This window comes from Phoenix dactylifera, chromosome 3 (genome assembly GCF_051530095.1).
Source record: "Phoenix dactylifera cultivar Ajwa chromosome 3, Ajwa_hap1_PhDact_Kaust_v1.1, whole genome shotgun sequence".
Lineage (NCBI taxonomy): Eukaryota > Viridiplantae > Streptophyta > Magnoliopsida > Arecales > Arecaceae > Phoenix > Phoenix dactylifera.
In genome coordinates this window covers 39,346,948-39,419,036 of record NC_143192.1, presented here as the reverse complement: position 1 = coordinate 39,419,036, position 72,089 = coordinate 39,346,948, and the positions used below count along the sequence as shown (strand labels likewise).

Below are 72,089 nucleotides of genomic sequence, written 5' to 3'. Positions count from 1 at the left end.
CTGAATAATCCATTTTTCATTCAAGAGATCCAGGATTCAAATCTTGGATATTGATTTATATATATATATATATATATATTAAAAAAAAGAAAGAGCCTCAGGACCAGATGTTATGATGCAAACAAAGTATTACATTTATCTTGATAGCAGCAGATCTTTCACAACTTCTCTCTCAGACATCTAATCTGTTAGGTATGTAGCTTCTCAACATAAAATTGACAATGTGAGATCACTATAAGTTTCATGGCCGTATTTGCTGAAAGCAATCGAACTTTGCAAGTAGATCTTAAGAAAGAAAAGCACAAATCATTGAACAACTGTTGCGTAAAATCTGTTTATAATCACCTTATATTGTTTATAGACTAAGTCTTATACAAGAACCATATGATATATCTGGTTTACCAAAAAAAAATAATAATTCTTTCTAAATTCATTTAAGGTCCTTCTCGGCACTCGTTATTAAACTTGACATTATATAGTCATGTTTATTACTTTTCAAGTGACTGTAACGTCTTTTCCTTGATTTACATTTGAATGGCCAAAGTATTGAAGATAATGACTGAAATCAAGATCATTCACAAATATGTAATTTTTTTTCCTAACCAATGTGCGTGAGACTTTTTATAATTAATGTGCATTGGCTGCTAGGGTCAAAATGGTGCAGTACTGGAGTTTTTTTAATTTACTGTTCTTGTTTGTAGCTTGTGGAAGCTTTTTTTTTTTTTGAAAAATTAAAATTAGATGAGAAAAGATACATCCATAAAAGTTAAAGAATAAAATATTACAAAATTGAAGAGGAAGATTGGCCTCATACATCTATAAAGTAGATCCCATATGATTAACCACATATGATGCCACCTAATAGGCTTGTGGAAGCTTTTCATATTTTAGTGAGATAATGCCAAGCAAGCAAGCAGAAGAAAATAGCTTATTTTTGGCCTACTACCATAAACTATTCTGGTTTGGTAATCTTGGTCCACAAATTTATTTTCCGGTTGTTGAACATTCAATACAAAAGGATAAAACTCAGCATCTTACCAACCCTTGGATATTTCTGTTACACATAGACAACCACCCAAGCTTTGATTAACTATTTTTTTTTTTATAGGGGTAAAAAGAGGAAGCATTATACCTCTCCTAATTTTATTAAATAAGAAAAATGTAATAAAGGAGCAAAAGAAAAAAAAGGTATACAGCTGAGATCCTACAAATTATAAGTTACAAGCTTCAAGATACGTATACAAATTACTGGTTATGGGAAGAAGACAGAACAAAACCCTCCCAATTTTTTGATTTTTTGAAGCACAGTAAAGATGGAACATTGTCGACAAATAAAAATCCTCCCATTCCTTTCAAGCTAGATATTGCCAAATCTAACTACCAAACTAAATTGGAACAATATAGAGAATATTAGTATAGCCCGTGTGCAAGGATAACATGCACAAATCGAGAAACTAAATTAATTATACATGAAAGAAAAGCACAATATATATTTTTATACTATTAATACAAATCATCAGATTTATCTCAAGCAAACTGCAGGTATAGTTTGATATTTTTTGGGGGAAGATTTTTCGTTCTTCGGGCGAGATATTTAGATGAAATTTAACAGCATTTATTCGATATAGTACAAGAATCTTTGTTGAGCGAGCAGCATCAAGTACATCAAATCATTTGCCTACAAAGACTGGTGGGTTATAAAAGCGCTTAGAATAAAGACATCTCCAAACACTGTTAATAAATGATGCGAAAAATTTGGTGGCCCTCAAACTTTTGCTTCACATGTGTCTCCTAAATAAGCACTATTTCAGACGTTAGATGTGATGGAGTTGTGATTTTTTTCTTTTTTAAAAAAAATACAACAATAGAAGATATAGCACTAATCATCACTAGTAAATACATCCTATAATAATTTCTTTTTGAAGAATAGTAATGTTTATTAATTCATCAGTTTGAGTGTCTATCTTTTAAGAGAGAGAAGAATTGGGAAATCCAGAGGTCTCTTATGGTGTCCGGGAAGTGCCAAAACTTCTACGGTTTTAAAAATCATCATCATTCTTGTGCTATGTCTTAGATCCATGGCTTTTGTTCTACCGTTTTTTTATTTTTGGCTACATAGTTTTTGTTTTACCTGAAAAGTTCAAAAATTGCATGACCCTTTTGTTGGCTGGAATATGGGAGAGAGTTTCCTCAAGCAAAGAAAAGAAAAAAATGGGAGGGAGGAGGGAAGGGCCATCACCATTTCTTTTAGAGAAAAATGGGAAAAAAAAAGAGATTGGAAGTGTGGGCACTTATAGTGTTTGAAACTCCACCCTAATAATTTAAGGTACCACATAAATATGCCTAATTTTATCCCAAATCTTTCTGCATTTTCTTAAACAGTATTTCAAAATTTAGAGAAAATGTCTTAGTCATCGAGAGAGGTTTACAAAATTTACACATTCTTACACAACATATATACATCACACATTTAAGCCGAACCAAACACTGTTGTATATGATCCAAAAGTACATAAGTCCAACTAAGGTTTCTTAATGGAATCATTAATAAATGGAACCTACTCATATTTATGTATCCAATATATGACAGCTAAACTAAGAGTTTGAAGCATTGAAGACTCCAACCTCAATTTTTGCTGCATGGCCAAACAACAAAAAGACTAACAAAAATTTTAAAAAAATCTAAAAAAATTGAAAAACATTTAATAAAAGATTTAGGTTATCTGTGAATGTGCCGGTAAAGTTGGCCGGACCTCCATGCTAGCATGGATGAATTACTTCAAAGGAATGGAAAAAAGAAAAAGATAAAAGAAAAGTACAAAGAAACCCTATCAAGAAATATGGCTAGTTGATGGAGTAGGACTACTAGAATTGGAAAAATAAATTTTTATAAAAGTAATGAAGTAATAATAGCATGCCAACATAAAAAAAAGAAGAAGATTACTATGTCGTGCTCTAGATAATCTTTCTTTCTTATTTTCACGGTAGAGTTTGCTAGAGTTGGGTTCGGGTCCAAATGCTCCACTCGAACCCAACCCATATTTTGATCTGGTTATTTTCAGGTTGACCAAAATTTAGTCAGGTCATCAAAAGGCTGATCCAAACGCTATTAGTTACAAGTAGGTTTGAATAGGTTCATAGGTTAGGGTCTAAGTTTTGCCACTTCTAAAAGATCTAGGATTCACAAGTTATGGCCAAACAGTCTAAAATGATCTAACTACATGCTTTTTCTTCAACAAGTAACGGGCAGCCCAAGATGGCTACAGCCCAAAAATACACATGGATTAACTAGTCCACAAAGAGCCCAATGTTCATCTCTAGGGTGTATGATAAAAGTGGACCACATCAAAGCTCATTATATAACTAGACAATGAACTAGAGTTCCCCACTTAGCAATATATTATGTCTATTGTGATGGCATTGTTTTCCACCCTTAATCCCCAATTGACACCTCCACTCCTCTCTCTCTCTAATTTTGTGTTGGTTTAATTTAGGCGAAAGAAGGTTAATGTAGGGCTTTACACTCTAATCCCTAATTGAGGCAAAACCTGCTATTTTCTCCTTTAACTTAGATAAATAGCATGCATTAGGGTTTGGTTATGAAAATCTACTGCTAGGGTTGGTTTTGAAAACCAAATAACTTTCATATTAGAAGATTTAAGAAAATTACTAGATGATTAATTAAATTAGTTGTGCTTGTGGGGTGATTATGTTAATTTTTAGGCAAGTTAGTCCTCCAATTTAATTAGAGTAATTAAATATTTATAATTATGCTAAGAGGTTCCATTTCTTCTATCTTGGAAAACTATACATCTATAATTATTTATATGTACTTATCTTTATGCATTAGGTAAGCTTGTGAACCTAAAGTAGCTGATACTCCCCAGCAATGCTCCAACTAGCTCCATCTCTTCTAGTCCAGAGAACTTGACCTAGCTAAAGATTTATACCTCCACATCATCCAGATATCTAGGCCCATTACTGCTTATCTAGGAAAAATGACCATGATTAAATTCTTGTCTCTTTACGGCAATCAAATCTCAGGCTCCATCTTTCATGAACTAGGGAAATATAGTGAGCACGTAATGAGTTCTTGAAGTTGAGCACATCATGAGTTTGGCAAAAGTCTAGCACTTGAAATTAGGAATCTAGTAAACATGCAAAAATTGCTTGACCTTAGTAATAATTCACTAATGTGGAGTTATCCCACAAATAAATTGGCAAGCTAGTGATGCTAAAAAATCTAAACCTATCCCATAATAGACTATCACGATCCATTCTATCATCTTTCAAAGGCGTGCATAGTTTGTCATCGCTCGACTTATCATGCAATAATTTGGAGACTCCGCTGTCTAAAAATTGATTCTTTCAAAATGCTTGAGCAGAATAGTTTCAAGACAATAGAAGTTTGTGTGATGACGTGCATAGTTTGCCTCCATGCCCAATCACCTATCAACCAATATCATGTGAAGCATGATCGCAAGATGATTCTTTTGATTTATATTCCCACTACAATTGTGCTTTTGTTGTTGCTTACTTTTGGAGTAATTATTCCATTACATAGGACAGAAAACCTATAAAGGAAGAGGAGAGGAAATCGTCGTCAAGAATTTATTTTCCAAACTAGATTTTGATGGAAAGGTTATAAATGAAGAGATTGTTGATGCCATAGAAATTTTTGATAAGAACTATTGCATTGGAGTGAGAGGATATAGTAGTCTCTACAAAGCACAATTTTGGACATCTAGAGGTGTGAAGAAGATTAACGTACTAGAAAAAGATGAAATCAATGAAAGAGGCCTTTCGAGAGATTTATCAAGCATTAACCAAGATACATCACCGTCACATAATGAAGTTGTATGGGTTGTGATCTCCTTTATGGGCACATGGGAAGGGAGATATGTTTGCCATTTTAAGCAACCAAAAAGTAGCCATGGAGTTGGATAATAAGAGAGTAAATATCATTAAAAATGTTACACATGATTTATCATGAATGCACCATGTTGCAATCCTCCTATTATATATAGAGACATATCAAGCAAGAACATCTTGTTAGATTCCAACTTTGGCGCTGAGATTTCAGACTTTAGAATTACAAGAATTCTATCGGATTCATGAAATTAGAGTACACTTGGATACAAATACATGGTAAACCGCTATCGTATTCTTCAATTATTTTGGTGAAAAAACATAATATGACTTGTACTCTAAATTTGTATTACCACTTAACAAATATCAAAACAACTTTCTTTTCAACTAATATTTTACTTCTTATATCAGAACATGTTTATTTTATCAATAAAAATATTGCATATCCTTGCTACGAGAACATATCATATACATAAATTTTGGTATGTCATTACGTTAAGAGAATTCTAATTAGACACTATTTTGATTATAGACTATACTTACAAGCATACATCTTTACAATAGTTGTTAGTTTAGTTGATTGGCACCCATCCCTCCTTGGAATAGTCCGTTGTGGCTAAAAACCACCCTATTTCTAAAAGGCAATGTGTAAACATTTTTTTGTCAATCAACAAATAGGAAATACTATTATTAAAAAAAAAATCAATAGATAAGGCAGCTTGTAATATAATTTCTTCTTCCTAAAATCAACATTCTTTCTTCCAATATTAGTGTATTATTGTTAGATAATGAGTAGAACTTATCACAAATATGCATGCTATAACTAGTTGTTTCGACAACAAAATATGACTAACTTTTTCTTTTTTGCTCATTTCATATAGAGATTTCATAAAAAATGAAGGTCGTTGAGAAATATAATACATATGTAACTTGTGTATGGATACTAGAAGTGCTACAAGGAATTCATCCAAGTGACCTCATATCCTCGTTATCATCGGATGGTCAAAATATGGTCGTTAACGATGTGTTAGACCCATCTATCTCACTTCCTACACTTTAAGCTATGAAAAATGCTACACTGCTAGTTAGTTACTGCTAATAGATTTCTCAAACTTCTCTACCTAATCAAATTACATCACTTGATGAATTTATAAGGTATGTTCAATTTTCGGTGGTTGAGGCACAAACAATATGGATGTTTAGTGTGGAGTGATTGAGTAAACCCCTATTTGATTTTGATGAGCTCAAAACATTTGAGTATATTTTATGTTGCACTAATGAATTCAATCTAGTGTTTCAGACAAATATGTGTGAATTTCTAGTTAAGTGCCTCAAGCTCTGGTTCAAAGTAATTTGGATTAGTATTGGACTCAATTTGAACCAAAGTCTGCATCCCGAGTCGACTCCGGAGGATCACGAGTCAACTCCGAGTGGTTTAAAGGTTCTGGCACAAGCTCGAGTCGACTCCGGTACTCTATAAGTCGACTCCGACTGAGAACAGACAGAAAGACAGAAAGAAGAGTTTCAGACCCTGTCAGCGAATCGACTCCAAAAGGTTTCGAGTCGACTCCGATGCTTGCCGAGTCGATTCCCGATGGTTACGAGTCGACTCCAAAAGGTAACAGACAGAAAGACAGAACGATGGATTTTAGACCCTGTTACCGAGTCGACTCCGACGTTTGGCGAGTCGACTCCTAGTTGTGTCCGAGTCGACTCCCAGAGGAAAGCAGTCTGAAAGACAAAGAACCAATCTCGGAAATCTTGTGAACGAGTCGACTCCAAGAGTTCCAGAGTCGACCCCCAAGTCAGCCGAGTCGACTCCAACAAAGCGCGAGTCGACTCTAAGGCAGATCAGTTCAATAGACAGAGAATCGATTTTTCGGACTCTGAGAACAAGTCGTTTCCTGAAGATCTCGAGTCGCCTCTCAAGACAGCCGAGTCGACTCCAAGAAAATCCCAGTCGACTCGAGGAAGAAAAATAGAAAGATGGATTTTTGAAACCCTGAGAATGAGCCGACTCCTAAGTGCCCGAGTCATCTCAAGATGTTGGCGAGTCAACACGAGGTTTGGTCCGAGTCGACTCCAGGACGGGACCAACTAGGTTTGATTGTGAACTCGGAAAAACAATCGGGTGGTTCTAGTCGATGAGCCTGTGAAAACCAACCGAGTTCGTTGTGATCTCATGAAAATAACAAGTTGGATTGTGAGCTTGTAAAACAACCGACTGTAATCCTAGAAATTATAGTGAACACTCAAGTGCAGCTTGGGAAGTGGACGTAGGAGCAAGAGTTGGCTCCGAACCACTATAAACTTTTCTGTGTTTGTATTGGTTGTTGTCTCTTTCTCTCTCTTCACTCACTGCATCTAGTAAACTAACTAATTTGCTTACAATAGATTTAGTTAATTACTTATTATATTTTTAATTGGTCAAGATTTAATTAAAACCTAATTCACCCTTCTCTTAGGTTGTCTCCTTAGGCAACAAGTAGTATCAGAGCAGGTGCTCTCATATCGATTGGTGTTCCAATCCTTAAAAAGAGTAAAAGATTAAGATGACAACCCCTTTTGGATCTTCCCTTAGTAAGAGGCAATCCACCAATAGGCCTCCATTGTTCAATGGAGCTAACTATATCTATTGGAAGGCTAGAATGAGGATATTTATCCAAGCCCAAGATTATGATGTTTGGAGCATCATAATTAATGGACTATATATTCCTTCTATCTATGTTGATAACATTGCTATACCCAAGCTTGAAAAAGATTGGGATGATAATGATAGAAGGAAGGCACAACTAAATGCCAAAGCAATGAATGTTCTTTATTGTGCCTTGGATCCTAATGAATTCAATAGAATCTCTACTTGTAATTCTACAAAAGAGATATGGGATAGACTTGAAGTGACCCACGAGGGCATAAATCAAGTCAGAGAATCTAAAATTAACATGCGAGTATACAAATATGAACTATTTAAAATGGAGTCTAATGAAACCATTTCTTGCATGTTCACAAGATTTACTGATATTGTCAACAGCTTAAAAAGTCTTGGCAAAAGTTATACTAATAGTGATCTTGTTAGAAAAATTCTTCGCTCTTTACCAAGGTCATGGGAAACCAAGGTCATGGCAATCCAAGAAGCAAAAGACTTGAACAAGCTGCCACTCGAGGAGCTTCTTGGATCACTAATGACACATGAGCTCATAATGAAACAACATAGCGAAAAAAAATCCTCCCATAAGAAAAAGGTAATTGCCCTCAAGTCTACTTCCTCTAACAAAGATCTTTTTTGTAGTAGCAGCAGTGAAGAAGAAGACAATGAGGAAGATGAAGAAGAAGCTCTTCTTGTGCGAAAATTCAGAAGATTCATCAATAGAAAGAAGCCCTTCCATAAGAAGAGAGTTTCCTCGAGTTCCTTCTACAAGGATAAAGGTAAGGAAAAGAAAAGTGAAGGAACCGAATGCTATGAATGCAAGAAGTCCGGTCATTTCAGAGCCGACTGCTCCTTGCTGAAGAAGGACAATAAGTACAAGAAGAAGAAAGCTCTTGTCACCATCTGGACTGACTCCAATAAATCATCATCATCATCGGAAGAGGAACAAGAGAAAAAGGCCAATTTCCACTTTATTGCAAACGAAAATGAGGTAATATCTGAAACACATTTAGATTTTACCTTTGAAGAATTGTATGATGCCTTTAATGAACTAATGGATGAATATAGGTCAATAAACCTTAAAAACAAAGAATTGAAGCTGACTAATCAATCCTACATTCATAAAAATAATAAATTAATTAAGGATAAGGACTCTATCGTCAAAGAAAACTTAGAACTTAAAACAAGCAACCAATTGCTAACTCAAAAAACTGATACCTTAATTAAAGATAAAGAAATACTAACTAAGAAAATTTTAAAACTTAAAAACAGTAATCAAACTCTAAAAGATAACTTTACAAAAGATTTAAACTTACTAAAAACAAAAAAACTGAACTTAACAAAAGACCTTGAAAAATATAAACCTATTGTTGAGAAATTTACCTATAGCTCTGAAAAACTTGATATGATCCTTAATAGTCAAAGATCTGTATTTAATAGAGTCGGATTAGGGTACAAGCCCAAGAACAAACAAAAATTTCTCAAAAACTTCTTTGTAAAAGCTGGTGAAAGTAAAACTAAAAATGTAACTTGTTTTTGTTGTGGTAGAGTAGGACATAAAGCTAATATATGTAACCATAGAAAAACAGAAGCTAAAAGAATGATTAAAAAGATTTGAATTCCAAAAGGAACCAACATAACTAACCTTAAAGGATCCAAGAAAACTTGGGTACCTAAGATTGTATGATTTCTTTGTGTAGGAGTGTCTTGCAGCCAAACTCAATAAACACTGTTGGTACTTGGATAGTAGCTGCTCAAGACAGATGACAGGTGACAAAGAGCAATTCTTCACCCTAGAGTCTAAAAAAGAAGGTGCGGTGACTTTTGGAGACAATAACCAAGGTCACATCATTGGTATCGGTAAAATACAAATCACACCTTCAACCTTTGTTGATAATGTTCAGTTTGTAGATGGTCTTAAGCATAACTTACTTAGCGTTAGTCAATTATGTGATAGAGGTTTTGATGTTCTGTTTAAGCCATCTTTATGCATCATAACCAACTCAATTGACAATAGCTTAGTGTTCAAAGGACTAAGACGTGGCAATGTTTATGTAGTAGATCTTGAAGATCTTGCCAAAAATAGCCGCTGCTTAGTAGCTAGTGATACTAAGGTCAATGATGCAAGTTGGTTATGGCACCGTAAATTAGGTCATGCAAGTATGGATACACTATCTAAATTAATTAAAAGAGATTCTGTGATTGGTTTGCCAAAGCTAAAATTTGAGAAAAATAAAATTTGTAGAGCGTGTCAATTTGGCAAATAATCTAAAAGTTCTTTTAAATCTATAAATTGTGTCTCTACTACCAGACCCCTTGAGCTACTTCACATGGATCTTTTTGGACCAACTAGGACTACAAGCCTTGGTGGAAACAAGTATGGTCTTGTCATTGTAGATGATTTTTCTAAATACATATGGGTCATGTTTTTAGCTCATAAAGATGAAGCATTTTCAGTATTTAAGAAATTCCATAAGAAAGTGATTAATGCAAGAAATGCTTCAGTTATAGCTATTAGGAGTGATCATGGAACAGAATTTCAAAATCATCTATTTGAAAAATTTTGTAGTAAAAAGGGGATAACTCATAATTTTTCTGCACCTAGGACTCCACAACAAAATGGAGTGGTTGAAAGAAAGAATAGAACCCTAGAGAAAATGGCTAGGACCATGCTATATGAAAGTGATCTCCCAAAGTATTTTTGGGGTGAAGCTATTAACACATCATGTTATATACTAAATAGAGTTTTATTGAGACCTATTATAAAGAAAACACCTTATGAACTTTGGAGAGATAGAAAGCCCAAAGTAAACTATTTTCATATTTTTGGTTGTAGGTGTTTTATTCATAATAATGGCAAAGACAACTTAGAAAAATTTGATTCCAAAAGGTATCTTTTTGGGATACTCTACATCAAGTAGGGCATATAGAGTCTTCAACAAAAAAATTCTTGTTATTGAAGAATCTATTCGCCACCAAGGTGGTAGCCCAGTTGGAACGGGGCGTTTACTTCCAACCAAGTGGTTCTAGGTTCGAAACGCGCGGGCGTCGATTAAATTTGGAGACCGAATGCTCCACGCCTGGACACGGGGTCTGGAAGTGCTACTGGTCGGCTGGTAGCCTGGGTGGTGCCAGGTGTGACGTACTCACACGGAGGGTCGGGTCGGGTAACCGAGCCGGCTCACGGGTGGGGAGGGTATAAGTAAAATAGGTCGGCGTGCCCAACACACGACCCGGTTTGCCCGCATCGAACATTCTCCTGGCGGGGTGGGGGGCCCAGTGGGGGCTGCTACGCGGGGTTGGGCTTGTCCCTTCCTCCCCCCTTCTCCTTTTTTTTAGCCAAAAAAAAAAAAGAATCTATTCATGTTGTTTTTGATAAGACTAATGATGCATCTTCTAGCAAGAGAGTAGCGTTTGATGATGATACAGGGATACTTGAGGAAAAGATGGATGACATGACTTTACAAGAGGATGAACCGAAGCAAATTGAAGAGACTTCAACAAGCCAAGAGGTAATTGCTGAACATGGGCTTACAAAGGCTTGGAGGTATACTCACGGTCATCCTAAAGAGTTAATCTTAGATGATCCATCTTAATCTGTTAGAACTAGAGCATGTCTTAGAAACTTGAATAATCATCTTGCATTTGTTTTACATTTAGAACCCAAAAACATTGAAGAAGCTGAAAATGATGCAAATTGGATAAATGCTATGCAAGAGGAACTAAACCAATTTACAAGAAATGAAGTATGGAACTTAATAGAAAGACCTTCTGAATACTCAATAATTGAAACTAAATGGATGTACAAAAATAAACTTGATGAAAATGGAGTTGTGGTTAGGAACAAAGCTATACTAGTAGCAAAGGGCTATAATCAAGAAGAAGGTATAGATTTTGATGAGACCTTTGCTCCCGTGGCTAGACTTGAAGCAATAAGATTGTTACTAGAATTTGCATATTTTAAAGATTTCAAATTATTTCAAATGGATGTAAAAAGTGCCTTCTTGAATGGGTATATTAATGAGGAGGTTTATGTAGAACAACCTCCTGGTTTTGAAAATCATCAATACCCCAATCATGTTTACAAACTAAATAAAGCACTTTATGGTCTAAAACAAGCTCCTAGAGCATGGTATGAAAGGCTTAGCAAATTTCTATTAGACCATGAATTTTCTAGAGGGAATGTTGATACAACCTTGTTTTTGAAAAAGAAAAACAAAGATATGTTAGTAGTGCAGATTTATGTAGATGATATTATTTTCGGTGCTACTAACAATCGTCTTTGCAAAGAGTTTACTGAATTAATGCAGAATGAATTTGAGATGAGCATGATGGGAGAGCTGAACTACTTTCTCGGACTTCAAATCAAATAATCTAAGGAAGAAATTTTCATCAATCAAGCTAAATACATCAAGAAAATGCTAAAGAAGTTTGATTTGAATGGAAACAAGTCAATTGGCACTCCCATGAGCTCATCATGCAGACTAGACAAAGATGAATCAGGTAAGTCAGTAGATCAAAAGCTGTATAGAAGTATGATCGGATCATTATTATATCTTATAGCAAGTAGACCTGATATCATGTTTAGTGTATGCATGTGTGCTAGATATCAATTTAATGCTAAGGAATCACACCTAATTGCAGTTAAGAGAATTTTTAAATATCTAATAGGAACAAAAAACATAGGTCTATGGTACTCTAAAGAATCAAGCATAAACTTAATAGGATACACTGATTCGACTTCGCTGGTTGTAAACTTGATAGAAAAGGCACCAGCGGGTCATATCAATTTTTAGGAGAAAACTTGATCTCATGATTTAGCAAGAAACAAAACTCGGTTGCACTATCTACGGCAGAAGCCGAATATATTACTGCCGGAAGTTGTTGTGCTCAAATTTTATGGATCAAGCAACAACTTGAAAATTATGACATTAAACAAGATAAGTTTCCATAAATTGTGATAATACAAGTGCCATAAATCTAACTAAAAATCCAATTCAGCACTCAAGAACTAAACATATTGAGATAAGACATCACTTCATAAGAGATCATTTGTTAAATGGTGATGTGATGCTTGAATTTGTTTGTACTGATGATCAACTGGCTGATATCATCACAAAACCCTTGAGTGAAGATCGATTTTGTATTCTTAGAAGAGGATTAGGAGTGATTGATCCATTCCCGTGATACTTTTCTCTAATTCATTGATTTTGATGATTAGCTTATGTTGGATATAGAATTTCACATCTGTGATTATCAAATCATTCCTTAAGTTCTAAAGATTTCCATATCTCTCTCTTTTGGCACGGAATGAGCTGAGATTTTGAGTATGTGCCAGAGTTCGAGTCGACTCGAATGAATTTAAGAGTCGACTCGTGGGCGAGTCGACTCGCGCATTCAGGAGTTGACTCGAGGTCGACCCACGAGTCGACTCGCGCATTCAGAAGTCGACTCGAGGTCGAGTCGACTCGCGCTTTACTGGAGTCGACTCAAGGTCGGAAATCTGTCTTTTAACCTTAATCGAAATGATTTTTTCCAAACTTCCTTTTCGGCTGCCACTATTCAAAAATCCTAGAGTCGTCTCCTACCTCATCTCCGACCCCTTTCTTCATCCTTTCCCTAGTGTTTCCTCCTTTTTCCCGTCTTTCCTTCCGTGATTAGGTCAAAAATGTCTAGGAAAGTCGTCGTCCCGAGCCGGTCCAAGGCGCGGAACGAACCTGTGAGGCCACCACCTTCGGTTCCTTCTCCGCCTAGATTGATTCCCTCATGTCCGTGCGCCAGGAGGGTTGTCTCTACCGGGAGGAAGGTCAACTTCGACTTCCTCTCCCGAAAAGGGTTCACATTAGGGCATCACCTTAGAACCCAAGGCCTAGATTACTTATGTTCCCTTGACTTCCCTACATACCCAGGGCTAGTTAGGAAATTCTATGGAACCATCACATGGGGTGGCGGTGGTATTCAAGGGACTGCAGCAAATATCCCTATTTTTATTTTGGAGGATCTCATTGCTCGAGTCCTCCACCTCTCCTGAGAGGGGATTGCTCCCATACATCCCACTGATAGGACTGAGGCCCTTACGGCCATCCTAGGGAGACCACCTCAATCCTCCATAGAGGAGGTGTTTGCAAATCAGCTTTCAGCTGAAATGCGACTCCTCCTGAGTATCATTTCTAGGACCCTCTTTCCTAAGACCGGTAGGTTTGATTTCATTTCTGAAAAAGACCTAGCCTTGATGTTCTACATTCTACATGACATTCCTCTCAACTTCCCAAAACTTATCTACAGCTACATTTGTGAACCCCTAGACAAGCCTAGGTTGAGTCTCCCCTATGGCATGCTCTTCACACTCATCTTTAGGGAGTTAGAAGTTCCTATCCCTGAGGGGGAACCCTCTCGCTCACTCAGATATACAGATCATATGGGTGAGGAGACTCTCCACCGGATGGATTTCCACAAAGTGGAGGGTGCTTGGGTTAGGAAGTCATCCACATCCATACCATCTGACCCCACTACTCATCACTCACCTATCTCTGACCATGATCAGGACCACTCCACAGATCCTTCCATCTTTCCATCCACAGCTGGTCCCTCATTCACTGCCGAGCCCTCGACCTCTGCGGGACCTTCCACGGTGCCACCACCTCAGCAGCCACTAGAGATCAGGATTAGTCCTGAGCATCTTCGAGAGTTGAGGGATGACATAGTGAGGGAACTCAGAGGTACCTCCAGTGCACCCTCCACTGACCTCACTCCCTCCACAGCAGCAGTATCCATGATGGTAGCTGAAGTAAAGGAGGAGCTGTCAAGTCTGAGGAGTCTAGTTCAGGGTTAGTACTTGAGCCTTACAGCTATTAAGGAAGACACGAAGCAAATGCAAGATACTATTAGATCAGAGCTGCTAAGGCAAAGTCAAGGTGCAGAAAGGCTTGCAAATGTATTGATAGATAAGCTGGATGCAATCAATGAGAATGTAACCCAACTGACCCAGACACAAGCTATGGCGACTTCAGAGATTATTGCACAACTAGGGAATGTGTCTGAAGGAATGAGTTTAGTTTTGCAGGCTCAGCGGCGAAGTATGGGAGCCTCATCCTCTTCCACCAGACGTCCTTAGTTGTACTTTTGTTTTATTATCATGTAAAGTCCTTTTGGACTTTCAAACACTGTACTCAAATTTTGTAATTCATACAATGAATTGAAGTTATTTTCAAAAAAAAACTTGAGTATTGTGCCTTGTTATGTCTTTCTATGTTATGTGTTTTTTGCTATGATGACAAAAAGGGGGAGAAAAATAAGATATTTGCAAGTAAAGGAATCTAAACAAGAACATCTTTTAAGCAAAAAGAAAACCAAATGTGTTTTGCTCTCAGTGAAGAAAATAAGATATAATTGCAAGTAAACCAAATGTGATTTGTCCTTAGTGGATTCTATACCTCGAGGTTCATTATTCCTCTGTTGGGGCTCCTCAAAAAGTAATCTCCAGAATCTATTCAAGGAATATTCGGAGATTAGTTGAATCATATTAAAGAACAAATTGTCAGATTCTCCCTTCTCTAATTAAAAGAAATTTAAAAAAAAACTTGAACAAAGTTCAAACAAAATAGAATGCAAATATTGAGGGGGAAAATCTGAAATTCTAAGAAAGCAAATTCATTAAAGACATATAAGCCAAATAATTGATTGCATGATTTGAAGGCTTATATAATTCCAAATGAAAGGGGAAGCTTTAATTTCAAAGTATACTGACTCATACCTTTCAATTTTGGATACACTAAATGACTAGACATTTAAATTTATTTCGATACTTTACTACAATTTACTTCTTGATTGAGCAATTCACTTTACAAATACTCAATATTTTGTCATCATCAAAAAGGGGAAGATTGTGGAGTGATTGAGTAAATCCCTATTTGATTTTGATGAGCTCAAAGCATTTGAGTATATTTTATGTTGTACTAATGAATTCAATCTAGTGTTTCCGGCAAATATGTGTGAATTTCTAGTTAAGTGCCTCAAACTCTGGTTCAAAGTAATTTGGATTAGTATTGAACTCAAGTTGAACCAAAGTCGGAATTCCGAGTCGACTCCGGAGGATTACGAGTCGACTCCGAGTGGTTTAAAGGTTCTGGCACAAGCCCGAGTCGACTCCGACTGAGAACAGATAGAAAGAAGAGTTTCAGACCCTGTCAGCGAGTCGACTCTAAAAGGTTTCAAGTCGACTCCGATGCTTGCCGAGTCGACTTTCGACGGTTACGAGTCGACTCCAAAGGGTAATAGACAGAAAGACAGAACGATGAATTTTAGACCCTGTTACCGAGTCGACTCCAGAAGGTTACGAGTCGACTCCGACGTTTGACGAGTCGACTCCTAGTTGTGTCCGAGTCGACTCCCAGAGGAAAGCAGTCTGAAAGGCAGAGAACCAATCTCAGAAATCTTGTGAACGAGTCGACTCCAAGAGTTCCAGAGTCGACCCCCAAGTCAGCCGAGTCGACTCCAACAAAGCGCGAGTTGACTCCAAGGCAGATCAGTTCAATAGACAGAGAATCGGTTTTTCGGACTCTGAGAACGAGTCGTTTCCTGAAGATCTCGAGTCGTCTCTCAAGACAGCCGAGTCGACTCCAAGAAAATTCGAGTCGACTCGAGGAAGAAAAACAGAAAGATGGATTTCTGAAACCCTGAGAACGAATCGACTCCTAAGTGCCCGAGTCATCTCCAGATGTTGGCGAGTCGACATGAGGTTTGGTCCGAGTCGACTCCAGGACGGGACAAGCACTTTAATTCAAATTCTGAACAACGGGCGAGTTGACTCCAGTAAAGCATGAGTCGACTCCAGCAACAGCCGAGTCGACTCCAAATCGCATGAGTCGACTCCGATCCCAACGGATACATTGTCAGAATGTGCAGACGAGACAGAATGGCTCCAAATCACTCTCTAACGGCTAGTTTTCGAATGGAACCACTTAAATAGCCAGAGTGAATAGTAGTAGACAAGAAGAGAGCTATTTTATCTGAGCATTAAAGCATTTCAACTATCAAGAGCTTCTTAAGAGTAAATACAAGCAAAAAGAAGGAAGTGGTGCATTCAACTCAATCTGAGAAGTACTTCCTTCGCATTCAAGGCTCTACTACTGTCCTCCAATATTCAGTGCTTTCAAGAGGAGACTCAGAAATTGAGAAGCCCCTACTTTCCTATCTAAAATTTGTTTGAGGGCTTCTAGCTTTACTTTGTTTATATTGTTCTCACATCTGCTTTTTAGAAGCTTTCTTTGTGAACTCCCAAACTTTGTTTTTCTAACTTGATTCAATCAGGGGATTGAATCAAGGTTTGTTGGTGAGCCAAAGATAAAACCAACGGTATAAGGTTGTGGTTGGTGAATCGGAAAAAACCAACTGGGTTTGATTGTGAACTCGAAAAAACAATCGGATAGTTCTAGTCGGTGAGCCAGTGAAAACCGACCGAGTTCGTTGTGATCTTGTGAAAACAACAAGTTGGGTTGTGAGCTTGTAAAACAACCGGCTGTAATCCTAGGGATTATAGTGAACACTCAAGTGCGGCTTGGGAAGTGGACGTAGGAGCAAGAGTTGGCTTCGAACCACTATAAACTTTTCTGTGTTTGTATTGGTTGTTGTCTCTTTCTCTCTCTTCACTCACTGCATCTAGTAAACTAACTAATTTGCTTGCAATAGATTTAGTTAATTACTCATTATATTTTTAATTGGTCAAGATTTAATTAAAACCCAATTCACCCCCCCCCCCCCCCTCGGGGTTGTCTCCTTGGGCAACATTAAGTGACTAGGATTTATTAGATAACTTCATTTTATGATTGTTAATAATTATCCTAGAAGCAAGAACCCTTTACATATCAATCTTTTTTGTTGCTATTTTAGATAGTGTGACTTGAGGCTTCTGAGTGTGTTTGCCCTTAATGGAATTATATAGCTTTGGGAAGCCAGAGTGAAGCTGAGGAGGGGTTAAAACATCTGAAATCACACTCCCTATCCAAAGGCTCCACTGCAAGGCCGGGTTGTTGGGTTCGAAATTTTTAGGCTTCTATTTGGGTAAGAGCTGTGAATTCTTCTTGGCTCAACCTTCCATACTGAAATTCTTTTCCGACTTTATTTGGCTTTTAAAGTACCCACAACCCATTATATATCTGCATACTAAACTAATTCTAGAGAAGTTTTATTTCTTTAGTAGACAATTTTTAGTTCATTACAACAAAACTATTTTTAACAATGAAAAATCTTTCACTAAAATCCACAAATTCCATGCCTAATATACTTAATGGCAGTTACACTATCTTCTATTACTAAAAGTATGAGCAATAGATTAGCGATATTTTATATTACCATTATTAAATATTATAATCGAAATTAGAAACAACACTTTTAGCGATACTTGGTCAGAATTCTAGTAATGGTTTTGATTGCCGCTATCACTTATTTTTAAAAAAGTTGACCTAAGTATATTAAGCTCAAATGCGGCTTATGTCTTTGTCTACTTGTTGACTAGTCTCAGCTTGCACAATGGATCCTTCATTTTCTGGGTCCTTTTTTTCGAGACAGGAATGAGGAACTTGGGCATCCTTTTATGATGGTCCATGTAATAAGTAAGGTTATTTTCTAGTTCTAAGCCTTAATCTAAAGAGCAAAATTTACATGCCAACTCTAATGAAGTGAACGTCAAAGATTCAAAAGGATAAAATGTTGACTCAAGTTCGCATGAACTAGCATTGGGGGGCTGGACATCCTGAACAATGTACAGATCATGTATGACCTAACTCGACCTGACTGATTAAATTGTAAGGCCCTATTTGGAGGAGCTGTTGGCAGTAGAGCTTTTGAAAGTAGGACTTTTGGAAGTAGAGCTTTTTGAAGTAGTGTTTTTATAAAAAATCGTTTGCTGTTTGGTAACTATACTTCTAAAGTGCTGTTGCACTTTAACATGTGTTTGGTAAACAAACTGAAAAAGTACTTTTGGTATGACAAAATGACCATAAAAGACATTGCATAATATTATACAACAGAGTATAATAAAATATAATATGTATTAATACATAAATATATGATATAGTATAATATTACTATAATATAATATAATATTATTATAATATAGTAATATAATATTATATACTATAGCATAATAATTTAATATAATATTAAATTATTTAACATAACATATCAATGTATTATGATATAATGTAATATAATATTATATTTATAGTATAAAATAATAATAAAGGTATAAAATATTATAATTATTAGCATAAATTAATTTCTCGTAATATAAAATAATATTAAATTATTTAATATAACATATCAATGTGTTATGATATAATATAATATAATATAATATTTGTAGTATAATACAATAATAAAAGTATAAAAGATTATAATTATTAGTGTAAATTAATTTTTCATTCTCCTGATGACCATTTATCTCTATAACAAATTTTCTAGCAGATTTCTAGGATTATAAAGGAACATTTTGTGTAATTGTTATATTTTATTATGAATATTTTGGTAAAAAACAGCTTTCCGACCAGGCCTAAAAGTACTTTTTCGAAAGCTTCAAAATAGAGCTTCTTCCAAAAAGCTATTGTTAGCTTTCTGAAAAAGCTAAAACAATTTTTCAAATTTTTTTCCAAACATTCCTATTTCATCTAAAAATGCTTTTGGAAGGTCAGAAAATATTCTTTGGCCCTCCAAAAGCTCTCCCAAACAGGGCCTTAAAGGAGCTGTTGGCAGTAGAGCTTTTATAAAAAATTATTTTCTGTTTGGTAACTACATTTCTAAAGTGCTGTAGCATTTTAACATATGTTTGGTAAACAAACTGAGAAAGTATTTTTGTAGGACAAAATTACCATAAAAGATATTGTATAGTATTATACAACAAAGCATAATAAAATGTAACATATATCAATACATAAATATATGATATAGTATAATATTACTGTAATGTAACATAATATTGTTATAATATAGTAATATAACATTGTATACTATAACATAATAATTTTATATAATATTAAATTATTTAACATAACATATCAATATATTATGATATAATATAATATAATATTATATTTATAGTATAGTATAATAATAAAGGTACAAAATATTATAATTATTAGCATACATTAATTGTCCATAATATAACATAATATTAAATTATTTACCATAACATATTAATGTATTATGATATAATGTAATATTATATTATATTTATAGTATAAAATATTATAATTATTAGCATAAATTAAATTTTCATAATATAACATAATGTTAAATTATTTAACATAACATATTAATGTATTATGATATAATGTGATATGATATTATATTTATAATATAATACAATAATAAAGGTGTAAAATATTATGATTATTAACATAAATTAATTTTTCATAATATAACATAATATTAAATTATTTAACAAAACATATTAATGTATTATAATATAATATAATATTTATAGTATAATACAATAATAAAGGTATAAAATATTATAATTATTAGTATAAATTAATTTTTCATCCTTCTGATAATCATTTATCTTTCTAACAAATTGTCTCGCTAGGTGATAAAATTGATTAAACAATTACTAAATTTTTAGATGAGAATCACAAAGATGAGAAACTGTTTAGCATGTCCTATGTACACAGTTTAATAAGGCTTTGAAAATACTTCATATAGCCTGGTATACAGTTAAGTCTTTCTGGCACACACTTAAGCTTGGTTCATAGTTAAATAAGGATTGAAATGCAGTGAATCTAGCCTGGTACACACATTATATATCTTGGCATACAGTTGATCAAGGCTTGCACATAGTTAATATCCTACCTAAACTTTACCTTGTTCATACTTTTTTATATTGTTGATGTGCTAGGAATAAAAATACCAAAAACAACATTCATGTTTGTTCAAATACAAAATAAAACAACTAGCTCCTCAACAATTTCATAAAAAAAAAGTCAACGAGCTATAAGTTGAGAAGCAATGTGATCATGCAGAATATCTATCTCACGGTTACCTAATATTTAGCTTTACTCTATACTTAGTTCTTCTTGCGATTCATTATTCTCTAAACAATCAGAAGGAAGTAAATCCTCATTATCATCATAAGGCTGACACTCTAAATCTTTAATTGCATGATTTCTAATAAAATTATGAATATCCATGGAAGCCACCACAATTTGGACTTGTTTATGATAAGGAAAGAGAGAACTCTCTCTCTATAATAGAGAGAAATCCTCTCATGCCAAAGAGAAAACTGTCTCTTTCTGTAATAGAGAGAGATCTTGCACTCCACCGTGGACTGCGAGATCAGTAAGGGAAGGATTGGTGGACCATGGTGCCGCAGTCCACCAATCCTCACAGTCCCCACTTGAGCCTGGACTGCGATGTTGCGTTCCACGCTCAAAGAAGGACCGCGGTGTCACAGTCCCCGCTTGAGCCTCGATCCCGATGTCGTGGTCCATATGCTCTTCTTCATGGTCCATGCTTGAGGAGAACCTCAGCGTGGACCGCGAAGTCGATGAGAAAAAAAAATGGATTTCGGAATGAATGGAGAAAGAAATTAAAAAAAATTTCTCCTAAACCGTGATTCAAAAAATGCATACAAAAATAGAAAACAAGAGTACCTTTTCTTGCACAAAAGAAAGTCAGATCCACGGCTAGGGTTCTTTGTTAGGGCTCCAGCATATTTTTAGGTTTATAAAAGGACAAAGTATGTAATTGTTATATTTTATTATGAATATTTTGGTAAAAAAAATAGCTTTTCGATAAAGCTCAAAACAGCTTTTTCGGAAAGCTCCAAAGTGGAGCTTCTTCCAAAAGACTGTTTTTAGATTTCTGAAAAAGCTAAAACAACTTTCCAAAATTTTTACCAAATATCCTTTTTCATCCAAAAGTAATTTTGGAGAGCCAGAAAATGTTTTTTGGCCCTCCAAAAGCTCCCCCAAATGGAGCCTATATCCCTTTAATCAACCATACTTCCCAAATTATTATTGGGTTTAACCTAAGTCTAGGTCCAAATTATTGACCCTAATCAAAGATGGCCATTACTTGATTCTAATGCAACGTATTTGCCAACAATGGTAGCATTATTGTTGTGAGCCGTCGATGTACAAAAAAAAAAAAATGGTAGCATCATTGTTGTTCGAGATAAGTTTGTTGCATGGAACAATGCAGGCAAATACTTGTTCAATATCAAGCAAGGTGTCTTGTGGTATGATTTGGTCTTATGCACGAACATCTTAACATCTCAAGATGGCCTTTTCATAATAATAAATATTCTATGAACGAGAACTTAGTGATCCTGCCACAGCTCTACTCTTGGATATTTTTAGTAGTCACCACAGCATTAGAACAAACCATAGGCTAAAAAATCTCAAAACTAATTTAAATCATTTTCATTATAATTTTCTAATGATTGCTTATCATATTTAGAAGTCACACTGTATAAACGTGAAACAATGCCATCATGCAACCATTCTGTCGTTCTCATTTATCGTGATAGTTGTATTAGAATCACCACAAAAGAAAAAAAAAGCATACATCTTAGAAATGTTATTGGGTTGTCCGGACTGTTCTAATGTCAACAATTATAACCAAAAAAATAACTAAAGCAAGGTAGAATAGTAAAACTTAGTGTAACAACCTAGAACCTCATCCAAAAAGTCTAGCCAGAAGGTATTATTTGGATTCCTTGATCCTGTATAAGTACCCAAGATCTATCCAGCGAATAACCGATATGGAACTAAACACATGCCCGCACGGGTCCTCACATACTCCTCCCGTTTAAGCTCTAACGTCCTCATCAGACTAAAGGTTCAAATTCATTCAAATCTAATTACAAACATCACGATCGACCCATGGTCAGCTCCAATAGAACCGTGTTGCAGTGTCTCCTAATCCACATAGGTATAGGTTAGTTCTGTTCTGATACCATTTGTAACAACTCAGAACCTTGCCCAAAAAAGCTAGCTGGAAGTATTATTTGAGTTCCTTGATTCTGTATAAGTACCCAAGATCTACCTAACGAATAATCGATGTATTTTGGTAAAAAAATAGCTTTCCGACACAGCTCACAATAGCTTTTTCGAAAAACTCCAAGATGGAGCTTCTCTCAAAAAGCTGTTTTAGCTTTCTCAGCTTCTCTTAAAAAGCTGTTTTAGTTTTCTGTTCGAAATTTTTACCAAACACTCTTTTTCATCCAAAAGTACTTTTGGAGGGCCAAAAAGTGCTTTTTGGCTCTCAAAAGCTCCCCCAACGGCGCCTAAGTCCCTTTAATCAACCATACTTCCCAAATTTTTATTGCGTTTAACCTAAGTCTAGGTCCACATTATTGCCCCTAATCAAGGATGTCCATTACTTGATTCTAATGCAACATATTTGCCAACAATGGTAGCATCATTATTGTGAGCCCCCGATGTACCAAAAAAAAAATGGTAGCATCATTGTTGATCGAGATAAGTTTGCTGCATGGAACAATGCAGGCAAATACTTGTTCAGAACCTTGGAACTTAGGTTTCTTATCATTTTTGAGATAAGGCTTCTTGGACTTTGAACGAGACCCACCTGGTTTGCTGACTATTACATTTGCTTTAGAAGTCATTTTTTTGGCCAATTGTTCTCGGTCTCTGACTCGATTTTGTTCTTCAATTCTAATATGAACAATAACATCTTCAAGACTCATGTGTTTTCTTTTGTGCTTCATGCTGTTTTTATAATTTTTCCAAGACTCAGGTAATTTTTCAATCAGACAGCCAACTAGGAAAATTTCTTGAAGTATTATGTCTTCATTTTTAAGATCAGTGACCAGCCTATAAAAATCATGGATTTGGGATGACACATCCCTATCCTCAAACTTTTGAAAGTGCAGCAAATTTCCTATAGCATATTTCTATACTCCGGTATCTTCTAATAGATATTTTTTATTTATATTCTCCCAAATTTCTGCAGCTTCTTTATATGAACAGTAGACATCAAAAAGTTTATTGGACAGTGTACTCAGAATTATGTGCCTACAAATTTTATTTCTATGTTCCCACTCTTTGAATTTAGTGTCAAAATCTTCAGGCCCTTCTATTGGTTTTGACTGATTTAAATACCGAGCAAAATTAAGCATATCCAATGCAGAATAAACATGTTCTTGCCATCTCTTAAGATACATACAATTGAAACTTTCAATTTTAGAAGTATCAGAAATTGATCTAGCAGTAATCATAGCAAATCCATGTCGATCTATTCTTAAGATTGTTGCAAAAATAATAGATGGAAAGAAGGAAGAACTTATCAGTTGAGGCGTGATTTCACTGTCCTTAAGCATAGATCGCGCCCCTCGGAGAATGAATCTCGGTGTAGCAGGTAACGGCAGCCTATCCTCCAGGATACAACAACTGGATTACTCCAAGCGTACACTCGCAGATGCAGTGACTCTATTGAACAACCCAGTACCGCTCAGGAAGACAGAACAGTGAAGAGAGTATCCTCTCGGGAACACAGAAAATAGAGAGAGACTCTCGGGAATACAGAAAAATAGAGAGAGAATGAAGATAAGATTTAGAAGCCAGACTCAAACCCACCTCCCGCACCGGTGCAGGGGGGTCCCCCTGCGCACGATGATCGAGCGCGACGCGCTTGGTTAAACGTTTCCGGATCGAATTCACCAATTTTGCCTTGGACCTCCATTAGGTAATGGCGGCCTATCCTCCAGGATACAACAACTGGATCACTCCAAGCGTACACTCGCAGATGCAGTGACTCTATCGAGCGCGACGCGCCCGGTTAAACATTTTCGGATCAAATTCACCAATTTTGCCTTGGACCTCCATTGGGTAATGACAGCCTATCCTCCAGGATACAACAACTGGATCACTCCAAGCGTACACTCGCAGATGTAGTGACTCTATCGAACAGTCCAGTACCGTTTAGGAAGACAGAACAGTAAAGAGAGTATCCTCTTGGGAACAGAAAACAGAGAGAGACTCTCGAGAATACAGAAAAATAGAGAGAGAATGAAGATAAGATTTAGAAGCCAGACTCAAACCCACCTCCCGCACCCGCGCAGGGGGGACCCCCCCTGCGTGCGATGATCGAGCGCGACGCGTCCGGTTGAACGTTTTCGGATTGGATTCGCCAATTTTGCCTTGGACCTCCATTGGGCTCGTGCGCGCGTGGGCTACTTACTTTTTTTGCTTCACCAAATTTAAAAGGTTGAATACTACATAAAGACCTTTTGAGTTTTATCTCTATCCAATGTGGGACTAAAGAAAGTGCATTAAACAAAGGACAAAAGACAAAGAAGGGCAAACTTGGAATTTTAAAATATTCCAACATAGGTCGGGTCCGCTCTGATACCATGTGCAATAATTCGGAACCTCGTCCAAAGAAATTAGCTGAAAGATATTATTTGGATTTTTTGATCCTATATAAGTACCCAACATCTATCTAGCGAATAATCGATGTAGGACTAAACACACGGCTGTACGGATCCTCACACTTAGATATATAGCTGGAGGTAAAAACTTGACTAGATACCTCTCACCACTATTTTAAGACTTGATCCGTCCACATTAGCAGTAAGATGTGATAATCACATCAATTGGAACAATATCAGCCATCCAATATACAGGATCTGAATTATGTTAAGCCCACTATCTTGCATGGGTCACCATTTAATGATTCCAAAGATACACAACGGCAGGATGCGTTTGCACCAACCAAATGATGGTTACCTCCCAACCAAGCCATTCTCTTTTTGCAATCCATTTCCTCTCTCCTACGCCAATCGAAAAGAACACCTGATGGACGGCTGAGATTGCTCAATGACCACACTGCGGCTGAAATATGAATACACTTACAGGTCATCAACTGCCCCGCGTGATCAATTTTAGCTTCCTTCTCCTCGCCGATAGGCCGCAGATCGCGACGCAATGGACGACAAGGACCAGAAAAAGTAACCCAATTGTTTGACCTAAGAAGTTTGAGGCTAACGTTCGCCTCGTGTTCTGCGTCGGTGAGTTATCCTTTTTTTCTCTGGTGCCAATTCGTGGGGAATTAAGGGGTTGACACGTGGAGACGGCGGAGAACGGCGGAGAACGGCGGCAAGTCTTGTAAATTTAGCAAGGGTAAAATATGCTCAATCGTTTCATTCCAGAACTTTCCAGGCTGCCGTACAGAAGAAGCATGCTTCTATCCTTAAACGTCCGCATATTTATTTACTTGCGACCGCATAAATAACTCCACGCCCTGGACGCGCTGCGCGTTTCGCGTGGAAGTAACCGCAGAAGTATTCTCCACGTATACAGGTTTTTATGCGGCCTATAGCCGATATAAAACCATTCATGAATCATGCATCGCGTTAAGAATTTCGGAAGCAAACCAAGAAAGAGAGTGGTACTTTAGTAAATAATCTCAATATCAATGGCAGCTTCCGAGACGGTCACTTCCCCGCTGTTCTCTCTCCGCCTATCTAGCGAGAGAATCCAAGAACCAAACTTCCACCGACTCGACCCTCGGTTTTCTCTTTCTGTTCGCTTGCTCTCTCGCTCGCGCGATCTCTCGATTTCTTGAAATTTTTTCCCAAATTTCTGCCAGATCTGATCGTGCCGGCGACTCCCAGATCCGAAGCGCTAACCCTAGGGGAGGAGGGGGGGAGGTGAAATTTTTGGGTTCTCCACTGCCGGGGGGGCGAGATGGAGGAGGCGATGGAGATGGCGCGGGCGAAGGACACGAAGGAGCGGATGGCCGGGGTGGAACGGCTCCACCAGCTTCTGGAGTCGTCGACGAAGAGCCTGTCGTCGGCGGAGGTCACGGCGCTTGTCGATTGCTGCACGGATCTTCTCAAGGACAGCAATTTCCGGGTCTCCCAGGGCGCGCTCCAGGCGCTCTCCTCTGCCGCGGTGCTCTCCGGGGAGCATTTCAAGATACATTTTAATGGGCTCGTGCCCGCCGTCGTCGAGCGGCTTGGTGATGGGAAGCAGCCCGTCCGCGACGCCGCCCGGCAGCTTCTGATCACTCTCATGGAGGTTAGGGATTTGGCGTTCTCTGAAAACCTCTCCTTTCTGCGTTTCTTGAGTTTTAGTTTCAATGTCTTAAGATTCTGTGGAAATTATTCGTGTTGGGCAGAAGAATGATTGTGAGCGGAACGAAAAAGGTGGAAGATTTGAGGAGTGAATTGGAATGTCGTGGTGGTTTTTGAATTTTAGGATGTTGAGTGGGAATTTAATGTTTCTTGGATCTGTTAATTTTCTGCCTAAACCTTGGAAAGCCCTTTTTTTTCCAATGGTAATGGGAAACATTTTCCTAGATGCATTCTAGTTAAGATGATGGATCTGTGTCTCATTCTTCTTCCCAGAGGAAATGCATATCCTTTCTTTGCTGTTTTTGAAATTTCTGATGGTACCAAAAAGGTGGTGGATTTAAGGTTTATTATTCGCATGTCTTTATTGTGGAATTTGTGTTCATTGTTTAGTGAAGCGCGGGCCCTACTGGTGTTTGAAGCATCAAGACTTCTGAATCTGCTTTTCTTCAATTCTTCTGTAAACTTATAGCGGTTATTGAGGAAGTTATGTGTAGCTTGGCATGTTAAACTCAACATTTATGTCTAAATCAAATTTCTTGCCCACTCTTCCCTCACCTAAATATTCATTATATGTATACGTTAATGCAATTTGAAACAGTTCATTTGTATGGATATCTTTTTCAACTGCAAGCTTTCTGCATAAGACAAAATTGCGTTTCCTTATATCTGACTATTATTCTTATCACTTGAGTAATTGTCTGTGTTCGCAAAGGAAGTAGTTTTCCTTTTTACTATAGCCTCTGGTAAGAGGATGATGATGAGGTGGCTAACTATTGAGGTTCATCCTAAATCAGGTCTCATCACCCACGATTATTGTTGAAAGAGCCGGAAGTTATGCTTGGATGCACAAAAGTTGGAGAGTACGGGAAGAGTTTGCACGTACAGTTACAACAGCAGTTGGTCTTTTTGCTTCTACTGAGCTCACTCTTCAGCGAGTTCTACTTCCTCCTGTATGTGTAGCTTTTACCCTTTTCTTTTTCTTTTTTTTTTTAGTTGTTTTTGCTGTTTGTGATTTATAGATGTAGACATGCAGTTGACTTGTTTTTGCTATACAGGTTTTGCAATTGTTGAATGACCCGAACCATAGTGTCAGGGAAGCTGCGACCTTGTGTATTGAGGTTTGTATGAGTGAACCTACTATCATGCCTTGTTTGGATTCGTCATATACAGCTCTGTGATTTCTGTATATTTGTTCTATCACTTTACCTGTTGTGAAAAAGAATACGGAGAAGTTTGAGGTAATATCAGAGATTGCTCTAAATAGGGTTTCTTGGTGAATGGGGATCTTATAAAGCTGATCTTTATATAGTTGGAACCCTTGATGGTTATGGATATGGAATTCTAACACCTTTTCCATGTTCGTAAACTTCGCCTTTTATTAATATAGGTTACTCCAGCTACATATGCAGCATGCTAGGTAGCTTAGAACTTGCATGATGTGATTATGGAGAATTAGTATTTAGAAAGCCAAAGGCAAAGTACTAATGAATGCTAGACATGAGATCTGTGGTCTGAATAACAAGAATAGTTGACATTGCTCCAAGCCAGATTTTCCTTGGCTGCATTACAGCTTTCTCTCTGACTCCTTAAATACATTTGGAACATGACCTTGTTCAGTACAGATCCATGATTTCATCAAGATAAATGCAGTAAAAAAAGCTTATTTTACATTAGCTCCTCAACAAAGAGCGCAACCGCTATGCTAGCTCAGCATTCATTGAAGCTAGAGCGAATGAAAGTAAGGAACCTAGTTTTGCCATTGAAGTAAATGTTTTGTCCATTATTACCAAATCTTGATACCCGATGTCTTCAAAACTAGCCAATAGAGGGCTTGTGGACCTCTTGATGCAAGAATAAAACTCTATTACAATTTTGTGTGTTTTATTCTTGTATGTATTTGGCCCGTGCCTTTCATGCATCCAAAAATAATATCATTTTATGAAAATTATAGCTCTAAAACCTTTGTGACTTGATTTTCATTCTATAAGCTGCCAAACTGCTTAATGTGCCAAGGAATGTAAAACCATGTACTATTCATTTTATGTGATACTAAATGGTGTTGTTTTGTGGAATTACAAACTTGTCCTTAATAAGAACTTTTAATCATTGGTATGAGGAATGTAGCGTAGAAATTCTTTTCCAAATTGGCTTCGTGGCTTAAAATTTGTACTATGAATGTAGTCCTCTTTTAGCAAACTTTGTTTTCCCTCGTCATCATTTAGGCATTTTCCAAGTTCAACTGAAGCTTGAGAATCCCTCCCAGGTTATGTGAATTATGAATTATATGATCAGTAAAATTAGATTTGCATTTGCATGTTGGCCTAAAGCAAGGGAAGAAATAAGAGATGTACTGGCTGACATCCTTGTAAGACATATGGTGGACAATCATTTTATATAACGCAATCTTTGGAAATGATGGGCTGTTGTCAGTGCAATAAAACACATAGTATTTCAAAAAAGAATAATGTGAATGTGTTAACTAAACAGCTTGTTGCCTCTTTCACTGTAGGAGCTGTATACAAATGTTGGTCCTCAATTTCGTGAAGAATTGCAGCGTTACCATCTTCCTTCATCCATGGTAATCATCCAATGCTTTAGAATACGTAATCCGGAGGCTTGTCTATAATTTCTTTTACAACTACAACTCATTTAATGGTTAAGCTTTAGGGATTTTTTTTTTCCAATGCATTTGAAGGGTTGACTGCTTCTGAAGTTCTTAGCTTGTATCACTTCTTGATACTGCAGATGAAAGAGATGAATGCCAGGTTAGAAAAATTAGAACCAAAGGTTCATCCATCTGATGGAGTTGGAGCTCATTTTATTTCTACGGAAATGAAATCATTCACTTCTACTCAGAAAAGGAACAGTCCAAAGACCAAGAGCATTCCAAGGGAATCCTTGTTCGCTGGAGGTTGGTCTTCTTTTTACCTTGTTTATTCATATAGTACAAATGTTAAAACTCAAAACCATTTGCTTGTGCTGTTGAAAGATACACTCACTTAAGTAATTGAGTTTGATACTATCTCTGTTATGTTCCACTTTACAAAAGTTAGAAGTTCTAGAATGGAACAATGTCTAGGGTGCTATTGTTAATCATTTAAGTTAAGTTTGGCATTCCTTGTGGAAAATATATAGACAAAGATAATTCAATTTGAAAACACAATCCTTTTGGATTCTTATGTGTACTATTTTTTTTTGGTTTAGTATTTTTAATACATTTTTGTATACAGCACACCCCATTCTGAAGAAGAGAAACAAAAAAATCTTTGCCTACATTCCCAATATTAATTTGTTATTTGATGATATTGTTGTCCTATTTGCAAAGTTTTATTTTGCTTTCTAACAAATGAGCTTTTGCGGTTTTATAGATACAATGTCTATATTTTAGGTTGCATCCAATTTTTCTTTTAAATATATCTAAAACTTTAGCACCATGTATTTAAGGCAACTCCCAAAGTTTTATTAATGTATATTAGAATTGAGACATATGTTTTTTGAGGATGAAATTTGGCAGACAAATAGAAGGTACAAATTGAATCGACTAGGGATTTTTTTTTTTTCAGCGGACACGTGTGTCTGTGGGGGTGCAGGCAGGGGTATTGGTGGCAGTAGTTTGAGTTGTTGAAGTTCTTACATAATCTTCTCAATAATTGTTATCGAAGATGATGTTGGGCTTTTATTTGAAAATCTTAGCCCATACAGATATTGATAGCTGTTTTCTATATGTTTTCTATAATAAATTGATTGTACTTTTAGTTGTTTGTTTTCATCTTTTTCTGGCATTTATACGCACCGATGTAGATTGCCAAAGTGGCATTATTCTCAATAGCTGAAAATAAAATTGTCCTTTAGGTTCATTACTTGTTTGATATGTCTCACATGGATTCTTCCAATTAGAATATCATGTTCAAGAGTATACTGTACACTGGTGTTTATTGTGGGCACATACACACACTTTGTAACATCCACGCATTTACGTTATGTTTCGCATTTTATGTGAAGTGATGTTTACTCTTTTTTGAAATATTTTTCTATAATTTTATGCCTTTGGATATTATGCTATCACTTTTACTGATTAGCTTCCTATGAAATTAAAGGAGAAACCGATGTTACTGAAAAGCCAGTGGACCCAATTAAAGTGTACTCTGAAAAGGAATTGATCAGGGAAATCGAGAAGATTACATCTGCTCTAGTACCGGAAAAAGATTGGTCACTTAGAATAGCTGCCATGCAAAGAGTTGAAGGCCTGGTCTTTGGAGGTTTTATCTCATCGAAACATTTTTGTTTATTATATTCAAGCCTCCAAATCATATTGATCATTTTGTTGACTAGTATTTCTTGTTGTATACAGGAGTAGTTGCTAGTATTTTCTAGCCACTCGGAGATGATTTAATTTGTTTTGTTAGATTTATTATTGATGTTCTTTCCCTTGCATAAAAAGCCATTGCAATTAAGATACTTTAGACAAGTTACGGGGAGAGGTTTTGTATTGACAAATTTTCCATTTATAGATGCAATGTTGGATCAATTGATTTAAGATGTAATGCATTATCTTGATTGTTTTTTGAACCAAGTTTTCCACCATGCATTTGGTTGTTGTACTAATTATTTTATGTTATTGTATGTTTGACTGCTTCTTTTCATAATTTAAGTTTGGAACCTCAATGCTTATCAAGAGGCATTTTTTTCCAAAAAAACATTTTTGGAAGTTTTAGTGTCGATTGAGAATAATAATTAAAGCCCAAAATATGTTAAATAAAATAAACTTAGAACAATATTAAAGAAAAGATAAACTACACATCATTTTAGTAAATATTTGTATCGTTGGAATCTCTGGTTGCATTATTAAGGTGGTTTCTTTCTGGGATGATTAATAACTATTCTTTATAGATAAAATATAAAAATTTCGCGCTTGGAACATAATATCTCATTTTTTGTTCAAACAAGGGAAATTTATATGGCATTTGAGCTCTAGGATGGCCAAAAAAATTGTTTTCCCTTCCCATTAGAGTTTAAAATTTCAATATTTCAAATTTAAGAGTCCGCTTCCTGATATTTCAAGAAATTATCATTTAGCATAAATAGTCGATAATGATAAATTTTGCTGTGAAAAATTGGTGTTGCTCATTACGGACAATAATTTGGATATCCTTCAGCCAAAACTTAATTTCTGTTTCAGTTTTGGAGTTTCAACTGAATCTCCAAAACATATAATAATGATTGGGAAGAGTTTGATTGATATGGTAGGACCTATACCATCCATATAGCAATTAGCAAGTGTCTAGTATCTTTGTTTGAAGCTCATTCGAGGTTAAAAAAATAAAAATATTTTTTTCCAACATCCCAAGAGCTCGCTAAGAGGTTATCAATTGGGGTCCCTGGCCTTGTTTTAATACCCAAGACCTCCTTAGCGCAAACCAATGTAGGACTAAACACCTCGATTTAAGCCTTGGCATCCTCACCAAGGAAGAGTCCAATCAAAAACAGAAATTCTATATCCTACTAATGGTCAGCCATAGATGAGCTCGTGCTATTATGTCCCCTAGTCCACATGGACCATAGTCTAGTCAGCCCTTATACTATTTGTAACAATCTATAACCCCATCAAAAAAGGCTAGCCAGTTTATTAACCGAGGTCTTTGGCCTTGTTTGAATAGCCAAGACTTCCATAGCGCCACTGGTGGCATAGGAGCACAGGCCAACACTTTTTTTTTTTTTTTTCCAATTGAAACCTAGTCTGGATATATCATAGAGATTGCTATGTTGTTAGGTATGTTTAAACACTAGGTGTTTAGTGTAACTCCCCCCTTGTGCAGTTGTGCATGTTGCTGTTTATGTGTCATAATCTTGTCAAGATTGTATATTATTTGATTTTACTAGCATATATACTTAAACACTAGATCAAAATTTTACCACATAGATCTTCCCCTTTGCTTCCATGCATATGTAAAGGATGCCTCTTATTTTCCATATTCGATTTTCTAGGGGAGGTGGCCATTTATCAATTCATGATCTCCACTTCCCTGGATCAACTCTGGCAATACTTGGGAAAAGAAATAGCCTTTTGTAGATTTTTGTTTGAACCCATGGTTGCTAAGCATTGTTAATAGCAATTCTCCTGTATGTACAAAAAAAAAATAGCAATTCTCCTGTGATAATTGGGTGTTGGAACTTGGAACTTTTGATGATCTCCTTGCTCTTTCATCTTTTTCTCATTTTCCACATGCATAGAATTTCCTGCTTTTCTTGAATATTGATAGGATTTATCTAATTGCTGTGCTATGTTGAAATAGTTGCAGTTGGGGGTGAAGGCGATGTGCTTGGGTTTTGGGGCTCCCTGTAGGTAGAAATTTCCAGTAAGATAACCTGTTTTGTCAGGGTTATGTTGACATATGTTTGTTGTTTCATCATTTCTATTATATTTAACTCGACTATTCTGTAGTTGGTTTCAGTATACCTGACAAAATTTGAAATTTTGGTTGATTTTGGATTACATTAAGCCAAAACTGACAGGCAGAGCACTTCAATTTAGCCAGAACATAAAATCCTGCTAATAGATCATTGTGATATTTGTGGAACATACCTGACTTCATTTTGGAAAACTTGCAGCCTCGTCATTCCTTTTAAATCATCAGGCATCTGCTTATTCAGTTTCTTTCATTTTATACTTAATTGTGAGCAAGGTGAAGATCAAAATTTTGGGCTATCAGCCTGGAACATTCATGTGCCTTATTTGTCTTAATTGGAGTACATGCAACCTCACATGAATATCTAGACTTTGGATCATTATTTTGTTTCTCCTTGCACCATATGCTAATAGGAAGACTTGAAACTTGGCCAACCTCTGAATGTTTCATTTTTCATCTTTCTATAATATCTATGATTTTGCAATTTAGAAGTTCCCTTGTTTCCTTCTTAGGAATCTGATATTTTTATTTCTGTTGTGAGTATTTTATTTGGTGTCCTTGGTTCATCCTAAATGGACAATGTGTTGTTTTTGTAGTGATTCACTACGCAATAGCTATTCTATTATTTTTTCTTTTAAATTTATAGTTGAATTACTTGTGTGATGTTTTGGTCCAAATCTGATTGGATTTATTTCAGGTGCTGCGGATTATCCATCATTTCCTATGCTCTTAAAGCAGTTAGTTACTCCTCTAAGCGCTCAGCTATCAGATCGACGTTCTAGCATAGTAAAACAGGTATGCTTTCAATTCTAATTTGTCTTGATTGATAGATGTCATGGTGATTGGCGGTGATGGCTATTGATATGCGGCAAAATAGGTTTCCTATAGCTGATTTTGATGTGATATAAAATGCATTTCTCTTTATTTCATTTTAACATAATATCAAGGATCGCCGAACCGGTACCGGTAGGCATACCTGTCGAGCACCGGACCGGTTCCAACCGGTACCAAACCGGTACCATTGGTTCTACCTCCAAAAGTCCAAAAAATTTGGCCTAGTTGGTACGGGCCGGTACCATTTTTTAACGCCAAATCGGACCGGTTCAGTACGGACTGAACCGGCCGGTACGGGCCGGTTCAACATTTCTTAGATAATATATTATATAAGGTACAATGTTCGCAATCTTGGTACCAGTCAGGTATCAGTATGATACGGTACTAGGTCGAACCACACTGACACTTGGTATGCAAAAGTAAACCGGTTCGGTATTGTTTCATTGTGTTTTTACCTTTTTGTTTTTCTATTTTTCTATTTTAGTATTTTTAAGGTTATTTTAGAGACCATATGATTTCTTTGTCGATAATATTGTAATGATTAAATATAGATTTGTAATGATTAAACATAGACAATGCATATTTTTGAGATTGAAATATATATCAAATTGATTTGAATTATGAAATACATACCGATATTTGACCTCTGTGGGGTGTCTATATCACTTATATATATTAGGATCTTATTCATATTTGGGGCCTTGGATATGACTTCGACCTAGATACTATGCCCATTCTTGCATCCAATAGTTTGAGTCTCCTGGACAGCAATCTTGATATTGATCCTTTGATATTGGCTTGCCATTGCACTCCTGTCCGAGGAAAGATCACGACAACGAATCTGATCCATATCTGAGTGAGACTATTGAGGGTAGTAGTTGCTCAAATATGACATTTTTGATGAAGGATATACATTCTAGTAATATCTTAGCTGTGCAGAATCGGATCCGCTGTACGATGAAGATCCAGATTCAAGATCCTACTTTGCTTGCTATATCATCAGTTGCAGTAGTGCCATGTCTTGAACCATGTTGGCCTATCTTCTATATGTTATCATATTCTCATTGGATTTACAATGTGTAGTAGTTGTTTGAGTATGACATCTCAGATAAAGGATATGTATATTGGTCATATCTTGTCTTTGTAGAATCAGATCCAGTGTACGATGAGGATCAAGAGATATTCAGGACTCTACTCTGCTTGCTATATCTTCAGTGGCAGCAGTGCCATGTCTTAAACCACCTCGAGTGGCCTATCTGTTACATGCTATCGTATCCTTGCTAGCTTTACAACATGCACCGTGGTCCACATTCTATGTGGCATGAGTGATGCAACTCGTCAGTGAATTAACTTAGACCAGGTGGTTGTCGTATGCACCTCCCAATAGGTTCCCTACTACTGTTCTAGGTACTAGATGTATCATTGCTTGAATTGTCATTTGTGTCATCACTCATATTGTAAGATGATATAGTACTGTGCATTGGCTAGTTGTGAGCGTAGCATGTGTTGCTTTCCTTATAGCTTTGTATTCACCCCAACCTCCTTTGCTATGATGCTAGCTGATTGAGAAGGATCCTGCCTCATCAAGCTTTACCTGCTGCTAGCCCTCAAGGCAATCAATCATGGGATTTTTATCATCATATACAAACTCATTATGAAGTGGCTCATCATACTAAAGCTCCATGTGGACGCACTCCAATCTGAGCCATAGATTGTCATGCACGTACACTAAGTCATTTAATTTCCTTTGTGCTACATGGTTCCTTTGTTTGTTGTGTATTCGAGAGAAAGTTGATCGGTTGCACTCATGTCCACTAGAGAGGACTGTCTATAGAGGATTCAAATTGCTAACCTTCTTAAGGTTTTTGGATGACAACTCCAAATGGAACCACAATTTAGCTGTAAATACAATCAAATAAATTAGATATTAGACAATATTTGTCAGAAAACATTGGCCACTTAAAGTTGGTGTTTGAAATACTTGGATTTATATCTTTGCTTGCCATGGCTGCCTTCTCACCAAAGTTGTAGGAGCGCTCTCTCAAAAGATTTAGTTTGTGAAATATGCATGACATATGTCATCATATATCTGTTTGAGTTGATAATGTATTGTTTCTAGTTCCCATAAAGATTAACCTACCTCCTTCGGACATCTAGAAGCATTGACCGCATAAGGCTCCATCTTGTAGATGATATTGCATAGAATGATCAATAATTCCGTATCCATTTTTATTCCTAGGCATTGCAACTTTGGATTTAGGTAGTAGACTGCCAATACATATAATTGATTTAATTAGCAATCAAAGGATTGCACAATTATATTTTAGAAGAATCAACAAGCATTGAGGACTGCACTTGGATTACCTATAAATCCAACTCCCTGCCCATCTACTAATCTGACCTCTACTCAATAAGGTTGATATACTAGTTACCATGCTTCAGATTTTCCTGCCTGATCTTGGTCTTAGCGGTCATTGTCATATAATACAAGAAGCATACATGGGGGTATCTCTCGCTATCTACAGCCCCGAGCATGTGTTACAAAGGTGTGATTGTCTTAACTACTATCTTGGTCGTTTCCAAAATTGCTGGTTTGTCAGTAACATCTCCACATGACTCCCTTTCATGCCACAACAAGGATGTCTGCTCTCTTGCCGCACTGCATTTTTTCTTGCCCTTCCTAAGTCATGAAATTGCTTCTTCATCAATTGTTGGATCTCTTTTGAACATCGCTTATATTTGACCCTTACTAAACCCATTGTTGTGAGAATCTCGTGCACTAGGATGCCCTTTTTTATTTTAACATGCGCTTAGGTTTGTGTAGTCATAATCATGACTAAATTTAACAAATTATTATCAAAAAAGGATAGCAAGTAACATGCATACCCCCAAACATACTACCTTTTTTATATTTTTTTTAATATTGTTTTATTAATGATTATTTTTAAACTAAAAATATATTTTTAATGCATAGGTCATCTTAGATCTATAGCATATTATGAAATCATTCAAACAACAAAATTTTGACATTATCTTCCTTGATTTTATCAATTTTTGGCCTATTTTAGGCATTAAAAAAAAGAGAGAAGAATGAAGAGGAGAATCCATTTCTTCCCTTATCTTTTCACAAAATCTACCCTTCCTTTAATAACTTTCAAGGAAAAGTGAGGAGAATGACATCTTGCTGCCTTTTGTATTTTAGTCATGGGATGGCTTGAACTGATTCGAACTAAGTCTTACTGAGTGGAACCAGGAAGTTCCGCTCGATTCGGAGCTCTTCAAGCTAGTTCGCACAGAGTCCCGAAATGTTTAGCCAAACTGACCCGGTTTGGTCCAGTATGTCGCAGATCGGGCAGTTTGGGTTGGTTTGGCAGGCCCTGGTGATAGGCCTGTTAATGAGCCGAGCTGCTCGGGCTCGGCTCGGGCTCGGCTCGGGCTCGGCTCGAGCTCGGCTCGTTAGTCAAACGAGCTCGAGCCCGAGCCTAAAATGAGGCTCGTTTAAATTCGAGCTCGAGCCCGAGTAGCTCACGAGCCCAAACGAGCTCGAGCCACAACAGTGAGACCAAGAAAATGGGCCTCATTTTAATGATGTAAGAGCCTCATTTGTGGTATTTAATGTAGATTTTTGTTATGGGGCTCGAGCTCGAGCTCGAAACGAGCTTTACGAGCCCAAGCCCGAGCTTTTCTTTTACCAAACAAGCCCGAGCTCGAGCTCAATACAGAGCTCGGTACCGAGCCCGAGCCCGAGCCCGAGCCCGAGCCCGAGTTCTGTGAAACGAGCCGAGCCCGAGCCTTCCCAAGCTCGGGCTCGGCTCGGCTCGTTGACAGGCCTACCTGGTGAGGCATATGCCAATGAAGGGATGAACTAGCTTTACCCAAATGGTACTAGGATATTGGTTATCTAAGATAATGGCCATTTCTATTGAAACTTTTGAATGGGAAGTCTTTTGTGCATTCTCTTATAGTTTAATTTTTGTGATAAATGTAGGCTGTGCTGGATGCAATGATTGTTGATACTTTATGTTTATGATAATGACATTTCTTAAGATCATTTTAGGGCATTTAAGTTGGCTTTCTTATTGATTTGCCATTTACTGAAGTGTATGATATGTTGAACTCGCTCTGTTTTGTGAGTTGTCTTATGTCAGTGTGGTTGAAGACGTGTTCTAGATCAAGTTATGTTCCTATATCATGAAATCCAGTCATATATAGGTACCTGAGGGCTTTAAGACTACCAATTTAAACTATATACATGTATTCAATTATCAAAATTTGAAGATATTCTCTTTCACGGTCTGCATGAATTTCATACATTGTATCCATTGGATAACTTTTTTTCTTTAAAATTTCAGAGGAAACCTTGCCCATCTGAATTAAAGTCAGTTCGCTGTGAGTTTACTGGCTTGATTATTGTATTCTAAAACCATATCCGTCACCCTTTATATATTTTTATCATTCCTCTAGATGGAATTTCAGATTATCTCAAATCAATTTGTGATTTTATGAACATTTTGATGATGAATATGGGTGTCATGTTACATTCTACCGGAGTTTGTTTCAGGATCTTTATCCCTAATGACAATTATAAACTAAATTGTTATTTATATCTTCTGGTTGTCATATGCTTCTTATTTTTAAAAAACAAATTGTGTGTCTATCTCCTAGTTCATTACCCTATTTATTTAAGTGTTTTCTGACATTCTGCTGCATTAAGAAGGTAACATGGAAATTCTGTAGTTGCTATTTGTTAAATGTGGTTCCTATCTTTAGGCCTGCCATCTGCTATGCTTATTATCAAAGGAACTTTTGGGAGACTTTGAGGCTTGCGCTGAGATGTTCATTCCGGTAAATTGCTATCATCTCTCAGAGGATGATCTTAATGTCCTGAAGAAATACTAACTTTTGAGTTAATTTACAGGTCCTTTTTAAGCTTGTGGTGATAACTGTTCTTGTGATTGCTGAATCTGCAGACAACTGTATAAAAACTGTATGGGATGATAGAACACTTGCTTACCTTAGAATGAGGCATTCATTAATTATGAGATGTGTTTTCTGTGTCTTTTACTAATATGTGACTTTTCCAGATGTTGCGTAACTGCAAAGTTGCTCGGGTGCTTCCTCGGATAGCTGATACTGCAAAGAACGACCGGAGCGCAGTTCTTCGTGCTAGGTAGGACTATTTCACATCTAACAGTCAATGTTTTGCTCTAACCATTATTCAATTATTCATATTCACTGTTTCAGGTGTTGTGAATATGCACTTCTGATACTAGAGTATTGGGCTGATGCTCCGGAAATACAACGTTCAGCTGATCTTTATGAAGATGTTATAAAGTGCTGTGTGGCAGATGCAATGAGTGAGGTGTGTGGCATCGTAATTGATCTTTTGCTAAAATTTGCTTAAAGAAAATCATGAACAGAGATGTACATAAGGTGTTAATGTTCTCCTGAAATCACACCAATACATGTCTAACAGTGCAAAAAGGAGTAGGTTATTATTCTCTTCATAACGTTAAATGAATGAAGAAAAGAAATTATTTAATTAATTTTATCCAATCGAAAAGATAATCTTTTTTGCCTGTTGTATCATCCATTATTAAAACTGATAAATGTATGGAGAATTAGATGATTGGAATAGGTTACCATTTGTCTGGTGCATGGTCTGCCGTACCGATCGGTACGGGTCGGTACGGGCCGGTACGTACCGGTACTGGAAGGAACCGGTACGGTACAGTTATATTTTTCGGTTCCGACTATTCGCAACTTGTACCGGTCGGTATCGCCCCGTACCGATCGATACCGGCCTGTATCGACCCGAACCGAACCGGTACTGGCCCATACCGACCGGCTTGTACCGATCTCAAAATTTTTTTGGCTTTTGGCCTGAACCAGCCGAACCGGTACGGTACCGGTTCGGTTCGGTATAGTACCGGTACCGTACCGGTACCGGTATCCACCGGTACGTCGGTACGGTCGGTACAGCGAACCTTGGTCTGGTGTCTGCTTGCTGTAATGAGTATTATTTTAATCTTTTCTCTTTTGGGTAAGGATATGTGCTTTCATTTAAAGATTACCTTTGTATGTTGTTCATTTACTGAAAAGCACCAGCACCCTACAGCTAGAAATTGTTGAGTGTATGTCACCTGGCTACAGGTCCACAGGAAGATTTTTTTGAAGATTAAAAGGTTCCACATATGGACATATAGCCAACCCAACAATCATACCCAAGAAAACATAGCACAGCCTTTATATACGCATGCTTTTCTCATCTCTCTTTTTTTTCATTCATATGATACAATTCCCTTTTTTATATCTTGTTTTTAATTGTACATTTTTTTTTGGCCTTCCAGGGAGGCAATTAGTTGGAATATTGAGTGAACTTGCTGAACATATGTTTATTGGTTAAAAAATGCTGTGCATAGGAGTTAATTTGGTGATTGTTGAGCCAAAAGAAAGCATTCTTGAATCTTAAAGGCATGTATAGTCATGTGAAGGCCCATTAACAAAGTGATTTAGACTACACTGTATTGGCAAGGGTATAGTTTAAATGGACCTTTACTTGGCTTCAATCTTTAGACCCTATTTCCTTGTTTAGTTTCAAACATGATTCTTGGTGTCCGCATAAAGATCCTATCATGCATGTTACTTATGGATGGCGTAGTGTTAGTTCAGAAGTCGGGAATGAGTTTGGAAGACTACTGAGCTCAAGTTTCAGTTTGAACAGCTTCAGCTCCCATTTTGAAATAAATTCAAATATAATAAAATAAAAAAAGAGAATGTAGGGAAAACAGGAAAGTAAAATAGGTCTGACTTAATTTTAGAGCATTTTGTATGTTCTGGGACTCAGTTTATGGTTTCAATGGTTTCATGTTGAAGTAAATAAAAAAGTTTAATTTTTAAAATAGAATTATATCTCTTTCTTGTTTGATGAAAATCTAAAACAAGGATTTATGTATTGCTGCATACTGCTTAGTACCGGCCATACCCTACTGGTAAGCTACCAGTACCACTGCACCCTTGATACTAGTCCCATCGGATGCATGGTACATCACCTTATTTTTGCTTTGTTGACACCAAGAAGAGTACCACCTATCAGTACAGCATGGTACTGTACCGGTAGGGTCCCAGCATAGGTATTGGTACTTCAACCCTCTATCAGAAAAATAGCAATTTACATTTTTATGAGATTTGAGCTCTGGGATAATCAAACATATGACAAAAAATTAACTTTTTTCTTTAAGTTTTATGGAACCTGGCATCTTGATTCTTCCGAATTTGTTCAAAACACGCGCTACTAAAAAAATCTAAATTTAATGCATAAAAAAAAATGCTTCACAAAGTTTAAAGAAATGAGAACAATATATCTGGCTTAATGAGTCATTTTTGGCCAAAGCTATGAAATAGGGTTTTGTTCTTGGGTATAAGCTTTCAGATTTTGTTTTGGAGTTCCTGCTGAAAATTATAACCATTGTTGATAATAGTGGTGACTGGTAAGTGATAAAATGGTGTATGAAAGGAAATAATGGTAGAGTTGTCACACTTGTAGATCACTACAACTTTGTTGGAATATAAGAATATTTTGAATGCATCTTAGTAGGATGAGAAATGAAAACCAGGCTCCCATTAGAGCAAATAGGTACATATGTTTATTTGCTTATCTCATGATTATCATATGAAGAATAGCGCAAAAACATGTTTCTCACAGTATGGTAACTGGTAAGTATATGAATTATTACCTCATGCATTTTAGAATTTAAGGCATGGTATGTCATACCGGCCTAAACCGAGCGGTACAGGGCATACCGTTCTGTACCGGTACCCGGCATACCATTCCATTCCGGTAGTCGGTACGGATTGCGTACCAACACTCAGTACATCAAAAAAATTTCGTACCACATCGTACCGACAATATGCTAGTGTGGCACCAGTATGGACTCCGGTATCGAGACGGCGAATCTTGGTTTAAGAAAATTATCAGCAAATTGTAATAAGGTTGATATTAATGTTTGAAAAATGTCGAGGAAAAATTGGAGAATAAAAAGTAGAATATGAATATCTCGATTTAAAGAAACTTGAGAGGGTCAAGGACTAATTAGTTATTTAAACAGAAAATTACCAGAGATGAAAAGTCTTGTTTAATTTAATCAGCGCCTCAGTGGAGATATTTTTGGTATCTGGATATATCATTTGTTTCATTGATAATGTATCTATCATGCCCCCTAAAGTCTTTCCTGTACTCCTAGAGATTCTATATGTGAAAATGTTTGGGATAGGTTAGCAAAATTCAAGTAATTGTTATCACAGAACGGTATCTAAGTTGAGATAGATGCATGCATCGATCTTTATCTGTTGAGCATTGGTTTTCAGCATAAATATCAATGGGAACATCCCATGTGCCTATTGATATTATTGAAGTCAAAAATTTAACATTAACAGGTCGTTAGGCTTTCCATGGTGGACTATTTGATGTAGTCAAATTTTGATACGTATGAATTTGTTCGATCATTCTTAAAAGTGATAAATGTCTTCTTGAAACTGCATAGGTGCGTTCAACTGCACGAAGTTGCTACCGCATGTTCACAAAAACCTGGCCAGAGCGCTCGCGTCGCCTTTTTTCATCCTTCGATCCTGTCATTCAAAGGGTAAACCATATTTTTAGGTATAAGAAATTCCTTTTTTTCCTTCTGAACTTTGTTTATTATTATGATGTATCTTTTTTGCAGATAATAAATGATGAAGATGGAGGTATGCACAAAAGATATGCTTCTCCTTCACTTCGTGAGAGAGGCACACAGCTATCACGTGCTCCTATTCATGCTAGTACTCCAAGTGCACCTGGATATGGTACTTCTGCTATTGTTGCAATGGACAGAAGTGCAAGCATTGCTTCAGGAACATCTTTTCCTTCAGGCAGCCTACTTTTATCACAGTCAAAACCACTCGGAAAAGGTTCTGAGAGGAGACTTGAAAGCATGCTTCATGCAAGCAAACAAAAGGTTTCGGCCATTGAAAGTTTGTTGAGAGGTGTAAATATATCTGAGAAACATAATTCCTCAATTTCACACTCAACCAGCTTGGATCTAGGTATCCGTTTGGTGGTTGATTTGCTGTTTAAAAATGAATTGATTATTTGTTGAAGTTTTGTGCTCATTATGTCACTGTACTAACTGCTGAGGATGTCCAAAAGAGCTAAAGTTTTTCTTTTACCTTTTTTCTCCTAGTGCAGGAGTTGACGCTCCATCAGCTCGTGATCCACCATTTCCTCTGGCTGTTCCTGCTTCAAGTAATCTCGCTGTACAGAATCCAGTATTGGTTGATTCAACTACAGCTAACACTTTGAGAGGTGGTATAAGGAATGGTGGTTCAAATTTGACCGTTCTCACAAACCCTCAGGTTCAAGCTTCAAGGGACCTTTCCAAATTTTCTTATGCCACTCATCTGTCATCTGATTCCTTATCAGCCCTGTCATTGCCTTACATGAAAAGATCATCTGAAAGGCTCCAAGAGGGAAGTGCTCTTGAAGATAATGCTGATGTCAGGCTATCTAGGCGATCACCTAACATGCATATAGACAGACAGTATCATGAGGCACCTTACAGGGATTCTGGATATAGGGATTTACAAAGTAATTATGTTCCTAATTTTCAGAGGCCTCTTTTGAGAAAGCAGGTGACAGGAAGAGCTTCTGCAAGTGGTAGAAACAGTTTTGATGATGGCCAGATCTCCATGAGCGAAATGTCTAGTTATATGGATGGTCCAACATCTCTAAATGATGCACTCACTGAGGGTCTGAGTCCTGGCTCAGATTGGGTAGCTAGGGTTTCTGCTTTTAGTTATCTCCGAACTCTGTTGCAGCAAGGGCCAAAAGGTATTCAAGAAGTTACACAGAGTTTTGAGAAGGTCATGAAATTGTTTTTCCGACACTTGGATGATCCTCACCACAAAGTTGCTCAGGCAGCTCTTTCCACACTCGCAGAGATTATTCCAGCATGCAGAAAACATTTTGAGAGTTATCTTGAGAGAATCTTACCACATGTCTTTTCTCGATTAATCGACCAAAAAGAGTTGGTTAGGCAACCAAGTTCAACAACCTTGGAAATTGTTGGTAGTACATACAGTATTGATTCACTGCTTCCTGCCCTTCTCCGGTCCCTGGATGAACAAAGGTCTCCAAAGGCAAAATTGGCTGTCATTCAATTTGCAAATAACTCCTTCAACAAATATGCATTGAATTCTGATGGTTGTACTAATAGTGGCTTTCTTAAGCTATGGCTTGCTAAATTAGTGCCTTTAGTAAATGACAAAAACACAAAACTGAAAGAAGCTTCTATATCTGGGATCATATCGATTTATTCCCATTTTGATTCAACTGCAGTGTTGAATTTTATTCTCAGTTTATCAGTTGAAGACCAGAACTCTTTGAGGCGGGCACTTAAGCAGTATACACCTCGTATAGAAGTTGATCTAGTGAACTTCTTGCAGAATAAGAAAGAACGTCAACGTTCCAAATCCTTTTATGATCAGTCAGATAATATTGGAACATCTTCTGAGGAAGGCTATGTTATGACATTGAAGAAAGGCCCCCATTTTGGTAGGTATTCAGCAGGTTCAGTTGATAGTGAAGGAGGGCGAAAGTGGAATTCTGTGCAAGAATCAACCCAACCTGATGCTTCCATCGTGCAGACAGCTTTTGATGAAACTCAGCAACATTCTTATCAAACTGTTGAAGTTAGCTCCGACACGGAGGTTCTTGGTCCCAAAATCAGCGAATTAAAGCTTAATACTAACTCTACATTAGAAAGTGCTGGGTCAAGGACAATTCACCTAGAAACAGATCGTAGCCTGGATCGTGAGAATTCCGTAACAACTCCATGTTTAGATATCAATAGATTGGTCAGTTTCGATGGGCACAAGGCAGCTGGTTTGACTCATGGTGGTGAAATCATTCAAAATATCGAAATCATGGATGAGAAGCTTAATTCTGTTAAGAACAGCCCTCAAACAGATAATGGACCTAGTATTCCCCAGCTTCTTCATCAAGTGAGTATTTAGGTTAATCTTATTTTTAGGAAAATGTCATTTTGCTGATGATAAACATCAGTTGAATATGATGTTCTGTAAGCTAGTTAATGTGAATATGTCTAATAATATGTAACTTTTCTTTGTAGATATGCCATGGCAATAATGCTAATTCAAGTGTCAACAAACGTGAGGCATTGCAACAGTTAATTGAAGCTTCAGTGGTTAATGATAGTTCTATCTGGATGAAGGTACATTTTTCCCCTTCATGTATAACTGATTATGTTCCATGACAAAAGCCATCTGAGTCTTATTAAAATTTTTATATGAATGTAGGCATAAATCATAGATAAAAATTGGCAGAGTTTCTGAATTATTTCAGTGCTTGAAGATTCTTAATTATGTGTAAATTGAAGTTTCTGAGTTCAATATTAAGTCTCTACTAATATAGAACGGGAAAGCCTAGTGAGGCTAGATGTTGGGGGACTTTTAATCTCCAGTGCTCATGGGTTTTGGCATATAAGGCAATACCAAGTTTCAGTTCTATGGAAGCATGGTTTTAAATCCTTGAGGGATGTCTCGCAAGATGCTGGGATGGGGTACTGTCCCAACTGCCATCGTCCCAATGTCCTGATCGGTGCATCTTGAGACATCCCCTGTCTAGGTGTTGGGATGGGGCGGGATGGCAGCAAATCCCGTTCCACAGAAAAATCGGAATGATCCCATCCCACTGGATCCAAAACTTTTATGCAGGAGTTGTTTATAAACTTTGAAAGTTAGTCTAAGCTAACGGTAACAGAATACTGGATTCACGCAAATCCCAAACTCATATTTGTTTAACAAAAGCATTATAATCTCTCAAAAATTTGTATCATTTAATAAAATAACTTTCTGTTTTTTTAAGTTAATGTAAAAAAGCAATAAAGAACTTAACGACTTTGTTTGAGAAACTTCTATCAGTGGTCATCCATTAAGATTATGATCATTGAATTCTGTCTTGTGTTGTTTTGTCTTTTTAAAATAATGTTGGTGGCATCTATAAACAATGTTGCTACAACCAAACGCCATCTAAAAGTGCTAAAGAGGTTAGCTGGACTTGGTCAAGCCCTGATCATATATGTGGTTGATGATTTGATGAATTTGATAAGTAACTGGGTGCACGTGGAGAGAGAAGGAACCATTATGTGAGCCCTACATGCAACAATATCTTGATCAATTGTTGTTCTTGTTGCCTATTTGCATTATGCACAAAGAATTGATACAAAGTGCATTTGTTGATCAAAAGTCGCCTATGTCACTCATATCTAAATCTAGTTATGATTAATTACGACTCCATTATCATTCGGCAAGCAGCATGACAATAATGACACCCTTAGATGTGAACGGACTGTTTTTTGTGGCTTAGACAAAAGATCACATATTCCAATTCACGGAGGTGCGAACAATAAAGCTCAAATCTTTATCTTTTACCAATCTTCAATTGGAGTTTGTAGCTGATTTTGTCTGCTGTCATCATGTTGATTATACAGAATAATTCTCCTATTATTTGGGTTGACTTTTATTAATTCAACTGAAATTTAAACATTTGCCAGAAATAGAAAAGTTGTGGCCAATACTGTTCACAGTTAACACTTATTTTAGTGCTTTAGTTAGTTTTAGCTGTAAATATCTCCACTTATGTGGTACTTCATTATACGATTCATATAAGATTCATGTTCATACAAGATTCATATTCTGCTGGTGATAATTTTTCGCTGTCTTCAATCACTGTTGTAAGACATCTTGTAAGAGTAGTTTAAATAATTGAGGTTTAATTCCTAAGTGAATCAGCTTCATATTGAGATACAGAGCTCATCTGCAGAAAATCTTTTCTAGGCATTTATGTGTACAACTTCCATCGCCTTGCTATCTCATTTTCCTTGCATATAAGTTGATTTTTGTTGCATATTGGATGTTTAATTTTATCTAGTGAGCCTGTATAAATATGTGAAGTATTTCTTCTATATTTGTTTTGTTCTGCAGCAACCTTTGGTAAGTAAGTAAGTTGTAGTCCTAAAGAAACTCCTTCCAGGGTCATCATTGACCATAAATACATTAGGGTAGATGGTATTGCCTATGATCTTAGTTATTACTTCAACAATGATTTTGGAACCTAAGCAAGAATTAGATTTCTCTGTGGAAAGACATCATCAGGATATGCCTTTTGGAATGTGTTGTTCGAATGCTTCATTCATGGTTTAGTGAGGTATCGCCAGTAAGATTATGTGTGGTGAAACTGGCCTAGATGCTGGGTGGTTCTGAGGACTTTAAAGTAGAACTTACCACAAGAAAATTCTGTTATGATCCTGATAATCTCCTATCGTACCTATTGATTATCAGAGTGCATCCGAATATTGAGGACAAAGCACTTGGAGGCGGAGTGATTGGAAAATATTTTCCATGAAATTCATTTATTAGTTTGTGGTTATTTGAGGAGTTTGGACTTTGGAGTTTCTTTATTGATTATATGCCAGTTGTTATTTCCATCAGAAATTAATAGTTTTTTGTGGTCTAGATTCAAAGCTTTCAAACTACTATGGCTGCGAGGGATTATACTGCTAGTAGATTCAGTTTCCTAGGAGTTAATTGGAGCTCATTGTCATTTGGAAAAGCATTATCTAGTTGGAAGTGTTGTGTCGAGAGGTATCCTCAAGAAACCTCAAGTTTCAAGTAGTAATAATGTAATATAGAGTATTTTCAAGAAGTCATCTTTTCTAAAGCATCTTGCTGGGTCAATTGGGTTTGAAAGGAGTAAAAGTCCTTCAACACGCATAGAACAAGGAAAGCAGTGGTTGAAAGTTGGGTTTGCAAATTGACGGTATTTTACTTTGATTAACAGCAGTTATTTGAGTTTTGACATTCAAGGGACTTAAAATTTTCTACTCTTTTTTTCTCTTTTCCCTTTTTTTCATTTGGGGTAGGGGGCATTCATTGGAGAAACACAAAGACATCTCCTGTTCTTCAGGTGTTTTTCATTCATATGCTTGTGGACTATAAGTTAGGTTCCTCTTAAGAATTTTTGTTAGTTCCTTTTAGTCTTATTATAGTGTCAGGCATTAGTTGATTGGATTATTGTGTTCAATGCAAAATTTATCGGAAGGAGTGTTAGCTCTCTGACACAATCTCCTGAAAGTAGGAGGAGCAAGGTGGCACCCTGTAATCTTTGCACTCTCCTTTTCTCTCTCTTTCCATTTTAGGGGCAAACCATCAATAGCATTTCCATTTAAGAGTACATTCTGTTTATATGTCATGCTGAATGCTCAAAAGAGGATTGAGATGTGGTATCATGTATTTTTTTGGAAAGATCAGAATTTTGTTGGATGAATGCTCACATCCATCCCTTTGATCTTCTCCCTCCTTTTTGAACATTTATTGTATGAGGGTGACCTGGGGTTATTTATTAATGGGTTTAGATTAGGCTTGGTAAGTTGAAGATTGAGAGAACGTAGAGGATTTGGACAAAAATTTGGAGTTAGGGTAAGTGGCATACAAGCAAGGAGGTGGGAGAACTCCAAGCTCTGATCAGACTGGCTTCCTTTTCAAGGGCCAAGCCTAGGTGTGAGCATCATCTTGTATGGGGCCTCTGCCTTTGACTGGAATTGATTATCTGGGCTAGCTTGGGGAACCCAAGCTGAGGCTCGCTGAGTATGTAGCAACCCCGAATGGCTTGCTGTGCTTTGTTAATTAGGGTAAGGAACCGTTGAGAATATCAATTTAAGATTGGAACTATAAAGAATGCATGGTGTATTGTAATAAAGTAGTTACTCATGTCAGAACCAAGTGCCTGAGTTTGTCAAATGGTTTATAAGGTGCTGAAGAATAAATTGAGTTATTGTTATAATGTATAGTTTAGATTAAAGGAGACCCGAACAAAGCAAGGTACAAATTTTTAAAAGAAGATATTACTGTGTCATAGAACATGCTAAAAGTTTGCGAAAAAGAATTTGAAGAAATTTGTTTTCACTCCAATTACCCTTTAATTGTAAAGAATGAGTGACATAGATTTCTTAATTTTAGCTCAGTTTATGGGATATGGTTTGCTGGTTAATACAATGTTTTTATTGGATCAGGGCTGTCAAATAGTTAGGAGATCCGAGATGATAGACCTCGCCAATAAGCCATGCATTGCTTATCCAGCTTAATATATAATCACATGGTCATCCTTCAACACTATCGCATTATGTATCAAATTTGTACTATGCTGGGTAAATTAACCTTTAACATTTCCCGAGACATCCATGGTGAATGTTTTATATGAATAATCATGCATATCTTGTTGGTAAATGGTATCTTTATTACAAAATTACATGATGGCATATCATGGTTGGATAGTTTTTCTGGTTTCGATATTTGTCATATATATGTTTTGCTAGAAGGCTCAAAGCCTCAAACAATTGGATGTTAGATGTTTGCACACTCTAATTTCAGTTATTGTGTCTGCAGTACTTCAATCAAATTTTGACAGCTGTGCTTGAGGTTTTGGATGATACAGATTCATCCACAAGGGAACTTGCTCTTTCTTTGATAGTTGAAATGCTAAAAAATCAGGTTTTGAACGCCTAGCTAATATTTCTTATTGCAATTATGCGAGCAAAGCAGTTTAACTATTGACATTGTTCCCTCTTGCTTGCTGATATGTTCTATTGCTTTCAGAAAGAGGCGATGGAAGACTCTGTTGAAATTGTTATTGAAAAATTGCTTCATGTGACCAAAGACATGGTTGCAAAGGTATTGTACTTCTTTCTTTTCTGCTCTAGCTGGCCTTGCCATTATACTTTTGTTGTATATTAGTTCATTTGTTCTGTTGATCTCACAGATTTCAAATGAAGCACAACAATGTTTGAATATTGTGTTAGCTCAGTATGATCCATTTAGATGTCTTTCAGTAAGTGAATCTCACTGTAATTGTTTATTAAAATTGAATTAATCTTGTCCAAACTTCAAACCAGACATTTTCATCATGTGCTTTTCTTTTCTTCTTTGCAAACTCTGCAGGTTGTTGTACCTTTGTTGGTCAGTGATGATGAAAAGACCCTTGTTATTTGCATTAACTGTTTAACCAAGGTGAGTTATAATAATCTAGCATCATAAATCATCCTAAATAGCTGTCTTGATTGTTCTCTAACATGTATGTTACTAAGCCTCAAGAAATTTATAATGTAGACTATTGCGGTGTAAATTTATTTGCATATGAACTGCAAAATTAGCCCAAACTTCATCATAAAAAACTATAAGAAGTCGTATAGCTCTGTTTACCATAAACATGTTCATGTTGTACCTCATCTTCCCACTATCAAATGTTACCATAAATATCATTATCCCTTTAACTACCATAGTTATCTTAGAAATGGTACAGTTGTAATTGTCATTGCAATCCTTGCTTCATTTTTCCCACATCCAATCAATCAACATTTAAGTGGAATAACATGTTGATAGTGGGAATGAATACAATTTCTGTTTGTTGAGGACAAAATTCGAGCTAGGAAGGTGGTTTTTTTTCGAAGGTTTGAAAGTTCTGATCTCACAGCTCGACCTTATTCTTGTGAGCAAAGGAGAAATTTAGGTTCTTTGGTTAAGTGTTATGATGGTTTAGAGCTTTTGCTTGGCTTTCCTCTTTGAGAGGATAGCAAGTTGAGGTTCAGAGGTCCCAATAAGAGAACATAGATCTTATATCTGTTAAGAAAGAACAAAAGAAGAGGAAATAAATGCAGACAAGTAGATTTTGGATAAAAAGAGAGATGACAGGGTATCCTTTTAAGATAGTCAAAGTTTTGTTTGCATTTGCGTTATTGATTTTTTTAACCCAATCACATCAATTTCTTATAAAAGCATCGTGCTATGTGACTGAAGCCTGCATAAGGTAAAGTCGTATACAGTTTCTGTTCTAAATCAGACTTAAAATTAAACTTGCTCCTTGTAATTAAAAATAGCAACAACGATGGTAACAACTGGTGCACTAATTTCTGAATAGAGGCTATAAGTGTCATTTGTAAAGTTAACATTCTAACACTGAAGCAATTAAGACTGCTAATTAACATTCTAACGTGGAAGTTTCTTTTCAATTTTTTCAGCTTGTTGGTCGGCTTTCACAAGAGGAATTAATGACTCAATTACCATCATTTCTACCTGCACTTTTTGATGCATTTGGAAATCAAAGTCCAGATGTTCGAAAGGTATAGATTTTACTTCCTTTAGACAATGTCGGTAGAGTTGTATTGGTACATTGTGCATTTTCTACTCTACAGTTTATAATAATGCCTATTTTATCATTCATAAAATGATTTTTTGGGGCATTAGACGTGAGCTTGGAACTTTAAGTTGTCACTTTTCTTATGAAGAGAGAGGAAAAAGAAATTAAAACTCCAGGTTATTAATTTTTATGAATGTTGGCAAATTAAATAAGTCGAGACTTATTTCTAATGGCAAAAGAAGCATGATGATCTATGATTCCCATCAGCAAATGGGGAAAATGCAATGCCTATTCAGTAGCGTGCAGGGCCAAAAAATATAAAAATGTATATTAGATTTGTTCACCATTGTAGGAATACCATATAGAGAGAATAGGGTGAACACATATTGGAAATTATATGCTAGTAAATATGTATAACATACCAGTACAATGAAACCACCAAACAACAAACAACCACCCGTGCCTGCATAACCCATTCAATAAAATGGTTGGGTAAGCTCAGAAATGACACCATTAACCTGTTAACCTGTGCTGGCATGCTTAAACCCATGTGGACTCAAGTACCCTGATAGGTAAATCTATTAACTAATGTTAATCTATTTATTGTCACAGCTAATTAACTTACAGCTTTATCATAATACATGGACATGATTTTAACATATAGTTATGTTCATATTCCATACATAGTTTAATGAATTTATAATGGGTTGCTTTCAGTTTCGGTCGTAATTGTGTCGATCCAACTTGATTATTAAACGGGTCGATCCAAGTCGAGCCTGTCAGCCTCTAAACCCTAACCTGACCCAATAAACAGGTTAGTCATGTCAAACAATTTATGACCTCGCCCTGGTTATGCCCAAGACTCTGCTAACCTTGCATCAAGTTCGTCTCATGTTGGTGCATTTGGTTGAGTATTTCTGCCCGTCTGTCTAGTATGTTTCACTACTTCTGTTCTTCAGCCTTCAGTTGTTCTATGCAGTTTTTTGAATTGTGGAAAGTTGAGTTAAAGTAAGATGTTCTCAACTACCTGTGGTCAAAGGGAGCTTTTTGTGTCTTGATATTTCTTTTTATTTTAGCATTTTGTGCTGATTATAAAGGTTATCTTAGCTATTTAATATGATCCAGTGGCTGAGATGGGGAGCAGATCCATGATCCTAATTCTAATCACTAGTCACTCAATGACATTGCCTCCTTCGTCGCCTGTCTTTTATTCCATCCTTTTCTCTCACCTTTCCCCTTCTTTAGAGAGCTGACATAGGTCCTCTCTAACATAGTTTCCTTTCTGTTGGCGATCATGATGCCCATATGGTTTTGCTTGTGTCCAACCCTTGGCTGCATCATTGGATCCTTTATTGCATCCATACCCCTCTCTGCGTATCAGTAAATTGATCCAATCTCCCATGGCTGCTTTCTCATTGTTGCCCCTTGGAGACCACCAACTAATCATTTGTCCCTTTCTCTCACTGCCTCTGCTCAACCCTTATGGGCAAAGCCTGATCTCAACCTTCAAAGCTTATGCCAAGCTCTTGCCAACCTATTCGGTTTTCTATCTGGCCTGAGCTAGGCCTAGCTTGCTCCAGTTTGGTTCATTGGCACCCTTAGTTGCACCGTCTCTCTAGCATTATCATCGTTGTGTCCATTGTGAGAGCAAAGGAATGAGAACCATATGACACTCTTGAGAGGGAAAGGAACATGGAAATTATGTTTCAAGTGGAATGAGTAAATGGGAAGAGAAACAAATATTGATATCTCGTATTATATGATACATTATACTATATTTTGAGGACAATGTGTTAATATGATATAACCAGGAAACTTGTGAAGCAGTTAGTTACTGAACCCATCTCAATAAGGTTTCAGCTCGAATTCCAGGCACTGGATCTGTTGGTCAACCCAATCTGATCATTTCTGAGACCCAAACCTCAGATCTGTCTTGAACAGGCATATTAGTGATCTACTGCCCCCATTGGACAATTGAGACCTCTAAAATCCACTAGCCTAATTTTAGTGGTCCGTTCCTTTAAAAGTGACATTCAGGTTTTCTTCATTTTAATTGTTCCTTCTTTAAAAAAAAAAAAAATAGGAAACTCTGCATATACATGTATTTTTTGTATCAATCTTTTTGAATATATATGGTTACTCAGTGTTTAAATATTTAGAACCTGTATACACCAATAATAACATATTCCCCTGCAAATTTTAGTACATCTGCAATTCTACTTGCCCTATTACTCCCTCATGTCTATTAAATTCTATAACTATGTGCCTATTCAAGGTTCCTATAAAATCATCTCTCTCTCTCTCTCTCTCTCTCTCTCTCACACGCGCGCGCGCGTATTCAGTATGATTGACTAAGAAAATGCAGTTGGACTCTGATTTCCCAACTCTTAGATGGCATCCATTTTTTTTTTTTTTTTGCTAAACCGGGCGATCTATACAACACGTGTATGGATACACCCAATAAAATCGGAAAACAAGACATCCCGGAGCTCCCGAGGCAGCTCCCCGTCCCCAGCCCATAAGGTGCTCCCGACATGGTTGGCCACATACGTGGCCACCCAATCCGCAGCCCCATTGGCTTCTCGAAACACATGCTTCGCCTGGACCACCCCTCCGTCCCTCGTCATCAATCCGATATCGCGGACCAAGGGATGGTCGGCAGCACCGGCTCTCAGACCCCCCTGGATCCAATGACCGTAGCCGAGTCACCCTCCAAGATGACAGATCTAGCTGAGAGCACATGCTGAGCGTGTCGAAGACCCGCCCAGGCAGCTCTCAGCTCCGCTCCAGGGACCGTACAGTCAAATACCTGACAGCCTCCTGCCGCCACAAGCCTGGAGGTAGGGTCCCGAATAACAAAACCCGCTCCACCTATCGTGCCACCATCCAGCACGGACCCATCAAAATTGACTTTGAGGAAGCTTGGGGGTGGGGGCTCCCAGGTGAAAAACACCGTGTGAGAAGCTGCCGAGGCAGAAGGGGAGCCCCAGATATCCCGAGCTATCAAAAGTCCGTCTAAGGAGACAGCACAACTAAACTCTGCCGCCTGCGCCCGGGCGCTCTCCGCCACGAGCCTTGGCGACTTGCTCTGCTCACCAAAGGTTCGAGCATTCCTAGCCAGCCATATCTGGTATGCTGTGCAGGTCGCTCTAACCGCCTCTTGGCGAGTCAATGGGTTACCCGACCACCCGCGGATAGTTCGTAAGAACTGGTCCCCATGGGTCCAACCATCCCATGGCAGCCCCGCCGCACACCACGCCGCCCTCGCCCATATGCACTGAAACAGTACATGGTCCACCGACTCTTCAGCTCCGCATGCCCCGCACTCTGAGGGCAACCTCAAACCCCGTTCGCTCAATACTGCTCTTGTCGGAAGCCGAACCCAAGCAACCTTCCATAAGAACAGTGCGACCCTCGGATGGAGGCCTAGGCGCCAGACCCAGGCACAATCCGGCCCTGGCTCATGCTCTGGCCGGAGCACACGGGAGAGGTCCCCCACCCTCACTCCGGTCCTGCACGACGTGCTCCACACCCGGGTATCCGGACCCACATGCCCCGGGATCGGAAGGGACCTAACCCTCTCAGCCAAGTGTGCCCCAAACATGTAACCCACCCTATCCTCATCCCAGGCAACCCCGCCCGGGACAAGGAGGTCACAGACCCGCAGTCCCTCCACTGCCTCGATGTCAACCGTAGTCGGCCAACGTCTCAAGGGTAGGGCACCCACCCATGGGTCACCAACCACATCAATACTCTGCCCATTTCCTATCAACCATCTAGTGTTCTCCTCGACCATGGGAAGGTATCTGGCAATCTCTCGCCACATGAATGAACAGCGACGCCCACTGCGGACCGCCCCTGCAGTGCCAGTACGGCCATATCTGGTAGCCATAGTCTGACTCCAGAATCCCTGTGGCTCCAGCGTGAATCGAGCTGCATGTCGGGCAATCAGCGCCTCACGTCGCTCCACCAGAGACGAGACCCCGAGGCCACCCTCACTCACTGGTAGGCAGACGCTCTCCCATGCCACTAGATGCACCCCGTGACCCCCTCCATACGACCCCCACAGGAAGCTCCGAAGTAGCCGCTCAATCCTCATTAGCACTGTTCTCGGAACTACTGTGTTGGCCATGAGGTGGACAGGCATGGAAGCTAGCACTGACCTAATCAGCGTCAATCTACCCATCATGGAAAGTGAAGATGCCCTCCACCCCTCCAGTCTGCTCTGGATCCTCTGCACCAGACCAGAACACTCCGCCACCCGTAACCTCTGACCCGTGATGGGTACTCCCAGGTAACTCCAGAGCCCGTCCTGGGCCGGCATCCCAAGTAACCCCCGAATCTCCTGTCTGACCCTATGCTCAGTACTAGGGCTGAAAGAGATTGTTGACTTCTGAAGGTTAACCTTCTAACCCGACATAGCACAGTACTCCGCCAAAACTCTCCTGAGTACCCGTGCATCCTCTACCTGCGCCCTGGCCAGGAGTAGGCAGTCGTCTGCGAATAGTAGATGCGATATAGACCGAGACCCTGGGGCGGGAACAAACGCCTCCAGCTCCCGGTTAGCACAAGCATCCCGCAGAGCCCGAGACAGGACATCTGAACAGATGATAAACAAGTATGGGGATAACGGACATCCCTGTCTAAGCCCCATCGTAGACCTAAAGAAAGGGGAGGGCGTACCGTTGATCAAGATGGAGAATCTCGACCCCTGGACACACCCCAACACCCACTCAATCCAGGTCTCATGAAAACCGAAGCACTCCAAAGCGCGTCGTAAGAATCTCCACCGAATCCTATCATAAGCCCGTTCCATGTCCAGCTTGACAGCCATCATGCTTCTTCGCTTAGAGGCCCGTCGCAGATCCCACATCATTTCTTGGGCCAACATGACGTTATCAGAAATATTCCTACCCCCCACAAAAGCACCTTGCTCCTGGCAAATGAGGCCTGGCAGCAGATGCTTCATCCTACCCACCATTATCCTTGCCACCACCTTATAAAGGGTTGTGCACAAGCTGATGGGCCTGAAATGGCTGGGCTCCCTCGCATCCTGGCGTTTAGGTATCAGCGCGACATAGGTAGCTCTCCAATCATCAGGCATCACTGCCTGACTGAAGAAATTGTAACTATCTGGGCTTTTCTTTTTCAATCAAAAGATCCATATGGTCCTGATATTCTCCTTTGGTTCTTACTGCAATCCTACTTTTAGTGCCTATGCTATATCTTGTTTCTGTTATTTAGTAGCAGGAATTAGTTTATCACTTTCTTTACTTCTAGAAAAGTATCTTACTAATGGTTCTCTTTGAGTTTCATTTTTTTCATTACAGTTCAGATATTAAAAGCTTTTAGGTCATTCTCCTTTGCATTACATACCTTTCATATAAGCCATGTCTCAGTCCTTCAGCATTCTCTACAAGGATAACATAACCAAGGCATGCATATATAGGGTATACATGGTGTCCAAATGGTTAGGGGTTATTTAGGGTCTGTTTTGGATGCTTATGTTGTCAAGAAATAACATCCCGAGTTCTTCTGTAACCAAGGCATCCATTCCTATTCCACTTTTGCCTCCATACTGGAGAAATTGTAACTATCTGGGCTTTTCTTTTTCAATCAAAAGATCCATATGGTCCTGATATTCTCCTTTGGTTCTTACTGCAATCCTACTTTTAGTGCCTATGCTATATCTTGTTTCTGTTATTTAGTAGCAGGAATTAGTTTATCACTTTCTTTACTTCGAGAAAAGTATCTTACTAATGGTTCTCTTTGAGTTTCATTTTTTTCATTACAGTTCAGATATTAAAAGCTTTTAGGTCATTCTCCTTTGCATTGCATACCTTTCATATAAGCCATGTCTCAGTCCTTCAGCATTCTCTACAAGGATAACATAACCAAGGCATGCATATATAGGGTATACATGGTGTCCAAATGGTTAGGGGTTATTTAGGGTCTGTTTTGGATGCTTATGTTGTCAAGAAATAACATCCCGAATTCTTCTGTAGCTTCCAGCAGAGGTGGTCTAATGCAAGAGGATTTAAATAGATTGTGAATGACTTAGATGCTCCTACTGCTGGTAATCATGGATGATACATTTGATTGAAATAGGTCAAACTTCCTAAAATTTTGGGGATAATGGGATCCATGACCCCACTCAGTATTTGCTAACTTGATGAGAGCAGATCTTATATTTGGATAAGATCATCTGGCATCCAAATAGTCCCTCAATGTTCCTGATTTCTTGCCTTAGGGATCCGTTCATCCTGATTAGTTATTACATTTTCTGATGCCAGTTATTTAACATTATAATTGTTATCGGCCTTGCGATTTTTTCTTTTTTAATCATGTTAAAGCATCCAAACTTCCCTTGATCCATTGGTAACATCCTCATATTTCAAGTGGGAGAACTGTTTCAATTCTTTTATAAAGCTTTCATTTTATGTTATTTTGGTCTGGTCTGATTTGTTTGAATTGTCGCTGCAATGTGATGCATGGCAGGATGCGTTGCAGATGTTGCTTATAAGAACTTCTTAAGCCGAACCTGGCCTTATGCATCAGACATTATGTATTATTGCATCTTTTTTATGTGCATGCTCAGCGCAAACATTATTGTTAGACTAGCTTGCTCACAGACTAGACTAAGACTAGACGCGTCATTTGCTACCTACGGTGAATATTGGAATATTTTGATTTATACCTGCAATTTTTATCCTTGGATCCATTTAAAATGGGATTTGCTCCCTTTTTCCTCTTTTTCTGAAATTCTTGCAGACGGTGGTGTTCTGCTTGGTGGATATCTATATCATGCTTGGGAAAGCATTCTTACCGTACTTAGAGGGGCTTAGTAGCACACAGCTGCGTCTTGTTACCATTTACGCAAACCGGATTTCACAGGCACGGTCTGGTGCTCCTATTGGTGCTAACCATTGATGCGTGCGATGTACTGCATTTTTCCCGAATGAGCTGGTGGCATATTGGTTGTTTATTCATCAGTGTATTTGTATAGTAACAAATCAAATGTCTCTTATAAGATGGAGGGGTGGGTTTCCCTGAGTGGTTTGTGTTTTCCTTGGTTGGTGGGGGTAACAGCGTTTAATTGTTGTGGTGCAAGAGTGAATAGTGGGGTTCTGCGGATTTTGTGACTTTTGTGTGCATTCCAAATTGTCTCCATTGCCACTAAAATTAATGCTTGTAATCCCCATGTTTTATTGTTGGTTTACAGGAGTGAATAGCATGCATTCCAAATTGTCTCCATGGCCACTAAAATGAGTGCTTGCAATCAAGAAGCCCACTTGACTGATGAGTTGGAATCGAGGAAGAATTCATATTAGTGTGGGGATTGTTTTTGCCGGGGTATGCCATACGGGCCCGTATAGACCGGTACGAACCGGTCTGAACTGAAGCCGGTACCGGATTAGCATGGAATTTGGTATCGAAAGTTTTTCAGTGAAAAACTGGTCGGTAGGACTGCCGTACCGGTATGTGATCGGTACAATTTGATATGGAATCGGTATGTATCGGTTCGAACTGCCTCTGGTACGCTGACCGATATCGGTACGATATATCTTGGTTTTTGTTCTTTCATGATAAATCTAGAAAATCTTTTATCTTTGTGCAAAGCAATTGTGAGACGCAGCACCGGGCATGCCATTGAGGGTTGGGAGTTTTTGTCAAAGGAAAGAGAACTCAAAATCCCAGGCCGAGAATTCTGTGACCGAGGCTCCTTGAGGAGGTGTCTGCTTTGGCTTTCCTAATGTTGCGTGTTGGGTAAAGATGAAGCACGTGTGCGAAAGAAGCGTCAAATATCTCACACTGCTTGTCCTGATGCTCCTCGGGTGGCTGGCTCTCTGATGATATATGATGAAGAGGTAATGTAGTTATAAATTATAATTAAGATGCTAAAAATATGGTAGCACTATAAATTAAGATACTCAAAATTAGCATAAACATTGTAAATAAATTTGTTCATTTTAACTAATTAAATATATTCAAAGGTAACAAGAAGAGTAGAAGGCACTTATCAAAATATTTTTTTTTAATTACAAATATATATATTTGTTTAATCTTTTTAATTGTCCACGTTCTCTCTATCCCAGTTCTGTTTTCTTAAACTCTCCCTCTAGATGTTCTTTTTGTTCAATTAAAATGACATCCTAATTAAAATACCCTTTCTCAATGCCAAATATATAACGGATGATATTGTTGCATTTGAACTAATTAAATACTTTGATATATAATATGAAGACTATGAGATGCTTATCAAATTATCGAATTTATTTCAGATATTTTGGTAAATACAGCCAAAATCCAACCTATGCATTTTCAAGAGTATTATAGATGAGTTTATTATAATGAAGCACAATGACACAACTAGATGATAATATTCTCTAACAAATCATGACTAGATGGTGTGGACAAAACTTCTATTTCTTTTTTTTTTCCTCATATTGCAGGTGTACCTTATTAAAATTTTCACAAATCTCTATTAGGTGTTTCACATGAAGAATTTTCTAGAGAAGATAGACAAATATCTCCATATAAATGTGCACAAATAGTAGTAAATCTTGACCAAAAATTAAATTTAAAACCGTGTAGCAATTTTGTTTGCTTTCTATATACCATGCTCCAAGTATCACTTGTTATGTTATCCATCAATATCAATTAGATTTCAACAATTTTTTCCCCACCCTTCCAATATGTTGAAACCATATCCATTAATAATAAATCATCTTGAACACTTTAAAAACAATCTTTCAAGGCCTTTTTTTTTTTTTTTTGCTAAACTGGATGCATGATACAATACGAGTACGAATACAATCAAAAAAGTCAAAAAACAACAGATTTTGAAGCGCACCAAGCAACTTCCTCTTTCCAACCCAAAAAATATCTTCGGAGTGGTTGGTTACATATGAGTCTACTACCTATTGGCCTCTTTGTCCACATATTTCATCTGTAAGGCCATTCCGTCACATATCATAAGGCCATAATTCACTACCGCAAGGTTAAAGAGTTTTCTTTAGCTTTTTGTTTTCTTTTTATTTTTTTTAATCTTTTAAGTTGCCTTTAAACGGGCCTAAATTCACGCTGGGCAGGCCAGGTTCGTTGCGGCCCAACACCTTCTTCCTCATTTCTGGTTTCCGCTTTCCAAGGAGGGGTTCTTTTTCTGGTCAAGGCGAACGGTCCTCGTAAGCGGCGCACTCGGACCGCTCGCTGATCCGGCTCCTCTGATCTGGAAAACCCTAAACCCTGGAGACTTCTAGAGACTCGTTGTCTTCTCTCCAAAACCCCTCCCCCCCTCCCCTCCACTCCATTCCCATCTGACTTCCGCGCGTCGGAACCCTAACCCTGAGCTTTCTCCTCTTCTCCCGTCATCTCCAACGCTTAATCCACTTCTCTCCACCATGTATCGCGCTGCGGCCAGCCTCGCCTCCAAAGCTCGGTGAGTAGATAGTGGAAACGGGAGAGTTTTGATGTTTCTTTTTCTTCTCCAGTGGTGTTAACTGATCAGGGTTTACGGTTTTAGCATCAAGCCCACTTCTTTTCTAGAGTTTGTTGCCTCTTCGGGCCGTTTGGTATGTCGGTTTTGCTTGTTTCTAATGGTTTTTCTTCGTTTGATCTTTTGTAGGATTGCCGGGAGCAGCAGCCGACAGGTGAGGATTGGAAATTTGCTCTTTGGATATGTTTGACGAGATGGATTTTTAATAATACTTCAAAATCTGCTTGTTTTACCGTGTGTAGTCGATGTTTATTAGTTTGGGAGATTGATGATGTTGTTGGAAAATGAATCTTTTCAATCTTGTAGAAACATGCAGGCTGTTGGAAGACCTATCTCCTGTCTGGGTGTGTTAACTCGTTTCTTCTCAAGATTTTGTTATTTGGGATCTCTGAGATGAGATTTTATTTTCATGGAGAAAAAATTTGTTTTTTAATGACGTCTTGAGTTGTTTTTGATGCTTATCTTCGTAATCAGCATGTCAACGTAAATATTGTTGATTACATGGACATTCAGGTATTTTTTAGGAATCTTCTTTCTCCAATTTGATTTTATGATCTTTTTCACCGTCAGGGTTTTGTGATTAGGAGACTTCGTTAAATGGAAATGTAGTTTCATCTAGAAGCCTGTTCATCTTAGGAGCCATTTTGATGTTCACCTAATCGTGGCAGTATTGTAGAACAAGGGGAAACATTGTTTTTTAATTCATGTGTTTTGGTGCTGATGTCCAATCTTGGAAAACATTCGGATTATGTAGTTTTGGTTTGATGTGATAACTGGCTTCCATATTTTGCTACAGGTTGGAAGTAGACTTGGTTGGAGCAGAAACTATGCAGCCAAGGACATCAGATTTGGAGTTGAAGCTCGTGCTTTGATGCTTAAGGGTGTGGAAGAGCTTGCTGATGCCGTGAAGGTGACTATGGGACCTAAGGTATGGACTTTCCTTTCTTTTCACTCCTGCATTGTTATAACACAGTGGCATTCATATCACCACCCATATGAAAACACTGTTGTATTTATTCCTGAATTTGTTCAAACAATTTGTCAATGGAGAAGCTTGTGTTACTTTGCATTCTCTGTCACCTTTCCCCTGAATGACGAGGGCATTTTCAAAACTGCATGATCATATGTTTTTAACTGAGAATCCATAGCCTTCTGGTTTATGGATGAAATCATCTATATTGCATCCTATCTGGTAAAGAAAGTTTCAAATTTTGCAGCTGTTGTTAGATTCAACAAATGCTACTACGTGAAACCAAATGAGAGTTACGAGATAATTGATCCAAATTTTAACATGTGAGGGAAAACAGAAATGCGGAAAATTTGAATTTGTTCATAGGGTATTTATCAGTACTATCTCATTAACGTGTTTAGCAATGAGTGGTTAGTTTGAGGTTTTTATTGTAATTAATATGAGTACTACATTGTCATTGCATAACAAATAAGCTGCCGACTTGATGAGCTTGCATGGTTACTCATTTTGTTGTACGTTACTGCAGTTTCTGGATTTTTTTCCTTTTAAGGATGTTTCTGGGGTCTTGATGTATCTATGCTCTTATGGCCTGGTGCAATCATTTTGTAATATGATAATGCTGTTGTATTATGTCCTTTATTTTTGTTTTGTCATACTTATCCAGTTTTGTTGTATGGAAGGGTTAAAATCTCATGTTGTACGAGCCCATCACTGGCCAGTGCAGTAGGTGCTGGCACACATTGGAAAACTGTGCTGCATTGTGTCAGCATGGCCCTGTGTTGAGGTGTATCAATCCTACACCTTCCATATACATTTTTTTTTGTATCGAGGATTGTCTGGTATGAGCTGGCCATTGATATGGTACCAGTATTGTGACTTGAATCCTTGTTTGTCTGTATATATTCTACAATAAGAAATATGATTCTTAGAATTAGGGACAGTTAATTTCTCAGATTTTATAGGAACTGTTCCATATTATCTGAATTACTTGTCACTACTGCTGCTTCATGCTGAAGATGGTAAAACTTGATCTACTATTTCTATTGACCCATATTACCTATGCTTAATGTGACTGAGCTGCGTAAGGCTGTAGCCATTGGAAAAATATATTGGTAGAAGTGATTTAAATTCCCATCTTATTTTCACATTTTTATGATTTTGCTTTATGATTTTCCAGTATAAATTGACCTTTCTTAACTCATGATTGAATTAAAAAAAGGGATATCAAATTGATGTTTTGTTATGTTTTGGCATGAAGGGTCGCCATGTTGTTTTGGAGCAAAGCTTTGGCGCACCAAAAGTTACAAAAGACGGGGTGACTGTAGCAAAGAGCATTGAGTTTAAGGACAAAGTGAAGAATGTGGGTGCAAGCCTTGTGAAGCAGGTTGCTAATGCAACTAATGATGTTGCTGGTGATGGTAAGTTTACATGTGCAAGTATCACATGATGCCAATGCCATCATTTATTCTCATATGATTTTGAATTCATAGTGCATTTTGTATTTTGAGCTAACAAACTGATTTGGATGTTTCATTATTAGCTTACTTGCCTAGGAAATATCTTAGCTGTTTTTGAAAGTAGTAATACAATTGTATCCCAGAAAGGATATGTGAAGAATATATAGACACACACATATGCTAGCAACCAAAAATATAAAATGCATGTTTGAGGGACAAAAATGAAAGCAAAATTTTAAGTTATGTTATTTTGCAACCTATAAAAAATTATCTAAATAAAAATAAAATGTATAAAGATAATTCTCAACAAATATGATTTTGTCTGAAAAAATATTTCCATAATTTTATCAAATTGGATTTTATAAAGAAGTTCAAAATCTTTTATATTTTTATCAAGTCATTTTTAGATCGGTTTAAAAAGGAATTTTTGCAGATATGATTAGAAGAAATATTCTATATTGTTATTAGGTGGGCTTTTTAAAAGAAATCCAAAATCTTTCCATATTTTTTGATAGCCGGAATTAATAAGGGGGGATAAATTATACATTATTGTAGAAAATGTGTGAGGGCATCTTCACTAAAAAAATGACAGGCAGAATCGAGAAGCATATTCCCTGGTTTAGAACTTTGATTTTTTACTATAGTATTGATATTTCTGTCAATATATGCATAGATTTGTGTACACATATATGAATGTACATATCGTATAAGTGTACACATATCCATACACATGTATTGTACGTTTTCATGGATTAACACATAAGGTTGTATTCGTTTGTAGAATAGAAAATCCAGATTATTTGGTGTACATCAAGTAGGTTAGAGGGGAGAAAAGAGCTTAAATATTCATCAATCTTTGGAGTAAGTTATTCCTAGGTTACGTAGGGTAAATGGATTAGGAAAACATTTATGGTGTACTAGTTTTTTGAAAAACCACTCTGCCCTTCTAAGAGTAGTTTAATCCATATGCTCGGATGAGTGTTTGGCTGAAAAGAGGTGGGATAAGTGAGTTAAAAGCCTTCTATTACATCTTTTTTCCCGATCAAGCACAGTTAAATCTTCTATTATTATAATGCAAGCTATGGGGTGCTTTCCCAACACTCAAGTTCTGCCTCAGTTGGGCTCAACAATCTGTTCAAGTCCGCCCTACTTTTAAAAAAAAAATTCTGAACAACCAACCTTTCGAGTCCTTGGTACTCAAGCACTCTCTCAAAGTTCAACTTCTTTCCACTCAGATTGTGCTTCCTGTTTTTTCCTTACTACGGGCGCTTCTGTGCTTTCATTCATGTGTGTCACGTGTAAAAGTCTAGTATCTTGTGTTAACCGTCTGTATCAAATTCAGCAAGTGGAATTGATATTAAACTTGTCAAGAAATCCATCTGATTTGCTCAAAGCTTTGCAAGTTTTAATGATAATTAATATTATATTAAAGTAAACCTGACTTAGAAGCAAATTATTATTGTGTAATTATGTACATTGTCATGTACATTATTGATGATTATACTTGTTCTTTATTCAAGTAGAATCAAGAGTCCAACAAAGCTTGGTCAACCAGGATGCATTGAACCCGAAATACGGTCAAATCAGTTCTGGTTATAATTTCCACCAAAAAAGAAACTAGCTGTTATGTACTGAACATCACTTCAAAACTGCCATTGTTCTTGGTTCTAATTTGTGTATATGTGATGGTTGGTTACATGTTTAAAATGTTGATCATTACCAGGTACAACGTGTGCTACTGTCCTTACGAGAGCGATATTCACTGAAGGGTGCAAGTCGGTGGCAGCTGGCATGAATGCAATGGATCTAAGGCGTGGCATCACAATGGCTGTTGATGCTGTAGTGACCAACTTAAAGAGCAGGGCTAGAATGATCAGCACTTCAGAAGAGATAGCACAGGTAAAGGATTTAGAACATCATTTTTACTTGACTGTACCTTTTATAATGCCCCATGGTCTTATTTTTTAGTTTTAACTTCTTGATAATGAAAGTGTTAGATGTAAATGCAAAATGATAGTTTCTTGTCTAATTTGATATTTTCCCTTTAAGGTTGGTACCATATCAGCGAATGGAGAAAGAGAGATAGGCGAACTAATTGCCAAGGCTATGGAGAAAGTTGGTAAAGAGGGAGTAATCACCATCGCGGTATGTTTGCTTAGGATTCTTCTGTTTTTTTTTTTTTGGGTCCACTTTTGACAAAATTTCATTGTTTTCATTACTGTGTGAATATGTGAATGCATGTTTATCAATCTGGATAGCTGCATTGTTTTTCTAGTGAGGGATGCTGTGTATACAACTAGTACATGAAATTGCTGAAATTTTGTATTGAGCACAAATGCACTGACACATTTTAGGGGCATAATGAGTTCATATGTCATGTCAGTTTGAGTGAATGGAACAACCTCTCTGCATCCAGTGGCAGAGCCAGGATTTCTATCTACCGGGTGCCAAGTTCTTAGGCATTGTCATCTTCCTCCCAAGTTAAATAGGAGTTAACGAAAAATGATAAAAAGGTAAATGCATTTTCCTCATCAGTTAAATGTTACTAGAAAATATAAGGTAAGTGGGAATCCTTTTGATCATTAAACGAATGCAAATAAACAGTGCCTGCATCCTAACATTGACATCTTTAAAATCTGAATTATTTTAAGAATACTATTAGAAAGGAACTAAAAAGGAGTAATTGAAAGAGATCATGATTTGAACAAAAATGCGACTTGCCTTGCTGAAGCTCTATACTAGAGCTGCACTAGTGTCTTTAGCTGTTGGGCATTTTTCAACTAATTGGTGTGAATATGCGAGTGGAAAGGCCAACAATGGGAGGAGACTAATGGGTGAAAAGATTAGAGTTCCATGGGAAAGAGGGGATGTAAGTGAGCCACAGGTATTTGCAATGGAGAGGAAAATCTTCATATTTTAAGGTGATGCAGTTAGGAATTTCTTCTTATTTCTGTTATATGTGTCTGTGGGCTTATTAAATTTCAGCTAACCAGACTAACATTTTTTTCCTAAAACTTTTCTGCTTTCCCTTTCTCTTTCTTCTCCTTGATTTATTTGATTCTGTTTAAATTACCAACCTTTTGTTCATTTTGCTTTTAAATACAATATCAAATTCAAGGATGATGTATCCAAGAAGAGATTTAACAAGTTTATGTGATGGGTGAAGAAGTTAGTTGATATCAATAGCAGTGCATGTATATTCAGGTTTTACTAGTCTTCAACTTTCATTCTTTTCTTTTTTCAATAAAATCACCATGTGACTTTTACTGGGCCTGTTCAGGATACTATTTTTTCTTTTTGTGACCATTTGTTGCTGTTGAACTCTGTCATTTTGTTCCTATTCTGATTGCATGTTGACTGTTAAGTGTCTGCCTATAATGCTGTTATTTGTTTTCTTGAACCTCTTTCAGGATGGAAACACTCTGTACAATGAATTGGAAGTCGTAGAAGGAATGAAACTTGACAGGGGCTACATATCTCCCTATTTTATTACTAACCAAAAGAACCAAAAATGTGTAAGAATCTGCCTTCTTATATATAGAACTACTCATCTCTTAATTCTCAGTTTTAAGACTAAGGATCTTTGATGCTTAACCACCTACTTTTTGTAGGAATTGGAAGATCCTCTTGTTCTGATACATGAGAAGAAAATTTCAAGCATTAATGCGATGGTGAAAGTGTTAGAGTTGGCCTTGAAAGTATGCCTTCAACCCTCCGCTCCATTGATTTCACCTTATGCCTTCACCCTCTCCGCTCCTTTTAATTTCACCTCGACTTTAAGTAGAGGGGTATGCAAATCATTGTAACTGGGTTTTTGTGTGTTCAGAAACAAAGACCTCTACTAATTGTTGCTGAGGATGTAGAAAGTGATGCCTTGGCTACTCTCATCCTTAATAAGCTTCGCGCAGGCATTAAGGTTTCTGCTTGTTCCCCTTTAAAGAGCTTTATCCATACATGTTAGCATTGTTAAGTAAATTTGCTTGGCTAAATGATGTACTATATGCAGGTCTGTGCCATTAAGGCTCCTGGTTTTGGGGAGAACAGGAAAGCTAGCTTGAATGACCTTGCTATCCTCACCGGGGGTGATGTAAGCTATCCTTTGAGCTCTTGAACTTTGCAAATGGATATTTTTTTTTGGTCTTCTGTTGACCTCTGCTTTCTCGCATATTGTAGGTCATTACCGAAGAACTTGGTATGAACCTTGAGAAAGTAGAATTTGACATGCTTGGTTCATGCAAGAAGGTAAGCATTTGTGGGTGCAATATCAGTTATTTTTGCAGGTCTTGGGACCAGTCTTACATCTATTGAAATCCATTTGGGACCTCAAGTGCCTTTTCATTGATTTTCATGTATTTTTGTATTTCCTGCTGGCCTTTTTCTTTTAGAATGGAGTTAGATCTGCCTTTTGTTCTCAGTCATGCGTATGTCTTTGATATTCACATTTATGTAAATATAAGCGAGGCTACAATTCTGTTTTTCAATGTGCATACTGGCACTGAAAGGTTTATTTTGAGAATGCTTGGCATAAGCTGAAATATTTGGGCCGTTCTTACTGCATACTTTGCAATATTTGCAGGTGACAATATCTAAAGATGACACTGTCATTCTTGATGGGGCTGGAGACAAGAAGGCCATTGAAGAGAGATGCGAGCAGGTCTGTGTTATTCATGATTTCACACCATTCGGTGCTCAACTGTCATTACTGATCGAACAGTATGTTCAAATCAAATGCTTCGGTGTTCATTTGCTGTAACAGCTGAGATCTGCAATTGAAGCATCCACTTCTGACTATGATAAAGAGAAGCTACAGGAACGATTGGCGAAGCTTTCTGGAGGTGTTGCTGTCCTGAAGGTATTTCTTTCCCTCTTCTATAGCATCAAATTCTTATTGTAAAGTGGTGCTGTTGCAGATAAAAATATAATTTCAGACACGAAATTGTAAACTTTGTTACAAAACATAGAAATAGGGTATGGTGCTGGTGTTGCATGCCACTACCCGGTGCTGAACTTTGTTTTAAAGTAAAAGCAGCTTGGCTTGTTTAGATCTGCACAAGGAGAAAAGCAATTTTAGTGTGTATGTTATGATGAAATAAATATTGGAATATACTAAATTAATGGTAAGAGGGTTTCAGAACGAAATTATAAACTCAAATTCCCCTTACCATGAACAAAGACATTTCAAGTCTTTATAAGTATCAAAGAATCAATAAATACTAGTCACAGGATGAACATGCCAGCAAAATTATCTAAGAAGCATGAGCTGCAGGGTATGGCATTGAGTATACACATGGTCTCAAAAATCTGTAAGATTATACTACCACTGTTCTTTAACAATATTTTGCAATTTCAAAATAAGTTATTAGTAATTTTATTTTTTTGGTTTTAGTAAGTTATATTTTGTGCTTTGAAGCTTTTTAGCAGAACTAATTTTTATCAACATAAAGGAGAGCAAGACCACAGCAATGCTACGGCATTGTTTATATTCTAGGAAATTTATCATAGCATCATTAGAATTGTATATTTTATGCTTCACCCGAGGCAGTTATCTGGCATCTTCCATTCATATTGACTGTTTGACATTGCAATTACTCTGATGGTATTCATTTGACATTTGGTCTATTCTCCAGATTGGAGGGGCCAGTGAAGCTGAAGTTGGTGAGAAAAAGGATAGAGTAACTGATGCTTTGAATGCAACCAAGGCTGCAGTGGAAGAGGGTATCGTGCCAGGTAGCTTACTGTTATATAATGTGTTATGTTTGTGGCCTTGTTTTTTCGAAGAAGAAACATCATTCTGTTCTTTGTAGGTGGTGGTGTTGCTCTTCTCTATGCATCAAATGAGTTGGAGAAGCTGCAGACAGCTAACTTTGATCAGAAAATTGGAGTTCAAATAATCCAGAATGCTTTGAAGGTTCAGTGACTATTTGTTCATCAATTCCCTATGCAACATTCTTTTTCATTTTATTTGTCATATCCAAAGGAACCTTTGCAAGATTCTATTCCCTATGCAATTTGAGAGGAACTATTAAATTGAGCTTGTCTTCTCAAATTGCAGACCCCAGTGCACACCATTGCTTCAAATGCAGGAGTTGAAGGCGCTGTGGTAATCGGCAAGCTTTTAGAGCAGGATAATCCTGACCTTGGTTATGATGCAGCCAAAGGTTGACTTTTCTTTGCTACTTGTTATTTCTTTATATAAAGAAATTAGCTAGCTTTCCTTTTTTTAACAATGGCGCGAATACTTGTTTCATCATTGGATTTTTATCCAGGTGAATATGTGGACATGGTTAAAGCAGGTATCATTGACCCTCTGAAAGTGATTAGAACTGCATTGGTGGATTCTGCAAGGTAACTAATGATATTTAATCTTTGTTTTTAGTGTACCAGCTAGCACATTGATTTGGTGAATTTAAACTAAACAGAGATGCACCTGTACAGTAATGACATCGGAAAATATTGATAATGAATTATATACATAAATCTAATAATGCCCTGTTTGGCTAGATTGAGCTGGATAGGATTGGAATGTGGGTGGAGGGAGGTTGAGGAAGGTAAGAGTGCCAAATTAAGAAAAGAGTTCTTGAGGTCCTTTTTTTAAAACTAATGCATGGAGCGTGCCATGTGATTCCTGCACTCTCCTAATCCCTCTCCCTGGACCTCGAGTTCCATTATCGGGCTATCCCACAGCTTTAGGATCTGTTTGGATAATCCTACTGAATCTTCAGGATTGGAAACAAGATTTCTACTATTATAGAATATAAGTCCTGGCCCAGCCCATGTTAACTGGATCTTTCCTAGCTCATTCCTGCAAGGAGGGGAAAAAAAGATCTGCTGAGGTCTTCTTTTTTTTTTTTTTAAACTCCATATGGGATTTGGGCGTCCCACTGCAAAGTTATTCCTTGGAATTTATAAATATAAGCCTACCCTGGCATATGGTCCTGCGATCCTGTTGGATAGAATAGGATTATTCAACTATGTCCTTAATGGTATAGTTTAACCTTTTCTCTTGGAAGCATTCGAAAAGGATTTAGATACAAGAAGGTTGTACAATAAGAGACCCATTTTAAAAAGGGTCAAAAAGCCTGTTAACAAATGTAAGAATACATTAAGACATAGTAAAATTGGAATCAAGAAATGCAATTATACCGCACTGATATAGTAAAATTGGAAAAAGTGGAAAGTTATTATTTATATAATCCAGTAAAGATGTAGTATAGATGTTCTTGTTGGGAGAAGCAACAAATTATACAAGTTTCATATAATAAAATACCAATTTAAAGAGGATTAAAAACTGTTAAAAGGAGACACTGCATTTTGCTGTCTCTAAAAGCAAAACTGCTGCAACTACTGGTTTAAATATTCCCAAGTCTTTACATTCTTCATTCTCTCTTTTTGAAACACTCATCTTCCTTAAGCTTTTTACCTGGCTACCTGTGCATTTTGCCATTCAAAGTATCTGTGGGCTTTTCTGGTTAAGATTCGAGGTTCTACATCTCCGTGTGAGGTGTTAGAACTTTGCCAGCACCAGTCAGTTTTTAGTTTTAGAATCTTCTACCATGTCTCCTTTTTTTTCTTCTCTCTTTTGAGTGGAGAAGAGGCAAGATGCCACTGAATCTTCTAGCATGTCCTCCATAAGAGGCTTGGATACATGTGGTCCCAATGGTCTCGTTGACTATCCTTTAAACAATGCTTTGTTTGCCCATCAGTGAAACATATTCAGGCACTTGGAAAAAAATAGGTTGCTTGTCTTCAATCTCCAAATATCAACATCTTGCAGTTTTTGTCCAAATTCATGATGTCCAAAATGGATACGAGTTACCTTCCGAGGAAACTTGGAGAAGGCCTGTAGGTATAGTTAGAGCATGCATTCTTTAATGGATACGAGTTACCTTTCTAGGAAGCATGAAAAATTGCACTGAAACTGTTTTCATGATAGGCCTGTTGGTACAATTGAAGCATCCACTCCTTTATACTACTGCAAAACCTGTCTACTTTCTCGTTGTCTACTATTAGCTATAGATTGTGAAAGCACATGAGAATATCTGCCTTGAATGTGTAGTTCTCACAGTTTAAGACACGCGACTTGAATTTATAGTTATGGGTAACAATGCAATATACAAAAACCTTCAGCGTGTTTTGTTTTGTCCCATGGGTTGACTATATTTGTTATGCACTCAAGTAATTTTATGGAATTACTTTTATTATTTGAAATGGCTGCACCAGTTATGCTAGTAACATGTGTTAAGATGTCATATTCCATTGGCATTCAATTCATTTTCTTCACTTCATTTTCTCCCCTATTTTGGTAAATGTCATTTCAAATTCTTAATCCACACTAGGTGCCCAAGACCAAGTTACTGATATTTATCAATCTTCATGTTGAGTTTTCCAGTTACTAATCCCCATTTTTGTTGCTCCCGTATTGACGGTTTGTTTTATTGTGCTGCAGTGTTTCCTCATTGATGACTACAACTGAGGCTGTTGTTGTAGAATTGCCAAAAGAAGAGAAGGATGTCCCAGCCATGGGTGGCGGCGGTATGGGAGGAATGGATTACTAAAAGAAAAATTGAGTTTGGCCAAATTCACAAGAGAGTGTAGATTAGGATTTAACTTATGGATCAAGTCATGGGTTTTGTGATGAACTGGCAGCATTGATTAATGTAATCACAGAGGCAACTATTGGAAATTTACGATTCTGCTGCTGAATAATTGATTTTGACAAACATTATTCATAATTTTTGGTCCGTGATGGATTCAAGTTTTTGTTGCAGCCTCATAAACTAGAACCCTGCAACACTCAAGGCAACTGCCTGTGAAATTCTTTTTGTTTCCATATATTATGGAACTGCACATTGATTTGTGGGATTGCTAAAATTTTCGGTATCTGCAGCTAATTTGTGGTGCTATATAATGTCGTTCTTCACAAAAACACTTAACAGCAATGACGTTCTACGAACTGTTCGGATGCCTGGTCTCTCACAATGGAGGAACAGTGGTGAGTGGAGCTGGAGAATCGGAATACGTGGTTCCATTAAATATTGCAGGTTCCATGCTCTTCGGTAATCGCTTCTGACT

At 37.5% G+C, this 72,089-nt stretch overlaps 2 protein-coding genes and 1 pseudogene across 4 annotated transcripts; all 3 read left to right on the top strand.

The window, feature by feature from the left end:
* Positions 1-1,359: 1,359 nt before the first annotated feature.
* Positions 1,360-1,468, top strand: LOC113463747 (U6 spliceosomal RNA; annotated as a pseudogene).
* A 24,413-nt stretch (positions 1,469-25,881) lies between these two features.
* Positions 25,882-58,339, top strand: LOC103722142 (CLIP-associated protein-like). Of its 3 annotated transcripts, XR_015976317.2 has the most exons (22): positions 25,884-26,549; positions 27,400-27,555; positions 27,661-27,723; positions 29,115-29,183; positions 29,351-29,516; positions 30,703-30,864; positions 33,710-33,807; positions 38,617-38,691; positions 38,765-38,833; positions 38,931-39,016; positions 39,091-39,208; positions 42,390-42,488; positions 42,570-42,930; positions 43,073-44,886; positions 45,015-45,116; positions 48,975-49,109; positions 49,348-49,452; positions 49,558-49,632; positions 49,721-49,789; positions 49,900-49,968; positions 50,976-51,077; positions 57,866-58,339. XR_015976317.2 is itself a non-coding variant. In XM_008812586.6 (21 exons), the coding sequence occupies exons 1-21, from the start codon at positions 26,217-26,219 to the stop codon at positions 58,022-58,024; spliced, it is 4,350 nt and encodes a 1,449-aa protein (XP_008810808.3). In that variant the 5' UTR covers positions 25,882-26,216; the 3' UTR covers positions 58,025-58,339. The 3 variants fall into 3 exon arrangements, 2 of the variants coding, with proteins under 2 accessions (XP_008810808.3, XP_088574465.2); XM_008812586.6 differs by lacking the exon at positions 48,975-49,109 and having other exon boundaries at positions 25,882-26,549; XM_088718339.2 differs by lacking the exon at positions 48,975-49,109 and having other exon boundaries at positions 25,885-26,549; positions 42,570-42,870.
* A 1,859-nt stretch (positions 58,340-60,198) lies between these two features.
* LOC103722141 (chaperonin CPN60-2, mitochondrial) lies at positions 60,199-71,849 on the top strand. The gene is made up of 18 exons (XM_008812585.6): positions 60,199-60,533; positions 60,720-60,744; positions 61,387-61,518; positions 62,819-62,978; positions 64,741-64,916; positions 65,067-65,162; positions 66,428-66,532; positions 66,629-66,715; positions 66,844-66,933; positions 67,024-67,104; positions 67,191-67,259; positions 67,594-67,671; positions 67,774-67,869; positions 68,645-68,744; positions 68,822-68,925; positions 69,070-69,175; positions 69,284-69,362; positions 71,464-71,849. Exons 1-18 carry the CDS (start codon positions 60,496-60,498, stop codon positions 71,570-71,572), a joined length of 1,731 nt encoding a protein of 576 aa, XP_008810807.3. The 5' UTR covers positions 60,199-60,495; the 3' UTR covers positions 71,573-71,849.
* Positions 71,850-72,089: the final 240 nt, after the last annotated feature.

Coding starts and splice junctions, on each gene's coding strand:
- LOC103722142 (XM_008812586.6), top strand. CDS start 26,217: ATGGAGGAGGCGATGGAGATGGCGCGGGCGAAGGACACGAAGGAGCGG. Junction 29,517..30,702: donor GGAATCCTTGTTCGCTGGAG/GTTGGTCTTCTT, acceptor ATGAAATTAAAG/GAGAAACCGATGTTACTGAA. Junction 38,692..38,764: donor GCGCTGAGATGTTCATTCCG/GTAAATTGCTAT, acceptor GTTAATTTACAG/GTCCTTTTTAAGCTTGTGGT.
- LOC103722141 (XM_008812585.6), top strand. CDS start 60,496: ATGTATCGCGCTGCGGCCAGCCTCGCCTCCAAAGCTCG. Junction 64,917..65,066: donor CTTCAGAAGAGATAGCACAG/GTAAAGGATTTA, acceptor TTTCCCTTTAAG/GTTGGTACCATATCAGCGAA. Junction 68,926..69,069: donor TAATCCAGAATGCTTTGAAG/GTTCAGTGACTA, acceptor CTCAAATTGCAG/ACCCCAGTGCACACCATTGC.